General features: G+C 31.5%; 4 protein-coding genes and 2 long non-coding RNA genes across 11 annotated transcripts in view; 3 read left to right on the top strand and 3 right to left on the bottom strand.

Moving 5' to 3' along the window:
• Positions 1–13,975, bottom strand: part of LOC111714120 (uncharacterized) — a 15,745-nt gene extending 1,770 nt beyond the window's left edge. Inside the window, exons 1-13 of the mRNA XM_023489163.1 lie at positions 13,930–13,975; positions 8,942–9,065; positions 8,578–8,673; positions 7,976–8,057; positions 7,413–7,526; positions 6,523–6,617; positions 5,789–5,871; positions 4,896–4,969; positions 4,687–4,782; positions 3,046–3,119; positions 1,814–1,871; positions 908–965; positions 57–129 (exon numbers count right to left, since the gene is read on the bottom strand). Coding sequence (XP_023344931.1) covers positions 57–129; positions 908–965; positions 1,814–1,871; positions 3,046–3,119; positions 4,687–4,782; positions 4,896–4,969; positions 5,789–5,871; positions 6,523–6,617; positions 7,413–7,526; positions 7,976–8,057; positions 8,578–8,673; positions 8,942–9,065; positions 13,930–13,972 — 1,070 coding nt within the window. The 5' untranslated portion in view covers positions 13,973–13,975. The remainder of the gene's footprint in view (positions 1–56; positions 130–907; positions 966–1,813; positions 1,872–3,045; positions 3,120–4,686; positions 4,783–4,895; positions 4,970–5,788; positions 5,872–6,522; positions 6,618–7,412; positions 7,527–7,975; positions 8,058–8,577; positions 8,674–8,941; positions 9,066–13,929) is intronic.
• A 4,833-nt stretch (positions 13,976–18,808) lies between these two features.
• On the bottom strand, positions 18,809–39,498 carry LOC111714125 (proton-coupled amino acid transporter 1). Of its 2 annotated transcripts, none has more exons than XM_023489170.1 (20): positions 39,418–39,498; positions 34,704–34,814; positions 33,960–34,020; positions 32,859–32,908; positions 32,304–32,344; positions 31,981–32,043; positions 31,417–31,495; positions 31,232–31,271; positions 30,269–30,406; positions 29,857–29,945; positions 29,102–29,163; positions 28,166–28,232; positions 27,523–27,619; positions 26,280–26,344; positions 25,116–25,140; positions 24,487–24,569; positions 22,743–22,885; positions 22,196–22,294; positions 21,111–21,159; positions 18,809–21,019 (listed from the first exon to the last, which is right to left on the bottom strand). In XM_023489170.1, exons 1-20 carry the CDS (start codon positions 39,465–39,467, stop codon positions 20,914–20,916), a joined length of 1,518 nt encoding a protein of 505 aa, XP_023344938.1. In that variant the 5' UTR covers positions 39,468–39,498; the 3' UTR covers positions 18,809–20,913. The 2 variants fall into 2 exon arrangements, with proteins under 2 accessions (XP_023344938.1, XP_023344937.1); XM_023489169.1 differs by lacking the exon at positions 39,418–39,498 and adding an exon at positions 35,260–35,622.
• Positions 39,499–41,648: 2,150 nt separating this feature from the next.
• On the top strand, positions 41,649–44,058 carry LOC111714126 (uncharacterized). The gene is made up of 3 exons (XM_023489171.1): positions 41,649–41,726; positions 42,893–42,967; positions 43,802–44,058. The coding sequence occupies exons 1-3, from the start codon at positions 41,666–41,668 to the stop codon at positions 44,023–44,025; spliced, it is 360 nt and encodes a 119-aa protein (XP_023344939.1). The 5' UTR covers positions 41,649–41,665; the 3' UTR covers positions 44,026–44,058.
• Positions 44,059–44,950: 892 nt separating this feature from the next.
• Positions 44,951–45,840, top strand: LOC111714124 (uncharacterized). The gene is made up of 2 exons (XR_002767895.1): positions 44,951–45,034; positions 45,757–45,840. It is a non-coding gene; the product is annotated as an uncharacterized LOC111714124 (long non-coding RNA).
• Positions 45,841–46,210: 370 nt separating this feature from the next.
• Positions 46,211–47,357, bottom strand: LOC111714122 (uncharacterized). The gene is made up of 3 exons (XR_002767894.1): positions 47,303–47,357; positions 46,359–46,418; positions 46,211–46,288 (listed from the first exon to the last, which is right to left on the bottom strand). It is a non-coding gene; the product is annotated as an uncharacterized LOC111714122 (long non-coding RNA).
• Positions 47,358–55,471: 8,114 nt separating this feature from the next.
• Positions 55,472–69,030, top strand: LOC111714121 (ABC transporter F family member 4). Of its 5 annotated transcripts, none has more exons than XM_023489165.1 (9): positions 55,472–55,557; positions 59,135–59,195; positions 59,271–59,344; positions 59,422–59,502; positions 60,228–60,298; positions 61,075–61,326; positions 67,111–67,197; positions 68,480–68,557; positions 68,938–69,030. In XM_023489165.1, the coding sequence occupies exons 2-9, from the start codon at positions 59,140–59,142 to the stop codon at positions 68,968–68,970; spliced, it is 732 nt and encodes a 243-aa protein (XP_023344933.1). In that variant the 5' UTR covers positions 55,472–55,557; positions 59,135–59,139; the 3' UTR covers positions 68,971–69,030. The 5 variants fall into 5 exon arrangements, with proteins under 5 accessions (XP_023344933.1, XP_023344935.1, XP_023344936.1 ...); XM_023489167.1 differs by lacking the exon at positions 55,472–55,557 and adding an exon at positions 55,739–55,769; XM_023489164.1 differs by lacking the exon at positions 55,472–55,557 and adding an exon at positions 56,249–56,335.
• The last annotated feature ends 3,059 nt before the right edge of the window (positions 69,031–72,089 follow it).

The raw sequence follows: 72,089 nt of genomic DNA, 5'->3' as shown, positions 1-72,089 counted from the left end.
GGGAGTCAGTAAACAATAGAAAAAAATAATTCTGTTTTTTTGTAAAAGATAGATACCCTCTTCGATCAGCTAGCTTTGTAACATCAGTAGAATGGAGAGCGTGAGACATCATATACCCTGTACTTGGGTCTGTACATAAACATCTTAATATCTTTAATTTACTTTATAATGTCTGTAACATTAAAATATTAATATATGTATTTAGACATGTACTTGGGTCTTACATAAACATCTTAATATCTATATTTAGACATGTACTTGGGTCTGTACATAAACATCTTAATATCTATATTTAGACATGTACTTGGGTCTGTACATAAACATCTTAATATCTATATTTAGACATGTACTTGGGTCAGTGCATATCCCCTCCTGCATGATAGTAAATCTTAATTGAAAACCGAGTTCTGCTTTGAAACTATTTCCTTCTTAACTCAATCCATTCAATCTAGAGTGTTTAGGTCAAACTAAATTAAATTAAAATATATCAAAATTAGAGGGGAATCGGTCAACGTATTCCTAAGTTATGATTGAGAATAGAAACACACACAAACAGAGATTACTTTTTTAATAGATTTACTAAGGCCATGCACAGACTTTATCTTTATATTAAAGTAACTTGATCAATTTGAAAAAGTTCTAAAACTTGTACTGGAATGTCTGGAATGTCTGGAATGTCTGGAATGCCTGGAATGTCTGGAATGCCTGGAATGTCTGGAATATGTTTGTTGGTCTGATATAAAGGGATCAAGTTTCATCAAATATGCTAAGATTTGTTTGAAATACAAGCATACAAGGTTTTCCCGAGTTTTGATTGTTTAGTTTTTGAGGTTGTGCACACTGTACACCCTGTTCAACTGTTTTTTCTAACTTCTAAGATTGTAAAAATAATTTATCAAGATTTTTCCTTTTCGTGGTTTCCCAGTCGCCTTGTCTTTCATCAAGGGAACCAGCTCCAATCCAACCTTAAACAAATTGAAAATTGAGATTTTGAAAATTATTATTTTTGAATTATTTAATATTCCATATTTTGTTCTTCCAAATCAAACGCACGAGCAGCACTTTCTATAAAACTAAAATATATCTAAATTATTTTTGAAAATGTAAAATATTTTATGTATTTTATTAAAACATCATATTATTTTTTTTATAAAAATTAATTAGGGTTATTAAATTTTGAATATCGTCACCAATTCAAGGTTTTAAAATATCTAAAATCAAGTACAGTGGTAAGCGATTATATCAATACAATAAAGACGACTTTTTTATTTACGTTTTGATTGTTAACAATCTTTTTTTAATCTACAAGGTTACAAGTAATCAAAGAGATTCTTTTTCAACTGACACCTTCCCTTGATTTCTATAACTATGTGTATAACAGTTTGATATAAATCTAAATTGAAGTCGAAAGTCGTCTTCATTATATTGATATAATCGCCTAACACTTTATCTAAATTAGCTGAAACTATTTTTGAAATCGTGTCGGAAAATTGTAGTTTAAAACTTTAAAAATGTGCGATTTTTGGATTTCTAATTCAAAGACAAAAATTATTTGAAGAAAACCAAGACAAAATGGGAACCATGCTAAATCCTGAAACTTTAGACGGTCCCGGTATACCACGTTGAAATTGTTTAGGCATGTAATATTGGTATAAACTGCAAAATTGAATAATTTTATTTTGAAGAATATTGCTGGCTGCAAGGTTCTCTTACAAGACAATATTTTCAATATTTTCCCAAGAATACAAATATTAACAAATATAAATATTTTACCAATTATACAAACTACAAAATATTTTAGAAAATATCTCACATTGCTATTCATATCTTGATGCTGAATATCTTTTCTTATTTTAGAATCCTCCATTTCCCTAAATATCATTTTTAATAATTAATATTTTCATTAATATTTAAGAAAATATTATTATTTTTTCCATATTTTCAACAAAGAGTCCTCAAATCAAAATTTGAGGCTAAAATCGCGGAATAGGGGTTTTTGATTTAAAATTCAGTGATGGTGATGGACCAAACCTCTGTAGAGTAAAAAAGTGGATGTTAGTTCCACATTTATTGAAAATATATTTCGGTCTGGGTTGACCCTCGTCAGCTCTAACGATATAATAACCATCAAAATCGATTAATTGGGCATCCCTAAGTTCTGGTTTGCTGCAAATTCGTACAATTCTGTATGCAAGTGAATAAGGTATGTTGTTAGAAATATGTGCTGGGTGGCAAGATGATGGAAGTAGGTACATACATCTATCTGTGGGTTTTCTGTAGAGATCTGTTGTGATTTTTATCTTCAATGTACAGTTTTGTGTCAAGAAATGGAATACTTTTTGTTCTGTGGCACCAACAGTCATGTTCATCCTTTAAACCACAATAAAATGGAGAACTATGTTCTAGAGTAAACTTGATTGTAGGATGAATTTTATTGATATCATCCAGGAATTGATATAATTTCTCAATAGATTCCAAAACAATCATCCAGAAATCTTTTCCAGGTCTTCAGGGGGCACTCATCAGTTATTTTGTATGTATTTGCAAGTTTCACAATTTGATCATCAAGCTTAGCCATAAAAATGTTTGCATAGGAAGGGACTGGATGTATTCCCATTGCTGTTCCTATCAATTGTTTGTGCAGTTTACCACCAAATTCAAATATGTTATTTTTCAAACAAATGTTTAGCAGCTCAATCAAAAATGACGTAGGTACAGAATTATCAGTTCTGTTTTCAAGAGCTTCTAACATCCTTAAACAAACAGATAAACCAACAAATTACTATTTCATATATTTGAAAGCTTATTGGTTTTGATACAGATATTTAGTTTTTTAATTAAACAATTATATGAAGCTCTTTAAAACTGTTCCCGCGTGTAGTTCATGGATATTTGTTCAATTTTACAATTACTGAGATCTAGGTAAAATAGTTTAGAAAACCGATTAAAAAATTGTCAAAACGACTTGACAATTTTATAAATTCTTTCGATAACTCCAAAGTTCTAAGTTAAACTGTATTTACTAGCAGTAGATCTCTGACTAACCGTTTTATATCCTCTGCTTCATGGTTTTTAATCCCGTACTGTCTTTTCCTGGGATCAGCTGATCCGGACCAACCCTGGAATAATAAATAAATATTATTATAACGTACGTGAATAATTGTTTTCATTAACCAATTAGAGGTGATCAGAATTATACTCAGTCAATAAGGAGAACAGAGTGTTAGCTAATTCTCACAGATTGTTATGAAAAGACATGGCTTTTATACGATAGAAATCTGAGAAAGCTGTAACCTGCTGGACTGCTTAGTCAGACCAAACATCAACAAGACGGTAATAAATAAATAGAGGAAGAACCATTAAACAGAGTCATGAAGCATTCTGGCAGTACATTTTACATCAATCCGAGTAGATTAGACCAGAGATAAGAGAGTTATAGAGATCGATTAACACCTATAATATCCGATATTTTCCACAGCATGTACTGTTGTGTAAAAGTACTGTACACGACTAATCAGGAGACATCTGTATTCAGGGATATTTAAGGATCCTTTGAATAGGAAAAAACATTACATGGAACCGTAGAATGGCGTGCCGGGACACTATAGGCCTGCTCAGTGCTCAGCCTATCCAGGTAGAGTTTATGAGCAATTGAGCAGTCTGCGTAGTCTGTGAATTAGACCTTTGTATATGTGGGCGCTTTGGAGACAGTACACTGCAGTACAAAAGATGCGTATACATGCCTCTGAAATAACTTTCCTTGTATTATAACCTTGTGTGTCTATGGTTTTTCCATCCTAAGAGAAAATATATGGCAAAAACGAACCAAAAACTATCGTTTTAAAGCCCAAGAACTATCTTTTTGCCATATATTTTCTTCTAGAGTAACAAATTTGCATGTTTAATAAATGCGAACTTCTACAGAATAAAGTTTTAAAATGTTGGAACCTTCTTATATTATCGCAAAACCTTTTAAAAGTATAAAAACATTAAAAGTGTCTGTAAAACGAATCTGGCTATTGCCCATTCCTAATCACAGATCAAGTCATCAGATGTTCACCAATATTTCTCATATTGTAATAAGTTGTAATCTCTGTTTGTCCGTTTGTTTGTCCGATCAAAAGTCATGAACTCCTGGACCGATTTGCCTCAAATTTTGATTTGGGAACTCAGGAGACCTATGGGAATGTTATTAGCTTGGTTTTTTAATTTTAAGTTGAGTGGGTCGACTTTAATAACGACAATTTAGTTTCCCGGTAAAATCGTTCAAGTGCGGGTAAACGGCTGGAGTATCTATGAGTAACCTGGGAAGCACTTGGTTCCCAAGCTAGTTGTTTATAAAACAAATAACAAATTTTATGAAGTATCAACTATGAATAAACGAGTGCGTCGAATAAAATTCGATGATTAAAGGTTGTAATATCTGAATGATTTGTTTGGAAATAAATTGAATTATTTACGATCTGAGTCGAAAATTGTAACTTTGTGAATTTGTATGGACGCTACGTTCTTTGGTATGTCGAGTCGTGTTTAACCATTTTCTCCTTCTAGACGCAACAGATAGAAGTCAGATTAGTAGCGATCACCATCTAATACTTTTCGACGAAAGCCTATACCATCCATTTTTTTATTTTTTGAGAACACTCCCCTTAACTACTGACAAATTACTCCACATTTCCTTCTCACCATTTTATCGAAGAATCCTTGTCCTGTAAGAGCAGATTGTCTCCAGTAGGATCCTCCTGGACCTGGTTTACCCCACTGCTCACCCTCTACCTCCTCCTAGTAAAGGGAATGTTATAGAATATCAATGCGTTGAGCGGTTTTTGTTGGGAGAAGCAAGCTTTTTGAAAATGCATCGAGAAAATTGATTTCTTTTAAAGAGAGAAAAATACCAGTTGTCTACTTATTGCCATGTTCGCCTCCTTCTCCATATGCTCCAATTCCTTCCTCTGCCTTATCTGCTCCTCTAATAATAATAATAATAATTCGCATATCTGAATAAATCTTTTCTAATATTTTTATTATGGGCGGCAGATGGGCTTATTGAGGTTTATGGCGAGACCACCCTCTCTTCCTCGTAAAAAAAGATTTATTTTAATGAATGAAAAATAAATAGATAAATGAATATATAAATGTCTAGATAAATGAGTAGATAAATGATTAGATTAATTAAATGATAAATAAATTGATAAATGGATGAATAAATGAGTTAAATAAAAAGGTAAAAAAGTAGATAGGTGAATATATAAATGAATTGATAAATGAATAGATAAGTGAATAAATAAATGAATAGATAAATAAATAGATAAATGAATATATAAATGAATTGATAAATGAGTAGATAAATGATTAGATAAATTAACTGATAAATGAATTTACAAATGAATTGATAAATGAATAGATAAATGAGTAGATAAATAATTAGATAAATTAACTGATAAATTAATTGATAAATGAACTGATAAATGAATTTATAAATGAATTGATAAATGAATATACAAATGAATATCTGAATGAATAGATAAATGAGTAGATAAATGATTAGATAAATTAACTGATAAATGAATTGACAAATGAATTGATGAATGAAAAGATAAATGAATAGATAAATGAATTGATAAATGAATAGATAAATGAATAGATAAATAAATAGATAAATGAATATATAAATGAATAGATAAATGAATAGACAAGTGAATATATAAATGAATAAATAAATGAATCGATAAATGAAAAGATAAGTGAATAGATAAATGAATTGATATGAATTGATAGATGAATATACCAATGAATGAATGATGAATGAATAGATAAACGAACCTAATAGAGTTACAGATGCTTTTTTGAACACTCTCATTCGCCTGGAATCTGTAAAGATATTTTTTACATAAATTTCACATCTTTTTTGTCTATTAGTGCTTCAACGATTGAATCTAAATTGTAAGAATGTAATTTTCCGAAATCTTTTAACGTGTTATTAATTCCTTTGGTCGCAATTTTGGTGTTTAATAACTATTAACGTTGTACCTTTCTTTCATAATTTCATAACCCTCCCTAATACTTCAATATCTCCCCTTCTTTCCCTTTATTTAAGTTATATTCCCTGCCACCTCTCCCTCCCATCTGGTTTCTTGCCCTAAAATAGTTTGGTAAAGTATTGAATAAACATGTTGTTATGTAGTAAATTCCCAACTCCTATAAGTACTTTTAGAACAGTACCAATCCAGGTACAACTCAATATAGGAACTCAAGGTTCACACGAAATTCCATAGCCAATATCAATCCGGATACGGCTCAGTTTGTATTCTCAGGAGTCTGTCTTACAAGATACAACTCAATCAGGAACTCAAGGTTCACATGAATATCATATTCAATATCAATCCGGATAGGACTTAGTCTGTATTCTCAATGTAATATGTGATCCAGGACGCTTCTCGTTTGCTAACCAAGAAGAATTACTCTCATGCCATATTCAAAGCAGAGTATTTTCCAACTGACATTTATTTAGATTTATATTACCTAATTTCTGGATTTCCAGTCAAAGATGTTCTAATCCTTCCAGATTTAGTTCTAACAGGGGCACCATTTCCAGACCGACCAAACGACAGGGCATCCTCAGGAAAGTTATAAATATTATATCATGCTGAGTACAGACAGGGAATTCTCATAATATTTTCAAATACTGACTAACATGTGCAAACAATTACAGAGTTAATAAAAATAGGAAAGTTCTGAACCTAGTAGCTTGGCAACTGCTAGGATGTCCCTAGAAACTTGTAGTTCTAAAACTAGTAGCTCGGCAACTACTAGGATGACCCTAGGAACTAGTAGTTCTGAAACTAGTAGCTCGGCAACTGCTAGGATGTCCCTAGAAACTAGTAGTTCTGAAACTAGTAGCTTGGCAACTGATAGGATGTCCCTAGAAACTAGTAGTTCTGAAACTAGTAGCTCGGCAACTGCTAGGATGTCGCTAGAAACTAGTAGTTCTGAAACTAGTACCTTGGCAACTGCTAGGATGTCCCTAGAAACTAGTAGTTCAGAAACTAGTAGCTCGGCAACTGCTAGGATGTCCCTAGAAACTAGTAGCTCTGAAACTAGTAGCTTGGCAACTGCTAGAATGTCCCTAGAAACTAGTAGTTCAGAAACTAGTAGCTCGGAAACTTCTAGGATGTCCCTAGAAACTATTAGTTCTGAAGCTAGTAGCTTGGCAACTGCTAGGATGTCCCTTGAAACTAGTAGTTCTGAAACTAGTAGCTTGGCAACTGATAGGATGTCCCTAGAAATGTGTAACTGAAGGGATATAAAATGTGTAACTAAAGGGATATAAAATGTGCAACTAAAGGGATATAAAATGTGTAACTAAAGGGATATAAAATATGTAACCAAAGGGATATAAAATGTGATATTACCCCTGGAGAAATATCATCAATCCTCTCTGTCCTATTTCCTCCTCTGGAGGGCGGGGGAACATATTCAGATAATCCTTCATCGTCCCAGCTACCCCCTCCTCTACCTCCAACCACCTGCAATTAAAGGAACTGTAAGAGTAATTCTCTGTGACCCTTCTAGCTAAGAACGCAATTCCCGATTCGCGACGGTACCCTTTAAAATTCGCAAGTCACTTTTGTAGAGAAACCACAATTGAAAATGTTTTTAAAATTATATATATTGATATATGGGTCATACTTGATCTGTGAATTGGACAGAAAAATAAATTAAAATTCAATCCTTATTTTTGATTAACTAATACAGAATACAACACACCAACAACTAATTTGCAACGATATAAAAAAGAATTTAAAAACCAAACTGAAAAGTTTTCAAGAATTTTCTAGCTCTAAATTATCAAAAAACGAAATGAGGGGGAAAAGCAAGGAAAATAATTTTTTTATATAAAAAATTAAATTAATCAAAACCCAACTAATCCCCTAATTAGTTCTAATTGTTCCGAATATAAATGTTGTTTATGAACCTGCGCCTGCTGAACATGGTCTAGTTGATGTTCAGTAAACTTCTTCTTTCGAACATCATAGGTGGGAGCACCATGCCCCGGTCTTGAACAAATATAGGTTAAAACATTTATACAATGACTTCTCTTTTCCATTTCAATAAATTTTGTTTTTAATAAATTTGTCCCTAATAAAATGTGAAATTTGATTTTTGGAAAAATATTTGCACTATAGAGTTCAATGCACATCGTACACATCAATATTTTCATATATTTATTACCAGGTTTGATTAAATACATTCAAAATATGTTTTTCGTCATCATTTCGTTCCCAACTTCCCACAGTCATCCAACTTTAGCTGCCAAATAAGCGTTTTTTTGTTAGCTTTAGCTTATGCAGTGCATGTTTTTTGAGACCCACTGCATGTGTTTTACATGTAACATATCATTTAATCGGTACTCCAGCACAGTTTTATATAGGCAATGTAATGGTTTTTGTTTTTAGACTTTTAATAATGCAAACATTCAAACCTGAGTGTCAATACGTACTGCATTTTAGTTTTAGGAATCTTTGTATACCACATGATTATGTCAACCACTGTATTATTAAATGAATATAGCAAAACCTTCCGAAAATCTTGTTTTTATTAAGCTCCCTAATCTCGTTCATCTCCTTCATGATGAGGTCTTCCTCCTCTCTCTTCTTTATCTCCCACAGCGCTCTAAATAAAAATATTCTTTTCAAATCAGCTCTTCAAGCTTTTAAAGCTTATCCAGCTTTTTCAGCTTTTTGATATTTTCCTATTTTCGCTCCATTTGTTACTGATATATCTTTGAAATTTTGGTTATTTAGATTTTTCTGATTTAATTTCTTTCTTTTTCTACAGAAAATCTCAAATAATCACTCTAATTTTCTTTTCCGTTCTTTATCTTATGGATGGAGGGATAGAGGGGATTGGGGGAAGGGGGAGTTTGGAGGGGCTTGTTTACCTTCCCTCGTCCATGATAATCCTCTCCCTGGATCTCCTGTTCTCCTCCTGGTTGTTCCTCTCCTGCATATCCAGGTAGGAAAGGGAGTCACCGTCCAAACCATGATCAGTCTTCAGAACCCAGTCTATACATAAACCAAACAAGTTTATATCAGTCTTCAGTACCCAATCAATACATACACCGAACAAGTTTATATCAGTCTTCAGAACCCAATCTATACATACACCAAACAAATTTATATCAGTCTTCAGTACCCAGTTTATAGTACATACACCAAACAAGTTGATATCAGTCTTCAGAACCCAGTCTATACATACACCAAACAAGTTTATATCAGCCTTCAGAACCCAGTCTATACATACATCAAACAATTTTATGTCAGTTTTCAGTACTCAGTCTATACATACACCAAACAAGTTTATATCAGCCTTCATACCTCAGTTTATGCAAACACCAAACAAGTTTATGTCAGTCTTCAGAACCCAGTTTATACATACACCAAACAAGTTGACATCAGTCTTCAGAAGCCAGTTTACACATAAACCAAACAAGTTTAATCAGTCTTCAGAACCCAGTCTATACATACACCAAACAAGTTGATATCAGTCTTCAGAATCAAGTCTATACATACACCAAACAAGTTGATATCAGTCTTCAGTACTCAGTTATACATACACCAAACAAGTTTATATCAGTATTCAGAACCCAGTTTATACAAACACCAAACAAGTTATAAGAAAGTATCAAAGATTCTCAGAGAGAACCATACAGGTTTAGACACAGAAAAAAGTATCAGAATTATAAGATGTTTCAAAACTGAAATTTAAAAAGAAAACTTACTGGGCACATTTCCCAGATAGTAAGGACGCTCTGTTTGCGTTGCCATTATTCTTTTTTTTAGAAATATTATTGTTCTTATGTTTACATAAACCGCATGAAATATCTAATAATTTCCCCCGAAATTAGGACAAGGCCCTTCAATGGACTGTCTTCATTAGAATGGTAAACAATAAGAAGTCAGGAAACTTTCTTAATTTTGGTAGATTTTACACAAAAACTGTTTTGAAGATTTTCTTGTTCTGTTTCGAAGATTCCGCCCCCCCCCTTTCCTCCCCCAACCCACTCAAAGTCTCAAATCAATGTATAGTTTTAAGGCAGTGTAAAGCAGCAGAACTTTTCCCAAACTGAAGCCATAATACCTTCCCCATTGGCAGGCCGTTATATTGAGGGATACTGCAGAATACAAGAATACTTCTAATTGAAATAAATAATAATAATAATCTTGACATTGTCCTGCATAAGGTACATTATATACAAGCTATCATAAACTAATTTTTCCTTTAAAAGATTATAGTTTAGAGAGGGGGGAATTTTGCAACGAATGATCTCGATATCCAACGGACAAACTTTAAAAATTGCGGTTTAACATCTTAAATTTGTGTAAGTTGTCTGTTTCTGGCATTAATGGGTAAATAAAGTTGAAGGTTGAAATAAATCATCAGAGCGCTGAAATCAGAGGTTTAAGGTACAGGAAAAATTTTAACCTCTGATTTAACTGTCTTACATATTTTTTCTTGAGTTTAAATTACAAAAACAATGCTTAGAGTTTTTTTAATAATAATCATCATAAACATGGTAAAAATCATTAAAATATAACCGATTGAAAAAACTCAGAAATCTATTCTAGTTTTAATGCAGTATTGTTATAACAAAATTCCGTTTTAGTGCACATATCTGAAAAAGTGTTCTCCGCTTTATTATTGAACAATTTTAAACCCTTTCGCTCCACCTCCTTTCTATATCCCCAAATCCCGCCATTTTCCCTCCAAGAAATATAAGAAATTAAACCAGAATATCCCCCTATACACAGATTGTTTATGAATTTATTAAAGGGGTTGTTTCCCAATTTAATAATTTTACTGAAGTACCATAATTTTAATAATTGTACTGAATTACCATAATTTAAATAATTGTACTGAAGTACCATAATTTTAATAATTGTACTGAATTACCATAATTTAAATAAGTGTACTGAATTACCATAATTTAAATAATTGTACTGAAGTACCATAATTTAAATAATTGTACTGAAGTACCATAATTTAAATGATTGTACTGAAGTACCATAATTTTAATAATTGTACTGAAGTACCATAATTTAAATAATTGTACTGAAGTACAATAATTTTAATATTTGTACTGAAGTACCATAATTTAAATAATTGTACTGAAGTACCATAATTTTAATAATTGTACTGAAGTATCATAATTTTAATAATTGTACAATTATTAAAATTATGGTACTTTAGTACTAAAGTACCATAATTTTTTCTGTCAGTATGTATTCAATAAATGTCAAAACAGATGACCCGATCGGGACCAAATTTTCTGTGGGGCCTCAAATGACCCCAGGGAAGGTTATGGAACATCAAACTTGGGGGAAAAATTCCTGGAAAATTTATTGAAATTTTTATGTGAATCCACCAAATCAAAAAGAAAAATCTGCCAAAATTATAGAAAACTATTTAAAATAGTCGACTTTCAGAGCAACAGTGAAAAGCTAAAATTATTTGTAGGAAAGGGGTCTCCTAGTATATTATATTTCTCTATAACGGTCTAGGACTTGAGTAATATAGTTATTTGTGCACATTCTTCAAATATTGACAAAACTTTGAGGCAGGAAGAAGGCCAATAAAGGCACATCACGTGATATCAAAGTAGGGAGATAGATACATAGAAAGAGAGATAGATAAATTCGACTTGAAATTTAAATTAAAATGGTATCGCGGTGGTTCGAAAAAACCCAGTTGTTGATTTACAGAGTTGATGATTTATATTATTTAAAAAATGTTATTTCGTGTCGGACAATTCAGTTTTCTATTTTCCCAATAATATTGATGAATAGTAAACATAAAAAGAAACCACAGACACAAACAAAACAAAATTAGATAAATGCGTGATAAATCTTGTGAAGGTTAGGGCTCATGAAATAAATCTTGTAAAGGTTGGGCTCATCAAATAAATCTTGTAAAGGTTAGGGCTCATGAAATAAATCTTGTAAAGGTTAGGACTCATCAAACAAATCTTGTAAAGGTTAGGGCTCATGAAATAAATCTTGTAAAGGTTAGGGCTCATCAAATAAATCTTGTAAAGGTTAGGGCTCATCAAATAAATCTTGTAAAGGTTAGGGGCAGGGCTCATCAAATAAATTGGCCAAAATTATATAAAATTAAATACATTACTTGTAGCTTTAATAAAGAAATTCTTTTAAATTTTCCTTTTATGTAAAAAGAAAAGCTTAATTTTAAAAATTTCAATGTTAATTCTGGATTTTGGAAAAGATGATATTTAATTTATAAAAACAACTTACAAGTTGCAATAATTTAACTTAAAACGAGAAGAAAGGTAACAGCTGGGTTTTCAATTTCATTTCACTATCAATTCGACCCAATTTGACCCAATTCGACCTAATTCGACCCAATTTGACCCAATTCGACACAATTCGACCCAATTCGACCCAATTTGACCCAATTCGACCCAATTCGATCCAATTTGACCCAATTTGACCCAATTTGACCCAATTCGACCCAATTCGACCCAATTTGACCCCATTCGACACAATTCGACCAAATTCGACCCAATTTGACCCAATTCGACTCAATTCGATCCAATTTGACCCAATTTGACCAAATTTGACCCAATTCGACCCAATTTGATCCAATCCGACACAATTCGACCAAATTCGACCCAATTTGACACAATTCGACACAATTCGATCCAATTCGACCCAATTCAATCCAATTCGACCCAATTTCACCCAAGTTGACCCAATTCGACCCAATTCGACCCAATTTGACCTAAAATCTGAGACCCTCACATTCTTGATGGGGCACCCCACTCTAAAAACTGCATGATCCAAGCCTGTACAACATGTACTGTATGTGCATTCAGTCGTACTGTCCAGTCTGGACTATATCCAGTGTAGAATCGATCCATCAGAACGCTTTTTGAAAATAAATTAGCCTGATAAGATGACAATGGAGGGGGGGGGGCGTTTTTAACCTCTCTTTCTCTTTAGGCTTAAAAGCAGACCTTCACACTTTTTGCGTTTTTAAGGCATTCTGTTTAAAAGGTCTATCTTTTTATCCTAAAACTTTTTGCTTTTGCATAGTTTTCCTTTTCGTGTGGAATAAACTTTAGGCTAAAAAGCATTTTGCAAAAAGTCTTCCTCTGCATTTGGAATCGTAAAGTCAAAATATTTTGCAATTTTACTATTGTTCATCTGTCACAGGAGTAAAGGGGGTTAACATTTTTTTAGCGAAAATTTTCATTTTTCAAGTGATCTCTTCGCATTACATTTATATTACAATTTAAAAGTAAGGTCGATCTCAGATAAGAATGCTTTTTTAAAGATATTTCCAGTAATTTTTGAATTATTTAAATTAGCCCATTAGTGACGAGAAGGTCAATTTTGACCGGGTGAGGTTTTTTTAAAGTGCCTTTATTCTTAAACTAAATGTTGTCTTGTCTTTTCCTGCGCTTTCCTTAGGATTCCCTGTTTTCAAAACATATTTTATATTTGACGTAAGTTCGTAACTTCAAAATTGGGTTTTTTTTTTAATTTTCAATTTTAAAAAACCCCAAAAAACAAGATTTTGAATTCGGAAGAAAACCAAAAGAACGCCCTGTAATTTAGTTTTGAATCTATAAAATTGTCAATTTTTTTGCTATAAAAAATTTAAAGATATTTTTGGAAACTTCTTTAAAAGATCTAAATAGCTAAAACATGAAAAGTAAAGTTTTGAAGATAATTAGATAATTATGAATTACCAAAATATTTTAGATTTTGATGTTTTACAGGTCACCCTGTACAAAAAAAAAATTTAAAATTTATTTGAATATCGTTTTTTCATGAGTACAATCAAGTTTTGTTATAAAACAACTTCACAAATAGTTAATGGTCTAGCATTGAAGTAATTTTACTTTACCTTTTCCCGGGCGTTCAGTATTGTAGTTATATGTTAGAACCATTTTATTTCTAAAAATATCATCAGCAAAAATATCTTAAATGTTTTTGGGAGATATTTTTTGTGATGTTATAGTGATTTGTCCTATTTCAAGTTCGAGACGACTTTTTGACTAATTGTCTTCAGATTCATGTCTTCACACTGGAACTACTTCAAAGTACATTTTTTTGCGTTTGGTTAGCAACAAAATATATATCTTTCAACCTTTTGACAGAAATGTTATTATTATATGAAATTCTATGCACTTTTAAAGCTTGGGAAACCCTCTAATGCAATATTACAATATTTTAGAATAATTGACTAAAAACCCACAGTTTTTAATCATTTTTAGATTTTTAGACTATTCGCTCCAAATTTTAGATCCAATGGTACCATCAATTACTTAATAAAACGTATTAACAAATAGTTATTTCCCCAAAGGATTTCCAATAATTCAATCGGAACGTATTATTTACTACAACAAAATTAAATAATAATAATGATATTCCTAATAATAATAACTTTAATATTAATAGTAATAATATTATTAATAACAATATTAATAATAATAATAATGTGATCCGAATTTTCCAGGATATATATATATAGCTATGCTATGAGTATTGTACATGACTTGTGTTTGTCTTTCACTTTAAATCGAAAAATTTTACACAGATATTTTGAATGTCCAAAATAAAGAAAGAAAAGGTCAGCTAAAATTACGTTTGAAAGTTTTAAGAAAAATGTTTTATCAAGTGAATAGACTTCAAGAGACTGAATATTGCAGAGGAGGGGGGGAGGTGAAGGGGGAATGAAGATGTGGGGGAATTTAAGGGGAGGGGGGTCTAAAATAAACAAATTCAACCCAAGAAAGGGAATAAAAACTCAACCCTGCAAACCGCAAGTACAGGGATTCTACTTTTTACTTAACATATCTTATAATCTGTTTAGAGCAATTATTTAACCCTATTATTAGAGCATTTATTCAACCCTTTAACTATCATAGAGCAATTATTTAACCCTATTATTAGAGCATTTATTCAACCCTATTATTAGAACATTTATTTAACCCTGTTATTAGAGCATTTATTTAACCCTATTATTAGAGCATTTATTCAACCCTATTATTAGAGCATTTATTCAACCCTTTGACTATAATAGAGCAATTATTCAGCCCTAATATTAGAGCAATTAGTCAATGCCATAATTAGAGCATTTATTTAACCCTACTATTAAAGCATTTATTTAACCCTATTATTAGAGCATTTAATCAACCCTACTAATATAGCATTTATTCAGCCCTAATATTAGAGCAATTAGTCAATGCCATAATTAGAGCATTTATTCAACCCTACTATTATAGCATTTATTCAACCCTATTATTAGAGCATTTATTCAATGCTCTGATTAGAGCATTTATTCAACCCTATTATTAGAACATTTATTCAACCCTACTATTATAGCATTTATTCAGCCTAATATTAGAGCATTTATTTAACCCTGCTATTATAGCATTTATTTAACCCTATTATTAGAGCATTTATTTAATGCTATGATTAGAGCACTTATTCAACCCTATTATTAGAGCATTTATTAAATGCTATAATTAGAGCACTTATTCAACCCTATTATTAGAGCATTTATTTAATGCTATGATTAGTGCACTTATTCAACCCTATGATTAGAGCATTTTTTCACCCTATTATTAGAGCATTTGTTTAATGCTATGATTAGAGCACTTATTCAACCCTATTATTAGAGAATTTATTTAATGCTATAATTAGAGCACTTATTTAACCCTATTTTTAGAACATTTATTCAATGCTATAATTAGAGCACTTATTTAACCCTATTATTAGAGCATTTATTCAATGCTATAATTAGAGCACTTATTTAACCCTATTATTAGAACATTTATTCAATGCTATAATTAGAGCACTTATTCAACCCTATTATTAGAGCATTTATTCAATGCTATAATTAGAGCACTTATTCAACCCTATTATTAGAGCATTTATTCAATGCTATAATTAGAGCACTTATTTAACCCTATTATTAGAACATTTATTCAATTCTTTAATAAGAGCACTCAGTCAACCCCAGAATTAAAGAACTTGTTTAAGTTTTTTAAATATTTGCATTATAATCTGAAACCAATTTGTGCTGACCAACCCGACAGGTAAAACTTTACAGAAGATTTTACGCTCTTGTTTTGAAAGTGCAAACCATAAAAATGCTACAGAGATGCTTTCAAGATATTCCTATTATATAGATTAACTAGGTGAACATTGGTAGTTCTTATGTCATTTTGTACTTGTGGTATACATGAGTTCTGTAGAGAGAAATTTAAGTTAGTTTAGTCCTTCTCATGTCCTTCTTCAGTTCTCGTCAATATGATATTCTCAAAATAAAATTCACTCCTGAGTGCAGGTTTAATAAAAATGAAATCCAATAAAACACCAAACCACCCCACTTATCATTAAACTATACTTTGACCCCTGGAAATATAAGTTCGCGGGCTGTACAATTCTTGGTGATTTTGCGTGCATAAGCTATCTATGTTTATTTATTTATCTATGGTTACTCCCTGTAGGTGTACTGAATATTTCTACGAAACAATTTTGCCGTCAAAAATCATTTCAACTGAACACATTTTAAATTTTTATCAGCTAAATGGCAGCAAACGTGCTTTTGTTGTCAGTTCAAACATTGTCATGGATTTTCCTAAGTGTGGTTTGTATTTATTGTGCTATCAATGTTCTCCAGGAGTACACTGTAAACCACATTAAGGAGAGCTGAATACAAATTCTGTCATTAGAATAAAAGACAGTATTTAAGGTCGTCTTTCAACTTTCATGTTAAGTGGGGCCTCTAGTACTAGAGAATATAGTTTTAAATATCCTGGTTCTTAGAGATTTTAAACCAGACTATAGCTGTAGTTCATTTCATTCCCCCACCCTACCCCCTCAACATAACAAGCTTACATTTTATTGTTTTTGCTTCTTCAGAGATCCCCTTTTCCCCCTTCCCCCCTTACCCTATATTCTTCCAGACATAATATTTGTTCAATATTTCAAACTATGGAGGCTGTAAAAACTAAGCAATATAAATCTGCGAATCAGATATTTGCAACCATGTTCAGATTTATTTACATAATTAAATTTTTTATTTTTAGCGTTCATTTATTATTATAAAATATCAGATTCACAGCGGAATCCTTTAAAGGGACAGACCAGCTATGTAAGGTTGTTGAACTGAGTATGCAGTGTTGTGGAAAGCTTCTTTAGGATTCATTTGAGACATATAAAACTTTTTAAAGACCTGTAAATCCCGAGTTTGAGCGCAAAGTCGACGTTCAAAACTCCTACTTTGGGGGTGGATACGTTTTCAGAATCTGTTTTTTTTTNAAGAAATTTGTCAATAAACCAATCCTAAATTCAATTATTTCGTTTTCATCATTTCATTGAATTTCTCATTTTCATTAAATTTATTCGCAGATTTCTTCAAATTCTTCAAATGTCGTCTTTTCAATAATAATTCCAGAAAATCTGCAGAAAATCTTTGTGAATAATGAGAAACCAGAATAATGATAAAATAGAAACTAATTGAACTAATTGAACAAGATTACTTATTTTTTATGATAAGAATGATTTTTATTTTCTCAACCTGTTCTTTAACACCTAATTAATTTACTGTAGATTTTTTTTTACGTTTTATGTCGTCGTTATGTTATAATTAAAAAAACTAATTCTGAAAATTTATCCACCTTTCCAAAGTAGGAGTTTTGAACGTCGAATTTGCGCTCAAACTCAGGATTTACAGATCTTTAAAAAGTTAATGTCTCAAATGAATCCTTAAGAAGCTTTCCACAACACTGCATACTCAGTTCAACTACCTTACATAGCCGGTCACTCCCTTTAAAGCTCTGTATGATCAAGCAAGTATAGATTAAATATACCATAATTCCCTTTTTGAAAGGTGATTGTTCCTCTGCAAAATCACTTGAGCAATTCTACCGCGAAGCAATGAGGCAATTATAAGAATAAAACACTTTTAAAACCAGAAAGGGTATATCGTTGTAAATAAGGACCCCCCCCCCATATTCCCCAGAAGGGTAACACATTTTTTAACTTAAATACAGAAAAGAATGGAATGAAAAATGAGAAGAAGGCAAAGAAAGGTAAAAGAATTAGAGAGATAAAAGGAAGAATTTGATTTATTTACGTTTAGTAAGTGTAAAAAGTCATTTATTTCTAAAAATAAAAAAATTAGTGCTTTTCTCAAATAAATGATTTGGTAAATTTTATTTGCGTTTGAAAATATTAAGATTAAAATCACTTCTTTTTTATATTATAGTTTTGAGATTTATGGATAACTTATAATTTGCATTCTTTATCTTGAGCTTATCAGCATCTGTGCATCTGTTTAAAAAAAATAGACAGGTAACAGATACAGGTAACAGATATAGATAACAGATACAGGTAACAGACACAGACAACAGATACAGGAAACAGTTAAGGTTACAGATATAGATGACATATACAGCTAACAGATAAAGATAACAGTTCAGGTAACAGATAAAGATAACAGATACATGTAGCACATAAAGGTAACAGTTAAGGTAACAGATACATGTAGCATATAAAGGTAACATTTAAGGTAACAGATAAGGCAACAGATACAGGTAACAATTAAGGTAACAGATACAGGTAACAGTCAAGGTTAAAGATACAGGAAACAGTTAAGCTAAAAGATACTGGCATCAGTAAAGGTAACAGATAGAGGTGACAATTAAGGTAACTGCAGATACAGGTAACAGGTGGGAGCCCCAGAGCCCACACCCTGACTTAAACTAAAAATATGAAATTATGCATTTATTGTACAATGTACATGGTACATATATTTTCACGATTTTAAATACAAAATAAATCCAGCTTTAGTTCAAATGAAACATTAACGTTCTAAGTAACCTCTAAGAGTTGAAAGAGATGTTATAATCACTTTGTACGTCTGTACAATGTACAGTACACGTATTAAAATATGAATCATTTTATTATTCCTAATTGATCCATGTATCTGGATTATGTTCATATTTAAAGTAATATCGCGACGTTTTTTTAAAATGACCCCAATTCAACGAGTTTCATGATCGATTCACAACGGTAGACTTTTCCATCTACTAAAGTTCCAAAGTCGGTCGCACAGCTTTCTTCCGAGTCTCCACTGTGTAAATCCGAAAGTCGCTTTAGTAATAACACATTTTGAGAAGAGAAAACGAGGATTTCTTGATCATTATTGCCAACACAAAGGTGTAAAGTGAACCTTGTTAAATAGAACATGCTCCTATAGATGGTGGGTCAATTAAAATTACGTTGTAAATCCCTTAAATTTAAGTCTATAGGAGTAGCTGCATCCTATTAACAATATTATAAAGGAAAAAACACGTTTGTATGATTGTCGAATTTCAATTCTTTAACTGCACGTTACTGGGCCCTTTAAACATTTTTATACTAGTCAAATATTGTCTATTATTCACACAAGTGTCAGGACACGTATATAAGTACAAATAATAAATTATGTAAAATATTAGAAATGTAAAAAAAATATCTAACTAATAAAAGCAACAACATTTTCGAAGGATCATCAAAATAAAATATTTACAAAGCGTTATGAATAAAAACTAAAATAAAGCTATAACTGACAAAAATACGTGGCATTGTTCACGTAATTCAGGGGAAATATTGTTCACATAATTCAGGGGAAATATTGTTCACATAATTCAGGGGAAATGTTGTTCACATAATTCAGGGGAAATATTGTTCACATAATTCAGGGGAAATGTTGTTCACATAATTCAGGGGAAATATTGTTCACATAATTCAGGGGAAATGTTGTTCACATAATTCAGGGGAAATATTGTTCACATAATTCAGGGGAAATGTTGTTCACATAATTCAGGGGAAATATTGTTCACATAATTCAGGGGAAATGTTGTTCACATAATTCAGGGGAAATATTGTTCACATAATTCAGGGGAAATGTTGTTCACATAATTCAGGGGAAATATTGTTCACATAATTCAGGGGAAATATTGTTCACATAATTCAGGGGAAATATTGTTCACATAATTCAGGGGAAATATTGTTCACATAATTCAGGGGAAATATTGTTCACATAATTCAGGGGAAATATTGTTCACATAATTCAGGGGAAATATTGTTCACATAATTCAGGGGAAATATTGTTCACATAATTCAGGGGAAATATTGTTCACATAATTCAGGGGAAATATTGTTCACATAATTCAGGGGAAATATTGTTCACATAATTCAGGGGAAATATTGTTCACATAATTCAGGGGAAATATTGTTCACATAATTCAGGGGAAATATTGTTCACATAATTCAGGGGAAATATTGTTCACATAATTCAGGGGAAATATTGTTCACATAATTCAGGGGAAATATTGTTCACATAATTCAGGGGAAATATTGTTCACATAATTCAGGGGAAATATTGTTCACATAATTCAGGGGAAATATTTTTTAAAAAATCTCCATAAAAGTGAAAGCTGTTTGAAAAATGCTTATATAATAAGAAATAGCAAAACCAATATGGCGATTACATTTTACAAGAAACTTTTCTTTCTTTCAGTCAAGAAATATGTCTGAACCATTAAAGCTTATTTTAACTAATCAATTTTCAAGTTTTTAGATTCTTTCTTCTAAAATTCAACTTCTTGTTATTATTCCATCTTGGAAGTGTGTCTTTCTTTAGATTCAATGTGTTCATGAATTCTTTAATCTGGGTTCAACAGTTTAACAGATTTCGGACTTGATTGATTATCCGGAATTCCGGAGTTTTGATCCTGTTGAAATCTAGTTATTGTTATTTCATTCCGAAATTTTGAAATTCGGATTTTTCCGATTTTTATTATTTGAATTGTTAGGCAAGGTAGAGTTTAAACTACTCTGGTTCCTGGAATTTTTTAACTATTTCTAGAAGACTGATGTAGGTTCCGATAATACATCCCAGGAGTCCCACTAGGAAGATAAAACTGTTCTTCAAAGATCTGAAAAAAAACATTTATTTAAAGAATTATTTTTTGAAATGCTAAAACTTTGATTAACAAATTAAATTTTGCGGAAAATATTGTAATTTACCTAAATATACATTTAGTTCTAGTATCTGTACTCCAGTTAGCACTTGTCTCTGAAATAAAATAATCAATGACTAAATAAAAATTCAATTAAGATCAAATATTTCTATATTCGTCTATTCAATATTTGCCAAAACGGTTAAACCGATCAGAGCTAAAAACTTTAGAATGGTGGATATCGAGGTTAATGCTTCATTCTATTTTTCTCTACTATATCCAAGAAAGAACGGTTTAAGAAGAAAATCAAAAGTGTGTCCATTGGATACTCAGATTAAGTAATCGGGATTAAGGATAACTCATTCTAAAGTTTTCAGAGCGGAAAACTTTACAATGATGGATATCGAGATCGATGCTTAATCTCCCCTTTTTCTTAATCTCCAGATTAAACAATACTTGTTCTCCTCTTATTATTAATCTCCAGATTAATTAACGGATCGGGATTAAGGATATCACATTCTAAAGTTTTCAGCTCAGGATCAACTATTTTGTAGGACCTCACAGTCACATGACTCCTGCAAAAGTAAACAGCAGGTCGGAATTTAAAGTTTTGCATCTAATAATGTTCCATTTTCAAAAGTTGTTTAGAAAATCCATCAGAGAAACTGAAAACAATACAAGATTGGATCTTTTAGTTAAACTAGGCTTCTATGGAGCTTTGCGCCCATCTTCTATTTCAATTGCGAACATGTTTTCTTTGTATACATTGTAAAACAAAAACAAACAAAAATTTCGCGGATTTTATAAAGAAATTTTTGTTTAATTTAAAAATTTTGAAAAATCGAATTTTGTTAGAGGTAATTTTTTAAAAATTTAATCATCCATAAACCTTCCCTGGGGTCACGTGAGGTCCCACACAAAATTTGTGCCCGATCGGTTCAGCCGTTTTGACGTTTGTTGGATACACACAAACACCCAGAAAGACAAGCTAAATTGTATATAGATGATGTACGTGAAGAAAAGATTGGGTGTATGTTTGTTTGTTAGTAATTGTGTGTTTGTTTAGGAACGACGACGCTCTTGAACAACAATAAGAAGAATCTGATTTTCTCTTTAAATTAGAGGGTTTCTAAACTCGTATCTGAAACTAACCTATGAGAGCTGGTGCCATCAGTGAGAGTGTGGACATCTTCACAGCACCAAGCAGGGACACTAGCAGATCAAGCCAAGGTACAGTTGCAGCCAGTCCCACTAAACAATAAAGGAGCTGTTCGCATTTTGGGGTTGGTTTAGGGGTAACGTTCATAGAACCTTATCAAATTTGTTCACAACATTTTTAAAAAGAGAAACCCCAAAGTGAAATTAATATTTTGAATATAAATTGTAAATCCAAGAAATTTTTCTTTGTGACAATTCTTAAATTCAAAAGAAGTTCATGGACCTTGACATTTTTCCTAATTTGTTTAGTAATTTATGCTGAAAAATATTTAAGATAAAGCTAAAAATAATATTTGGCAGAGGGAATTGTTTTTAAATTTGTTTTAAGATGTTTTTTTTGTTATTTTGAGTACAAGTATTTACGAAAAAACACAAGGATCTATAAGATCCTCTGATATTAAAAATTTTCTTTTTTTTCTTTTAAATCAGTACACAACTGTACAGCATATTGTATTTTGTAAGTGGAACCGTACATACATACATGTAAATACATTGAGTAGAATCCTGGTAGTGTATTCAGCAGGCATGTACAATCTCTCCGGTACATAGGGTTTAATTAGGTTCGGTCCTATTATATCCATCACTACATAGAACTGAAGAGCGTAGGAGAAAAATATTGCCAAACTAAAATATTTCTTATTCTTTATTTTATAGATTTCGAATCGCTAAGGTGTCATCTGTATCAAATCAAATATGATTAGAAATAAACTTTATGATGACAGATTATTAAATTGCAGATGTAACAGTATTGTACATGACAAGGAAAGGAATATACCATGACTAGATAATAATATCCCTGAACATGACTAGATAATAAGAATATCCCTGAACATGACTAGATAATAAGAATATTCCTGAACATGACTAGATAAGAATATCCCTGAACATGACTAGAAAATAAGAATATTCCTGAACATGACTAGATAATGATATCCCTGTACATGACTAGATAATAAGAATATTCCTAAACATGACTAGATAATAAGAATATTCCTGATCATGACTAGATAATAAGAATATCCGTGATCATGACTAAATAATAAGAATATATCTAAACATGACTATATAATAAGAATATTCCCGAACATGACTAGATGATATGAATATTCCTGAACATGACTAGATAATATGAATATCCCTGAACATGACTACATAACAAGAGTATCCCTGAACAGGACTAAATAATAAGAATATTCCTGAACATAACTAGATAATAAGAATATTTCTGAACATGAATAGATAATAAAAATATTCCTGATCATGACTAGATAATAAGAATATCCCTGAACATAACTAGATAATAAGAATAGTCCTGAACATGACTAGATAATAATATCCCTGAAAATGACTAAATAATAATATCCCTGTACATGACTAGATAATAAGAATATCCCTGAACATGACTAGATAATAAGAATATTCCTGAACATGACTAGATAATAATATCCCTGTACATGACTTGATAATAAGAATATTCCTAAACATGACTAGATAATAAGAATATATCTAAACATTATAGATGTTAGGAATATCCCTGAACATGAATAGATAAAAAGAATATTCCTGAACATGACTAGATAATAAGAATATCCCTGAACATGACTAGATAATAATATCCCTGAACATGACTAGATAATAAGAATATTCCTGAACATGATTAGATAATAATAATATTGCTGAACATAGCTAGATAATAAGAATATTCCTGAACATGACTAGATAATAAGAATATTCCTGAACATGACTAGATAATAAGAATATTCCTGAACATGACTAGATAATAAGAATATTTCTGAACATTACTAGATAATAAGAATATTCCTGAACATGACTAGATAATATGAATATTCCTGAACATGACTAGATAACAAGAGTATCCCTGAACAGGACTAGTTAATAAGAATATTTCTGAACATGAATAGATAATACAAATATTCCTAATCATGACTAGATAATAAGAATATTCCTGAACATAACTAGATATTAAGAATATTTCTGAACATGAATAGATAATAAAAAATATTCCTGATCATGACTAGATAATAAGAATATCCCTGAACATGACTAGATAAGAAGAATATTCCTGAACATGACTAGATAATAAGAATATTCCTGAACATGACTAGATAATAAGAATATTCCTGAACATGATTATATAATTAGAATATTCCTAAACATGACCAGATAATAATATTGCTGAACATGACTAGATAATAAGAATATTCCTGAACATGACTAGAGCTGACTGAGCTAATGGTGAGTCTGCAGGAAGGTTTAGGGTTATACTACTCTCTACATCATCACCGTACTAAATAAACAAAATAACAGAATACTACACCAGGCTTAAAAAACTGTAAAATAGAAAGACGACATTTACGCAATCATGCGTTTTTTTATATTGGTCAGGGCATCGTATACAGTAAAAACAGTATAATCGTCGTCTATCCAATCCGCGGTTTTGTTGGTCTCACTGTATATGTATAAAGTAAATTGTAATGGGAATTTTGGTTCTACAATATTTAGCCGACATTTCCAGGCTATACTAAGGAGAAATTAGGAGTTTACTGTATTTTCAATTAAAACTGTGGAATTAGGATATATAGGAATTATATTCAGCGTGTCATCCATCGCAAATTCAAGTAAATTTTAAGTTATAATCAAATCCTATATAGTTACAATTAAAACATCTTTTTAATTTACAGCCATGGAAAAGAAAAAAAATTGGAATTTCGATTAAAGAATCGATTGAAACATATATCTATGGCTAAAGTTAAATGTTCAAATTAACTTGAAATTTAACAATGTTAGAAAATTATGATTTTATTCGTATGTTTTTAATAAAAATATAAAATACCTTAAGATATCCAAAGAATCCCATGCTGAAAAAAAATAAATTATTAAAGATAAACAATAAAAAAGTATTCGTTCAAAGGTAACATATTCATCAATAGTTTAAAATATTAACAATTGTGAGTGTGACAGAACTAAAAAGACTATACCAAGACGTTTTAAAAAATTACCCTCAGTTTCTAGCGTGGCGTTTCTGATTCACAACGGTACCCTTCATATCAGGTTTCTGATTCACAACGGTACCCTTCATATCAGGAAGATATCGTCGTTGTTCTAACGAATTGTGTTTAATTCCTCAATTGTTTCAGGATATTCTCGTAGCATATAAATTCGAATGTTACTTTCATAGAGACACCGAAATTGAAAAATATAAATAACTTCTAGATCAGGTAAATGTGTGTTGAGAATCGGACATGCCTCTCTATGAAAGTAGAGTCAATTGAAATGACGTTTTCAGTTCCTAAAGTTTATGTTTAGAACAAAATTTATTTCTTACCAAATAAAAGTTCCATATCAACATTGGGAGAATATTTCTATATTTGTCGAGCTAAATCAATTAGGTTTATTGTACTGTGAAATTTTAGATGGAAAATACGTAAAAGCAGTATTCACTTAAAATGGAGTGTTCGCGAAAAATGAAAGAGGCTTTCGTCGAAAAATTTTTGCTGGCGATTGCTACTAATCTTACTTCTATCTGTTGCGTCTATAAGGAGAAAATTGTTAAAATCGACTCATACAAATTTTAGAAGGTTGCAATATTCGACTAGGAAGGTAAACAAATTTCTTTAATTCCAAACAAATCATTGAGATATTTATACTACCTATAATCACCGATTTTTTTCGACGTATTCGTATATAGTTGAGATTTCATTATATATTTTATTTGTTTAATATACATACAATTCACAAAAAACGACGATTTTTTGTCCGCTAGGTGTCTTTCCCACGTGGAACCATGCAGAAACATCGAGAGCAGTGACACCTGTCGGTCAACTTTTGTAGAAAAATCGAACGAAACTTGAAAACAACGTTAAGTTATGTCTTGTAAGTTGTACCACTACCAACCATATTATATTAATAGAAATAAATTCAATTGTTTAAAAAAAATATTGTAATTTTCTATTTTAATCGCAATTCACATTTGGAATAATTTTAGAAGATGAAATACCTAATATAAAGACAAGCAATTATAACCATCGAAGTATTGAGTACACCATTAAATCCAAGCATAGCCTAGAAATAGATTTATAGCTGGATTATATAGATAGATTACATAGATGGATAAGATAGCTAGATTAGATAGCTCATAGATAGATAGCTAAATAGATAGCTAAATTAGAAAAGATAGCTAGATTAGATGAATTGAATAGATAGATTGGATAGCTAGATTAAATAGCTAGATTACATGGATTGAAAAGATAGAATTAGACAGCTAGATTAGATAGCTATATTTGATAGCTAGATTAGATAGCTAGAATAAATGGATTGATTGGATAGCTAGATATATAGCTAGATAGATAGCTAGCTTAGAAAGCTTAATTAGATAGATTGCTAGATTAGATGGATAGATTAGATGGATAGATTAGATGGATAGAGTAGATGGATAAATTAGATAGCTAGATTAGATTTCAGAAGGATTGCATAAGGATTGCATCGGAATTGCACCAGGATTGCATCAGGATTGCATCAGGATTGCATCAGGATTGCATCAGGATTGCATCAGGATTGCATCAGGATTGCATCAGGATTGCATCAGGATTGAATCAGGATTGTATCAGAATTGCATCGGGATTGCATCAGGATTGCATCAGGATTGCATCAGGATTGCATCAGGATTGCACCAGGATTGCATCAGGATTGCATCAGGATTGCACCAGGATTGCATCAGGATTGCATCAGGATTGCATCAGGATTGCATCAGGATTGCATCAGGATTGCATCAGGATTGTATCAGAATTGCATCGGGATTGCATCGGGATTGCATCAGGATTGCATCAGGATTGCATCAGGATTGCACCAGGATTGCATCAGGATTGCATCCGGATTGCATCCGGATTGCATCAAGATTGAATCAGGATTGCATCAGGATTGCACCAGGATTGCATCAGGATTGCATCCGGATTGCATCAGGATTGCATCAGGATTGAATCAGAATTGCATCAGGATTGCATCAGGATTGCATCAGAATTGCATCAGGATTGCATCAGGATTGCATCAGGATTGCATCGGGATTACATCAGGATTACATCAGGATTGCATCAGGATTGTCGAAGGGTTGCCGAAGGATTGCAGAAGGATTGCAGAAGGATTGCAGAAGTATTGCAGAAGGATTGCATAAGGATTGCAAATGAATTGCAAAAGGAGTGCAAAAAAATTCCAAAGGATTGTTCAAGGATTGCAAAATATTTTACCTTTTTTGTCGTCATCTGATTTTCTATTGGTAAAACCACACTTATTCCTTCGAATGCAAAAATTGCAGTTCCGAAGAAAATTGGGAAATTTGCCGCACTGAAACAAAAGTACATTGTTAAGAAGTGCAGTGTCACATGTAAAGGGAAATTTGCCGCACTGAAACAAAAGTACATTGTTAAGAAGTGCAGTGTCACATGTAAAGGGAAAAATTCGACCGACAAGAAACACCTATAAATGTTTACAAAACTTTTTAAATATTCGGATGTTTAAATTGTCTTGTAGCCGTGTTGACTGATTTAAGAAAATGTTTCATGGATTCTATAAACCTAACTTGAGAACCTAGATTCTATTCCTACTTTGAGAACCAAGGTTATAATCCTACCTCAAGAACCAAGCTTCTAATCTTACCATGAGAACCATGAAGTTAATTCTACCTTGAGAAACAAGGTTCTAATCCTACCATGAGAACCAAGGTTCTAAACCTACCTAGAGAATAAACGTTCTAAAACTACCTAGAAAATCAAGGTTCTAAGCCTACCTAGAGAACCAAGGTTCTAAACCTACCTAGAGAACCAAGATTCTAAACCTACTTAGAGAACCAAGATTATAAACCTACCTAAAGAACCAAGGTTTTACTCCTACCTAGAGAACCAAGGTCTAGTGTCCGAGCTGGGTAATGGAGTAGCAAATATAAAGTAGAATATTATACCTAAATGTTAAGATAATTAAGGTTGTGGCGCAATTGTCGTATGCTAGAGGGAGGGGAGGGTGGTTCTTGTGTTAGGTTTGAAATTTAAAACGCACCGAAATTCCCTATTATAGGGTTATTTTAGACTTTTTTTTAGAGAAACCTGTAATTTTCACCATTTCTAACATTTTTATATGGTAAATTTACAATTACTTAATTTACGGGGGTGGTGCGCCTCCCCCCCCCCCTATTGGGGACTATGATGGTAGGGTATTGTGTGGTGCACTGTACACAGCATTTATTTCAATATAATATTATTTCATTGTTGTGATGTACGGAAAAACGGCTTCAACATATTTTTAATTTCTTTGTAATCAATCCTTTATAAATCCTCTAAAAAAGAAAACACCCCCTTTATAAATCCTCTAAAAAAGAAAACACCCACTTTAATGCTAATTTCAAATAATTACCGTATATCCAAATACGTACAGGGTGTCCCAATTAACATTGAAATTTAAAGATGACATAAAAATCGTCTTCGAATTCGGTTTCCAATAATGGACATAGGTTAATAAGTATATAAAAAAGTTTTTATATCTTATACATATATAGGTTAATTCAAATGTGGTGTACCTATCTTTGAAATTGACGAAAATATTAAATGTTTGAACAATTTTGTTGTTTTTACTTGGACTTGGGACAGATTTCTCAATTTGAAAAGCAAAAATGGTAGACTATATTTTGGAATTCCCAAACCTCTTCATTTTCTTTATAAACTGTTTTAATTTGAATACTACTAAAATTGTGTTGACGTGATAAAGACGATATAGAAGTTTTTCATTGGAACACTCCGTATTTAAATATTTAAAATATATATATATATATATTACCTAAACCCACAAATTCCAGTATATTTGCTACAACGGATAGCGGAGACAAATATTTCAAATTCCTACAAATATACAAACTCTTCATTCATCAGAAGCAAAATATTAAATTCTGTAATTATGCTTAATTAAAACAAACTTAGCTTTAAATTCATATTTTATTTTGAAGCTAATTTAATCAGAGCTGAAAACTTTAGATATTAAGTTTAAGGATATCTTATTCTAAAGTTTTAAGCTCAGGTCTGTTTTTGGTCTAATAATCATAAGTTTTGACTAATTAAAGAAAGATATTTTGCTTGCTAGGTATCAACCACTATTGTAACTATTTCGTGGTCCTCACATCAAACAATAATAAAAGTATAAAAATTTTGTGGAAAATATCTTTTTAAAACTTGTTTTTTCCCCCCAGATGGTTAATTTGATGTTTTATTTGAATTTTCATACAAATTATTTTGGCAGAGCCCGCGGTTTAAACAATTTGGAAAAATAAGACTCAGGTATAAGCTGTCAACGAGACTAATTTGGGACTTGAACTTTCGGATTTAGGTTGCAACTTATCTTCATGCCTGGAATTTGCGGATTTGAGGGATTTGATTAGAATCAGGCTCGCAAGGTCTAACTCCATAAATGTGCCTATAACCATAAGCTGGCAGCTGTCGAATACGTGATACAAGCTATCGTCAGCTGATTCACAAGATTCAGCCTATAACTGGGTTTAAGGAATTAAGACCGCGGGCTCGAAATTTACTTATTTCTACCTGACACAGCAAGTCAGAATAACTGGTATTAGAAGTATTGCAATATAGATTCGATAATTCCACCCAGGACTTAAATAGGTCTCAACAATCTAAGCAAGAATTGAATTAAAAGAGTCTGAAATTTCAAGTGACCTTCTACTGTAAAAAAAAGAGGGACATGTCCGATTTACACCGGTACCCTTAAAACTTTTATCTTATCAATAACCAAGATAATTCAGAGAGAAACCAAAATTTAAAATAATTAATTTTCAAAGAAAGAAGAATGGAAAAGACTATGCATTCGTAATAAGACAAAGTTTTGGAGGGTACCAAGCTGTAGATCGGACATACCACTTGAAACTCCGACTACCTTGAGTCCTTTTCAGAAAATTAAAAATATTTATGAAAATATTTAAGTTTTCTAAAAACTTACCGGAAGAATATTCTGTGCCACGAAAAGAATATAAACAGCGTTGCTGCCTATCTGAGACATACAGAGGAACAGGTTTATTAGACGACCGAAAAATTTGGCGGATTTAGCCCACCAACCCCCAGCATCATTGAACGCAGCCTGTCATATAAATTGTCATTTTTTAGAAATCGATCAAATAAAAATAAAAAATAATATCAAGGATATCTAAAATGGTTGAGAATGTAATTCTGAATTATAAACAATACATGGGGACGACAGTGATATAATTTGGCTCTACAATTTCGTGTCAATCTGATAGAATTAGCTATTTCTTCTCAGAATTAAGAGCAAAAGTTTAGCATTGAATATCACTTCAATAGAATATTAGAAAGATAAAAATTACTAAAAATATTCTGCATGTAATATTTGGACAATTAGGTTTTTGAGGCTGAAAAGTGTCGAAGCTAATTTTTGAGTGTTTTTTAACTGATAAAGATTTATTTGTAATGTTTAAAAAAAATAAGATAGGTTTTATGGGCTGTGAAAAATGTAAAGGCTAAAAATGGGCATTTTTAAGCATCTTTTTAATTCGCGCTGATTTTTGACATCCTTTATGTTTGACTATATCTTTTAATCTTTTTTTGAAAAGTGTCCTTTATTTGTATACCATATTTTAGGGAAATCAAATTAATCAAATCGTTACGCCGGAAAATACTTGCGGATCCAGGGAATTAAGTCTTTGCCACAAATTCTGATTTTTTATCCTTATATCTTTGACGTTAGATATTTGAAACTATTAATTCTGTTATATCAAATAAACTAAGTTTGAATTGAAATATAAAGGTTAACACTAAATCAGGTTGCAAAAAAATAGGGATTAGTAAAAGACTCAATTTCTTTGCACTAAAAATTGAAAATTATTTGTAAGTTCAAGCAGTGTGCTTGGCGCAACAAAATTCCAGGTAAAATAAAGGGACAACTCACCTCAGCAGTATCAGCATAGTCTAGAAATCGCACTCCGTCCCTTTTCAAATTATATTATTAATACTATTAAAATGTCAAACAATAAGTATTATTTTATTCTTTACTTCTTTCATTTCATTTAATATAAATCACTGTTCTCCAATTTCAACAAGATAAATAAAAAAAAGTTTATTTATAAAAAATACTTTTTATCCACCATTTTATGTGAGGAAATAACTAGAGTGTGCATACAGTGAATAGTTATCAGAGCAACCAGAACCATTCCTAGTTTGTAAACATTATTTTTCAATATTTAGACAATTTAGATATTTTTCAGTATTTGGACAATTTAGATATTTTTCAATATTTAGACAATTTAGATATTTTCAATATTTAGACAATTTGCAAATTTTCAATATTTAGACAGTTTAGATATTTTTCAATATTTAGACAACTTAAATATTTTTCAGTATTTGGACAATTTACATATTTTTCAATTTTTAGACAATTCAAATGTTTAGACAATTTAGAAATTTTTAATATTTAGACAATATTCTGATATTTTTTAATATTTTGACAAGTTAGATATTTTTCAATTTTTTGAAAGTTATGTTTTTTTAAGAAACTGAATCTGAATTTTTACCAATATTTTAGAAATCATAAAACATTCATCTAAACTAAAGCTCATGACAAATCCTATGGTTTTTAAGTATTTATTGAATAATAATGAAAATGTAAAGGCATTTTTTGTTTGAAAAATAATGGTTTTCCTAGAACTCCTCCCAATAGACCTGCATTGCTCATTGCTATAGGCATTGTTAAAACGCCAATTCCTAAAAAAATTAATTAAAATTAAATTTAAAAATTTCAGTATACATTCAGCTTTCAGAGAAGTAACACTGGGTCTTGATAGGCGCTTCTAACAGTATTCAGAGATACAGGGTGAGAGAGAGAAAATGGCAAACTAGGGAAACTTTAGCCAGGGGGGGGGATATACCCCTTCACACAAATGGAAAAGAAAAAACGGAACTCTCTGAAGTTTTCTTGATTGAATAGAAGAATAAAAATGCTAAAGTAAAAAGAATAGTTTTACCAATGTTTCCTTTCAGAAGATGAATAATAGTTTCCGTGTTCCTAAAAATACAAACTTTATAAAACAAAAATGAAAATGTTGTAAAATATTTGACCAAACGAAAGGGTATCAATTATCAAGACTATTGAGGCGTATACAGGGTTAACATTTTGTAGACAAGAGGGAGCTCCCCTTGAAATTTCTTTTCATCCTTTTTTCTTTTTAAGAACAGCATAAAATGTTGGGTTGTTCAGATAAAAATATGCCAAAGCCATCTAGCAAAATAATAGTGTGATACAGTAATGAATCATTATTAGAACTAGTTTTACTTTGTTTTAGCTGATGTACCCAGCGTTGACCGTGGACATTTTTTTTCATTTTGTAAAGAAAAGATTCTTTACAAAAATTCAGCCAATTTGGTCCAGCCGTTTGGCCAGCTTTAGTCAGGTAACATATTTATATATATATACTAATATATAAATATATAAGTATATAATATATAAATATATAAGTATATAATATATAAATATACAAATAATATATATATGAGCGGAGAGTTGAATTATATGAACTTACGAGATAGTGTGTCCTAACAACTCCTCCTCCTCCTCCTCTCCTTCTAAAATCTACAGAAAATAAAATTTTTATGAATTTGAAAGTAAAATTTTAAAGGTCCGTCATGCGAATAGAGGTCTTAAAATAATAATATCAAAACTAAAGGAGGGCGCTATAACAGTATGGTTACATTCTACACTGTGTCGTGTAAGGACGGCCCATTCTCTGATAAAAACGTTCAAACGAACTTGATTTTTAATTCCTAACATCGAAGGAAATTAAAAACGATCGGTTTTTTTTACTTAACAAACAAATTTTCGAAAAGATTTGGAAAAACTATCTTTTTTTTTACTGAACGAACGACTTTTCATACAAAATTTAGAAAAAACGATCATGATTTTACCGAAAGAACGATCAATTATACTGAAAGATTGTTCAGTGATAAAACAAACGAAATAGATGATGGAAAATGAACGGCCATTTTGAGAACGAACAAAATCATTTTTTTAACGATTGAAAAAATGAACGATATGGATTTTGAACATACAGGGTTACCCACAAAGGACAAGATTTCAAAGACTGTAAGGAATTCAAACTGTATTTTACCTTATATTCATGATTTAACAGCAATTGTAAACCTATTAGGACTAGATATCATCATTTCGGCTACACTTGAATAAATTCCGCTTGCTTCGCCCAGTAACGCAGACATTTAAAAAAACAAACAAAAAAAACAAGCGAAACATATTTTTCGTCCAATTTTTTATTTGGGCATCAAAGATAGAAGATGGAATTTTTAGTTAAGATCAATAAGTAAATTGACAATATATAAAGTTGACAAAAATGTAAATTGACTGGATGTAGATTGACAAGTGTTCTAATCGTATCGTACATATTGTATAAACGAAAATATATCGTATCATATCGTATCATATCGTATCATATCGTAAATATATCGTATCATATCGTATCTACATTTGAAAACATTCGTCCCTTCAATAATAAAATTCAGGCGGTTCAAGTTTAGGTGGGTAAACATGCATCTTGGCGGAAAAGAAGTTGAACCAGCAATGCTTAGTTCGACTACTTATCTCATTCATAAGATCCGAACCGAGAACTGACCTCTGTGTATTCGTCCTCTGATAGTAAATGTGATGTTTCGCTGGGTCCTGAACTCATTAACCTTATACAAAATATTATGGAAACAAAAATAGGGCCATTTCATGAATTGGCGTGGATAATATTCTTAAACTTATTTGTCATGCGTTGAGAGATCTTGAAAAGTGGGCAATCAATTTAGATGCATTTAACATGAAAAGATATTTTTTTAACGAAAATTGATATCTTCTCCGAAAATATATTTCATTTATTTGGATAAAATTCTAACATTTATAATCAACAGTTATCTTAAAGAGGAAATTGGTCTTAAAAGTGAATTTTAGATTAAAAGAAACCGGTGTTTTTAAATGCAAAATAAGATAAGAAGTTTTTGTAAATTTTTTCTTGTTATCATTGAAAATATAAATATCTTTACAGTAATTTCAATAAAATTGATGTCTTAGAGCATAATAATTTTGCAAAGAAAATCTATATCTATCTCTTTGTGTATCTATGCTTTTTGACAGATTGATGTAAATCAAAATTGAAATCGAAAGTAGTCTTAATTGTATTGATATAATCGCATACCACTATACGAAAACGATTAAATAATATTCTATACGTATATGTATGTAACTAGTCCATTTGTTTGTATCTAAAAATTTCAAATTTTAGAAAAGTATTCTAAATGAATCGTTTTTATAAAAAGAGGCGTAAAGTGTAAATGGAAATTATACAACTTTCATAAAAGAAATATTCATATTTCACCTTTTTCTAAGATCTGATGTAGAAATAGTTCGGCGGCCAAATCGTTCAACCTCCTCCAAAATATGCTCCGTAGTAGAGACGGTCCTTTTTCGGCGGCCATGGTGCTCTGGCCTGAATTAAAGGGATTTAAAAAAGAATACACTGTAATAATGAGAGCTAGAGGTTAAAATTTCAGATTATATCCACCGAAAAATCTAGATGAAATTCAATTCCTCAATTGAAGACGACAGAATTAAAATACAGGGTGTTCTACGAAACATGACAATTGGTAAATAATTTAAACTGTCTTCTTACATCATTTGTTCAGTTGTTTGATACCAATACTAAAAATTAATATATAGCAGTCACATAATAAAATTGATTTCAAAGCAAAGTAAATTTGAGTAAAAGATTTTTTAACAAGATTAAAATTGCCAAAACGTCTTAAATAACTAATACAGTATATAAAAGAAGACATTCCAAACTATTTACCAACTGTCATGCTTCGTTGGACACCCAGTATCTGATATCTCCGATAACTCCTTTTCCAGATCTATGATTTGAATAATATTTTTACCTATTATGATGAAGATGGGTGTCAGAGCTATACCTTTTCATTATTTCAATTTCTATTAATAAACATGTGTTTACGGGCCTTTAAATTTGAAACAAAGGGGTCAGTGTACCAATCCATTACATTGTACGGTGTACGTACAGCCTGTACAATTTGTACACGCCAGGTGCCAGGACAAAAAAAATACGTATGCCATCAGGGGCATTTACAGGAATTCTCGGACCTGAAACCCCCTGGAAACCATAGATTTCGCTCCTCCCGGAGGGGGGGTGGGTGAGCCCCATAGCCCCCCCCCTGTATAGGTCTATGTATACTATTCACGACGTTTAGCTCGGTCTCTCTTCACTTATAACAAAGACTCCTTATCTCGCAAGTTAATCTCCCACAAATCTGAGACATTTCTAAGAACATCAGAAATTGGAAAAACATTTAAATCGGATTTGCTCCCAAATTTTGAAAATCGATACGTTTTTGATTTTAATTTTGAAAATCGACACGTTTTTAATCTAAATTTTGAAAATCGACATTTTTTATTTAAATTGACATTAATTCTGTAAAATAAGCACTAAAAAACTTGCATCTATAGAATTATAGCAAAATTGGATTCTTCCAAGGATGGAAATATGTTTTTAGATCCCGAGATTCAGACAAAATCTTTAATCTCTGAAACTTTAACATTTATTCACAATCATGCCATGTTGACTTTACATCAAGTTATCATCAACTTCAACNGATTTTGAAATCTCACTACCGCCAATACCAGAGTTTGAAAATAAAAGTTGAAATTATATATTCTCATTTTGGAATTTCAAATCTCACTACTGCAAAAACCTCTAGTTTGAAAGTATTTACATTTTCTGATTTCGAAAAAAAGGCATTTAAAAGAAAATGTACAAAAACTAGCTTTTAAACCTTCAATACCATTTTCTTTTTAAAAAAAAAACATAAAATTTTCGCTCAAAAAGAAGGCATTTTATACAAACACTTGGGAGACCGGGTTTCACAAATAGGGTTCAGCAATCTTGTAAATTTTAATATATTTTTATAGCAATATTGTACATATTATTAGTATTATTTTTATAGAAATATTGTACATGTGGTTAGTATTTTTTTTTATAGAAATATTGTACATGTGGTTAGTATTATTTTATAGAAATATTGTACATGTGGTTAGTATTATATTATAGAAATATTGTACATGTGGTTAGTATTATTTTTTAGAAATATTGTACATGTGGTTAGTATTATTTTTATAGAAATATTGTACATATTATTAGTATTATTTTTATAGAAATATTGTACATGTGGTTAGTATTATTTTTATAGAAATATTGTACATATGGTTAGTATTATTTTTATAGAAATATTGTACATGTGGTTAGTATTATTTTTATAGAAATATCGTACATGTGGTTAGTATTATTTTTCTTCTTTATTTTCTATCTTTTTAAAAATAAATCTAGACAAAGTAACTGAACCCCCCCCCCACTGCAAAAAAAACGCTATTGTTCCGATAGACATATCTATAACATTCAAAGAAAAAAATACAGTTAGTCTGTTAGATATATTGCACACTTTGTGCGGTATAATAATAGCTGCTTTCTTTATAATGAATGTTGTTTCCTTCAACGAACACGTTTTGTGATGCATCAATAGTATCTATATTTATATCGCAAAGAATGTGCAATATAGAGAACTGTAGTTTTTCCGTAAAATGGATAGCGTTTTTTAAAGTGCAAAAAAGAAACTCGGTAGTTTCGTTCAACGATGCTCTTTCAAATGTTCCGGCTCAGAAGTCAGTAGTACTTGGCAAGGAAAAAGTTAAACTATTAATTTAGTTTATAGAGTAAATCTGTTACTTGTGTGTGTTTAGTTTATAAAAAAAAACTTTATGATTAAAGGGACTGTAGGCGTAATTTCAAATGGCCCTCCATTCAAATGTGACAATGTCCAATTCACGACTGTACCCTTAAAAGTATGACTTAAAATAAACTTAAACTTTGAAAACTGGTTAATTTTCAATTAAAGTTTTCTACAAAACTGACAATTGTGCATTGTTTGGGCAAGAAAACAAACAGAAATTATCAATTCTAAACTTAAAACAACGACAATATCTTCTACTTTAGTGATAAGATGTAGATTACAAGGATATCGGATATTACATGGAGGGTCACTGAAGGAGGGTTGTAAAATATGTTTAGTGTAATTAAATTTGTAAGAAATCTATCTATGATATTAATGTAATAAAATTTGCTACCATGATCAATACAATCTGTATTATCTATTTTATCTATGTTCATATTGACCCGGACCGGCCATTCCGGTCAGTTCTATTTACCTGTATTAATAAATTAGTGATGTATGAATCATTGTTTTAAACGGACGTGCATAGAGCCTTGAGTTTTGGCTAGAGATATAGAGCCTTGAGTTTTGGCCAGAGATAGAGTTAGTGAGACTGAAACTAGTCTAAGAGTCAAGTAATCTTGGGACCTAGATTTATTACATTAATAACCTTTATTCAAAATGTGAATATTAAAAAAATCACAAATCGTGTCATAAATGACGTAAAAAGAAATTTATTATTGGTATACATTAGGAAGAAATAGTTTAATAACAAAATCAATCATGGATGAATGAAGATATTATTTTGAAATGATTGTAGGATATTGTAGGATGTTGTAGGATATTGTAGGATATTGTAGGATATTTTATGTATGATTGTGGGATATTGTAGGATATTTTATGTATGATCGTAGAATATTGTAGGATATTTTATGTACGATTGTGGGATATTACAGGATCTATTATGTATAGATTGTAGGATATTGTAAGATATTGTTAGATATTTTATGTATGATTGTAGAATATTGTAGGATATTTTATGTATGATTGTGGGATATTACAGGATATCTTATGTATTGATTGTAGGATATTATAGTATATTGCTGGATATATTATGTTTTGACTGTAGGATACTGTAGGATATTGTAGGATATTGTAGGATATATAATTCATTGATTGTAGGTTATTTACTAATTTCTAACTTCACCCTCTTATAGCTTTTAAAGTAAACTGAAGTGTAAAGTGTACAGTGTACACAATAAAACAATTCAAAATTAAAGTACACTTACAGCCAATTATAAATTAACGTACTCATTGAACTGTAGACTGTAAAGTACAGGTCAATTCAGATTTCAGGAAATCACTCCTCCATTATACTTCAAATCCACGAAATCCTCCAAATCCTCGATTTTCTCAAAATCCTTCAAATCCTCGAAATCTTGTATACCTTCTAATCTTCACTTACCCCCCCCCCCCTCAAAAAAAAGGATTTTGTAATTAAGTTATTAATTACCCGACCTTTTAGTATCTTAAAACTCCGAACATAAAATGCAGTCCTTAAATCAGGGAATTGTATCTAACATTCGTAATTTTTTTCTGACGCTTCATGAGCATACTTATAGATTTATTTTCGAAACTGAGGAGCAGTGGTCAATATGGTCTTATATCTAAGAAATACACGGTCTAATGTTAACTTTTTTATCTCTGATTACCAATTGAGGAGCAAAACACGTTTGGAGCACTGTAGACTGACATTCTTGTACTGGTTCGGATCAAGCTACTTTTAAACTTATAAACTTTAAAAATATCACAAAACCCCTGTGCTATAAATTTTGATTTTATATTATTTCCATTTCATTTCATCTACATGATATTCATCTTTTAAAGCAGGTTATAGAGACATTAGGACTAAGTAGGACTAAATTTGAATAATTGATATTTCAAAAAGTTTTTAGTTTGAAACTGGACCAAAACTTTTGTAACAAGAGATTACTTAACTTTACATTACTTTAAACTTACTGTACTGAACAGTACTGTACTGTACCGTACTGTAATGTACTGAGCTGTATTGTGCTGTACTGTACTGTACTGTACTGTACTGTACTGTACTGTACTGTACTGTACTGTACTGTACTGTACTGTACTTCACTGTACTGTACTATAGTGTTCTGTAGTGTACTGTACTGTACTGTGCTTTACTGTACTGTACTTTACTTTACTGTACTGTACTGTACTTTACTGTACTGTACTTTACTTTACTGTACTGTACTGTACTTTACTGTACTGTACTGTACTTTACTGTACTGTTCTGTACTGTACCTGGATTCCTGAGAAGGAAGATGATGCTCAAGTTGTCCAACACTGCTCATTTTATTTCTTAAAATTGAAGTCTTACAGTGATCTCCAGAATCTTTTGAAACCTTTCAGTTTCTTCTTTCAAAACAAAGTTTAAACTTGCAGTGATCTTTCAGCATAAAGTTGAGTATTATAAAGGTTTCCAGTATAATCTCAGGAAGGGAAACTATTTTCAAAATGATAGCTGCAGCTTATTTTGAAAATTTGAGCTATTTATTATTAAGGATAATATAGCTTGAGTCTGAATAATATTTGAAATAAAATATTCATTACAATATTGTTTCCATGCAGTCTTTTTTTACCATTTATTTTTAGATTAAAATTTTTTAACAACATTTTTAAAAGAGCAGTGAATTTTTCCTCTGACTTGTATCTTCTTTTTAACTGATCTGCAGTTTTTAGATTTGCCACCAATGTCTGACTCAACTGATTGAAGGTTCAGGTTCAAACATAAATTCATTGCTCAATATTCTTACAGGTTGGAGAAAAAAATTCACTGCGGGTTTGAAAATTCTGAGGATATCTATTGTAAGAATTCCGCCTTAATAATGACAAATGGGATAAGAAAGGTTAGGAAAGGAGTGGATATTTTCGACAAAAGAATGTTGGTTCTTGCACACCCATCAGTATTCTAATGCAAGGTTTACAAAGTTCCTGTCTCTATCCAGGGTTTACAGAGTTCCTATCTCTATCCAGGGTTTACAAAGTTCCCATCTCTATCCAGGGTTAACAGAGTTCCTGTCTCTATCCAAGGTTTACAGAGTTCCGTCTCTATCCAGGGTTTACAGAGTTCCAGTCTCTATCCAGGGTTTACAGAGTTCCGTCTCTATCCAGGGTTTTACTGAGTTCCCATCTCTGTCCAGGATTTACAGAGTTCCCGGCTCTATCCAAGATTTACAGAGTTCTCTATCCAGGGTTTACAGAGTTCCTGTCTCTATCCAGGGTTTACAGAGTAACTGTCTATATCCAAGGTTTACAAAGTTCCCATCTCAATCCAAGGTTTACTGAGTTCCCGTCTCTATATTTTCCTTTTTTCTGGCAAAAGGGAGAGGAAAGAAAAGCATAGAGAAACCCCTTCTTTTTGCACTATTTTCTTTTTTTCTAAGCTTCCATGAAAAAAATAATTACCCTAATCGAAAGTGAATAAAGAATGTAAAACTATTAAAATTCTTTTTTTCCCGAAAAAAATTTAATTGTTTCGAGGTCAAAGTTGTAACTAAACTAGAACATACATATCTATACACACACATGTCAACTGACTGAATTTAATAGAAAGACAGATCACATGATTTTTAGATTCAGGTTTCATTATGCTTTAAATAGTTCAGAGATCCCCATGTAACAGGGGAATTGAGTATAAGGAAGTTGTCTTTTACCAACGCAGCAGTTGTTCTTGACATACAATGTATCCCAAAGATACGAAATATAACTTTTATTATTGTTCCATGTTATTATAGTTTTGATGCTACCTAAAGAATAAGATATTCGTGCCTGTAATTTTTAAGGGTCATAATATGGCAGTTTTAAAGGCGCGAATATGCTATGATTTACTCTTCTCTGTATTCCCCATTTTTAATTTATCTCCCTGTAATATTCCTCATGTTTAGTTTTTCTCCATGTAATATTCCCCATGTTTAGTTTATCTCCCTGTAGTATTTCCCATGTTTAGTTTATCTCCCTGTAATATTCACAATTGTAGACTGTAGACTGTAGACTGTAGACTGGAGACATGGAGACTGGAGAATGTAGATTGGAGACTAGAGACTAGAGACTGGAGATTGGAGAATAAAGATTGGAGAATGTAGACCGTAGACTGTAGACTGTAGACTGTAGACTGTAGACTGGAGACTGGAGACTGGAGACTGGAGACTGGAGACATGGAGACTGGATAATGTTTATTGGAGACTGGAAACTGGAGAATAAAGATTGGAGAATGAAGACCGTAGAATGTAGACTGTAGACTGTAGACTGTAGACTGTAGACTGTAGACTGGAGACTGTAGACTGTAGACTGTAGACTGTAGACTGTAGACCGTAGACTGTAGACTGTAGACTGTAGACTGTAGACTGGAGACTGGAGACTGGAGGCTGTAGACTGTAGACTGTAGACTACCCTACCTTAAAAATATTATTATTGAATTTTTTGACGTTCACCCTGTATTTGAGTAAACCCTGGTATTGAGTTTGTATAGATAGTGTAGTAGTGTTAGACAATGGAATTTGACTTGATACTTCTGTTTTTATTAGCTGCTTTACCCCGGCTTATTATATCAGGTGATATCATGGATTTACCAAAGACTTTGCTAATTATAAAGACGAGATGTTGGAATTAGCAAAGTCTTTGGCTAATACCATAGCTAAATTGCCATTTTCAATTTCAACTGTAACCCTCCGGTATGGTGAAGACGACATGAGCTATCTATTCTAATTTATCTAGGGGTAATATATAAAGATATCAACTTAAATATTTTCATAATACCTTGTTTTATGCATATTTTTACATTTTCCTGCTATTGATATTTTTACCTATCTCAAAAATGCATGCTATATAAAGAATTCAGTATGAATAAAAATCATCAAAATGATTTTTTTCATACTAAATTTTGTTTCTGAATAAATTTCGCGCATCGAAACTTACCTATCTAGTATCTCATCTGTTAAATATTTTGAGATGTGATAAAATTATGATATTTCAGCACTTTTGTTTTCTACTTATCTAATTTTGCGTAGAAAATAGTTTTGCGGATTTTTTTAAAGGTTCTATCAGATTGTCTATAAAAATCTAACATTTTAAACATATTTGTCAAAAATGGGATTACCAATAAAACACTTTTGTTTAACTACCCCCGTATTTATATAGAGTATTCATTCTTTGTAATCTCTCATTAATGTAAATGTCGTTAAAAATTTAAATTAATTTAAATTTTAACGACATTTTAACTTAAGTTAAATTTTAAGTGACCATTCATTTAAAAAAGTGACACCCCCGAATCAGATGGATAGTGTATGGAAGAAAAAACACAAGAAATAAGCAAGGCACTTTTCTAGAGAAGTTACAAATAAAAATAATCAGTGTCCGAATTTAATGAATTTGAGCCGCGTCTGAAATCCGCCAAAAACCGGTTTCAATTAAGCACCGGCTTAAATCCTGAAACTTTGAATACAATTTTAAGTGAAACCAACTATATTTGAGCCGCGGCTTAAATTTAACCCGCCGCTCAAATTCTTTAAATTCGGCCTCTGTTTTAATAAACTTAAACATGCATGATACCTCTTTTATACGGTGCTATGCGATTATACCAATATAACTTTTAAACATGAACATCTAATATATACTTTTAAGGGTACCATTGTGAATCGCGCAATCTCTTTAACTATGGTTCAGATAAAAAGAAATACAAATATTTCTAAAAAAAATATAACAAAACAAATTATTTTAGGATCTGTCTGTGATTCTAAAGAGGCAGTGAACGTTTTTGCTGAAAAATTTGTCGCCAACAATAAACTTGTTTGTGGTAAATTTGCAACAATGAACTTGTTTGTGGTAAATTAGCAACAATGAACTTGTTTGTGGTAAATTAGCAACAATGAACTTGTTTGTGGTAAATCAGCAACAATGAACTTGTTTGTGGTAAATAAGCAAAAAATGAACATGTATGTGGTAAATTAGCAACAATGAACTTGTTTGTGGTAAATTAGCAACAATGAACTTGTTTGTGGTAAATTTGTAATTTTTGAGGAGTTTATATTCTATATAGTGTAGAGTAAAGTGCACTTTCATAATAATTTTTAGCTCATGAATTTTTTTTTAATAAATGAAATTTGTTTACGACATGATAACAAAACTTAGATCGAATTTTCACAATTAAATCTTGACATCAAGTAATAAAGAACAACACATAAAGAACAACACATATTGACAAAAACTCTTTTTAAAAACTTAAATAACGGAATTTATTTAAGGTTTTAACAGAAAGTTTGTTAATAAATTGTAAGGCTTTAAAAATAGGTAAATGGTGTCCCCACGAAACATGACAGATTCTGAATAGTTTATAATGTCTTCTTCCTTAATTTGTTAAGTTGTTCGATACCAAAGAAAAAAGTAAAAATATTTTATGGGAGTCATGTTATAATGAAATTGATTTCAAAGTAAAATATATTTAAAGAAAAGAGTTTTCTGACGAAATAAACTGGAAAAAGCCTTAATTATCTAACACAGTGGGAAGACGACATTTATAACTGTTATTTTTTTTTTTTAATGGCGGCTCACTTACAAGCATGCCGAAGTCCCTTTTAAAGTTACACCTACAAAGAGATTAATAAGAAAATGTTTTGTTTAAACTTTTTAGGAAACTATTCTGAAATAATTGGAAACAACTTGACTGTGGAGGGGTCAAACAACTCAATTACTGGAAACATTAATAGTATCAACGGCAACAACAATAGGATAACTGGTAACCAAGCAGTTGTTGTTGGTAGCTTCAACAAACTAATGGGGAAAGCTCTTTCAGTTGTTGGAAATTCAAACTCTTTAGCTGGACAGTTCAGCATAGTCAAAGGCAAGGATAGTTAGTGCAGACCTTGGAATCGTAAATACCAATTAAACTTTTGTTTCAGACTGTTACAGGGGTTTTATACATAAATTATATTTTTTTGATCCAAGTAAAAGGATTATCCCCCCTCGACCCCCACCTCTAACAAAATATTCACTTCTGCACGAATTTAATATATTTTTTTTACAAAATCACGCAACCTCGATTGTGAACCCATTTTTAATTTTAAATATGAAATTTAAGTAATCGAAAAGATCGACTTGATCAGGCATAACTATTCGATGAAATTGTTGTCTACTTTATCATTTATGTTCATTTCAAGGTAAATTTCATTATAGACGTTCTGTAAAGTTACCAAAAGTTTTTCCAAAAATCGTAGAATATTTCTAAAATCATTTTTGCAATTTAAATGAAATAAGATTGCAACATTTCATAAAATCATTTATCACACTCTCATTTAGGCACAGTATAAACATAAAGTTTTTGGACATAAGCTTTCTCCGTATCTTGAAGGTTCTCCCCTTTTTAGAATATAATTTTCCCGAGCGAGGAAGGGGGTGCAAGGCCGCCATAAGCCCCGCAAAATGGTCTCCAAGCCTTTGTATTCGCAGATTAGTATTCAAATTGACCATTGCGCTACCTCAAAACATTATTATAGATATTATAGAAGTAATAAATAACATTTTTGAAAGAGGATCTTTAATCTTTAAATAGTTTTGCAGTGTTTTTTGAATATTCAAAAAACATTGGATAACATATATTTTTAATTTTTTTTATACATAACTTCTATAATGTATATTCTAAAGGATAGGGGTAATGCCAGGTCATTTTAAATATTCAGAGGCTTGGAGACCATTTCACGCGGCTCATGGAGTCCCTACACCCCCTTCCTGCCCGGGCTTCAGCACTGCGAACCAAATTAGTAATGTTCTAAATAGTTGAAACTATGTATAACCACTTGGCTAGGAGTTTGGAACATGATCTGTGGAGACTATTCAACAGCAGTTGGTCCAAACAATGTTATCATAGGTACACACACCCAGTTATAAACACAGAACACAGCTTTTTCAGTCCATATTAGTCAACTCATACAGTTAGGATTGTCCCAGTAAATTTTAAATTAGAATTTTGTCTCACAAAACATAGTAGGTGGTAAAGATTAATTTATAATTGCTTGCATTAGAAATAGATATGGTCTGTGTGAATAATGTATTTCTAAACTGGTTTCCATGTACTGTGTCTATGTCAAGTCTAAATGAATAACGTATTTTTTTTAACTGGTTTTTAAAACTATATATGGTCTGTGGGAAAAATGTATTTCTAATCTGGTTTCATTGTACTGTGTCTATGTATGGTCTGTGTGAATAATGTATTTCTAAACTGGTTTATATGTGCTGTGGCTTTATATGGTCTGTGGGATTAATGTATTTCTAAACTGGTTTCCAAGTGCTGTGTCTATGTCTAGTCTGTGTAAATAATGTATTTCTAAACTTGTTTCCAAGTGCTGTGTCTCTGTCTAGTCTGTGTAAATAATGAATTTCTAATCTGGTTTCCAAGTGCTGTGTCTATGTCTGGTCTGTGTGAATAATGCATATCTAAACTGGTTTCCAAGTGCTGTGTCTATATCAAGTCTGTGTAAATAATGTATTTCTAAACTGGTTTCCAAGTGCTGTGTCTATGTCTAGTCTGTGGGAATAATGTATTTCTAAACTGGTTTCCCTGTGCTGTGTCTATATCTAGTCTGTGTAAAGGTGTTAAAGCAAATGTGACACACAATAGTCTAAGTGAAGCACCAACCGAGGCTAAATGTGGAGAAAAAGCTTTCAGAGATTTAAGAAGCAAACTTAGAAAAGTTGTTAAACCTGAAGAAGAAAAGAATACATCAAATAATTCCAAAAAACTTTTAACAACTAGTCAGAATTGGGCTTTGCTAGTAATTATTCCTATAATTATAATAACATATTAAAGGAGTTGAGCTTTTGCCACAAACTCGAATTTTCTAATCCCTATATCTTTGCAACCTGATGGGTTGAAACTTTTTATATTTAAAACTTACCATATTTGATCCAACAGAAATTATAGTTTAAAATATATAAGGTCTACCACATTAGGTTGCAAGGATAAAGGGATTAGAAATCTGAGTTTGTGGCAAAGACTCAATTCCTTTAAAAAATTGTGTAAAAGATAAAATTTAAATGAATTTACTGAATATAGATGATTGTATATTTTCTTACAAAATTTATAAACATTTTACATCAGTCTTATTGCTTCATTAAGGGCATCCTAAAAGAATTATTCAATTATTAACAAATAATTAATCATTTAGAAAAACAAGAAGAAACAAAAATCCTACTTTCTTATTCTTTACTGTTGTAACTTTCTCTGTTTTCGTTACTGTGCTTAGACTATCCGCCTAAACAAATACTTATATTTTGCAAATTAATTGAGTTTTTATTGGAACTGGTTTTATTCACAGCTAACTGCATGTAGCAAAGAAGGATCATTGACGCGGACCGCCCTGCCTGAGTGGCCCAAAAAGGGATTTACTAATCCTAGTCCAAAGTGGGTTTGCTTGGATTAGGCCGAACATGAAGTTGTATTTCTTCAAAAAGTAATTATTTTTATTGAATTTTAATAATTTAATAATTCAATTAACAATTGGTTTTTATTATTCATTATCGCTCGAGTTTACATTTGACACTATAAAATTTGTGTAGCAAAAAAGATTGAGATAGCACAACCTTTCTCCGGATAGCACCCTACTTTACGCTCACTGTGCATCCTGTATACATATAGGTTGCGGCAATGAGCACTTTCAAACGTCGCGTACCGGCTTGTGTAAACGCCGGTACACGTCAATGATCCTTTTATGCTTCCTGTTCTGAGCTTTTATTATAGTTTTGAGTTTAACTCATTATTAATAATTTATTCACCACCGTTCCACTTACAAGTGCCGTACACGACCCAAANCCACTGGAATGTTTGAGAGCCCGCTTCTTAATCATTAGAATTGAGGGTATATATATATATCAACCGTTTACATATATGAGCCCAATTACCTCTTAGGAGACTTCAATTTTTCTCTCTTTCCTGTGGATTTCATAGATTTATTTATAATATAATCTCTCCATTTTTCATATCAGACATTTTAAACCGATTTATGTAAAATCATAAAGAAAAAACTAAATCAAATTTGAAACCTTTATTTGTCGAATATTTACCAAAGTATATTGCGCGAATGCCAGATACCTTTAAATCATTGCATAATGTGCGAAAAATCTCAAAAAAATGTTTTACCTCGTCATTTACCAAATCCATCAAGTCTGCCTTCATAGGATCCTATCATTTATCTGGTTAGTTTAGCGTGATTGGTATTGGCGGTAGTGAGATTTCAAAATCCAAAATAAAAAATTTCAACTTTTATTTTAAAACTCTGGTATGGGGGGGGGGAGAGAAAAACTTAATTATCTTTAATTTACCTCTTAACACTTCTTGGTTAAATTCCCCTTTCAGACCTCCTTCAGGTTTATAAAACAACAACAAAGAATCTTTCTAATTATTCGGGATGAACATTTATAAAATACATTTTTATTTGCCCCGATTAAACAATTGTCTAAAAAAACGTTATAAAGTTTTTTCAAGGTTTTTACAACCAACCGGCAACATATTCTTGTTAAACTAACTAAGAAACCACAAGAAGACTTAAGATTTGTCCGTGAAACTTTAAATTTGTATCAAATTTTAATGCTCAATTAAAAAAATTCTTCCAATGGCTCGGGATTTTTTGCAGCTAAGACGAGGGAGAAAATGGACAACATCTATTTTCAAGATAGAAAAACAAATCTTAACAAACTCCTGAAATACAAACTCCTGAAATACAAACTCCTGAAATACAAACTCCTGAAATACAAACTCCTGAAACATAAACTCCTGAAATACAAACTCCTGAAATACAAACTCCTGAAATTAAAACTTCTGAAATATCAACTCCTGAAATACAAACTCCTAAAATACAAACTTCTGAAATACAAACTCCTAAAATACAAACTCCTGAAATTAAAACTCCTAAAATATAAACTCTTGAAATACCAACTCCTGAAATTAAAACTTCCAAGTGAAAAACTAAAACACGTAATTTTTACTTTAAGTACAGCTAGTACAGAGTAGAGACTTGAGTTCTCTAGATAATACTAATTAATAATAAGAATAATAATAGTAACATCAATAATAATAATGCAAACAATAATATTAATAATAATAATAATGATATTGATACCTTTATCATATCGTGGACAGCATAATCATTTCCAACTACAGGATCATCACCATCATCTAAAATAAAAAGTGTACCTGTTAATTTCATTGTATGTTTGAAGTTGGTGATATTGCATTAGTATTATAGTGGTGAAAGACATTTGTATTAGCTATTTATATCCATGCAGTGATACAAAGGTTGCAAACACTCACGCAAAAAACTACTTTTAATATCTAAAGTTAAAAAAGTGCTTTATAAGCCTAAAATGTATCTACATGCCTACAACTGAAAAAGTATTTAAGTCCGAATTAGTGAGATAAATTAAAGGCATATATGGGGGTTTGGACACCTTAAAGTGGACTCATTTTTGAAAATTAATGCAGCTTTTTAAAGAAATAGTTTTCTTGCGTAAAACGCGTTGGGTCAACCAAGAATCTATGTAAGACAGTCCCGGGAAAAAAGTTTCTGGGAAAAAAACCTGGAAATAAAAACTTCGGAAAAAAGTCCGAATTTTCTCAAGTCCTTGGAAAAAATGTCACTGGAAATAAAGTCCTGTGTTTTAGATTCCTGGGACTTTTTTCCTAAAATAGTATGGGAGCTGCCATTCAAAGTCCCTGGAAATAAGATCTAAGGAAAAAAGTCCTGAAGAAAATAAATCCGAGGAAAAGAAAAACCTACAATGAAACCCTTAAGAACGAATACATCGGAAGGATTTATCAAATGTCGTCTTGACAATTTTTCAATGAATTTTATACTATATTACGTAAATTTCAGTATTTGCGAAAATAGATAAATAGCAATGAATATGAGAAAACAGTTTTAAAGAGTTCCATATAATCATTTAATTAAAAAACTTAATATCTGCAACATTCCATTATCAGAAAGTGAAGAATACGACATTTGATGAATTCTTTCGATGTATTCTTTATTAAGGGTTTCACTGTAGAAAAAAGGACTTTTTTCCATTGTGAATCATGCATTTTCACTTGTTAGAGGACTTTTTTCCGAAGACTTTTTTGTTAAAAATCATACTGGATCCAGAAAAAAAAATCCTAGAAAGTAAATTCTTGAATTGGTGTAGGACTTTATTTCCGGAGACTTTTTTAATAAAAGTGTGAAATTTTAGTACTTTTTTCCGGAAACTTTTTTTTGGATCCACTTAAAATTGTATTCAATTTTTAAAGATTCAAGCCGGCGCTCATTTGAAACAGGTTTTTTGGGGATTTGAGACGCGGCTTAAATTCATTAAATTCGGACACAAATTATATATTTCAAGAATGTTAAAAATCATTCTTTCAACCTAAATGTTTTATTTCCTTATTTCAAGTTTAAGAAATGATATATTCTCTAACCTTCGTTTTTCTTTACTGAGCCAGTTGAATTTATTCCTAAAATATTTCAGTAAGAATATTAGTTTATAATTACCTATACAGTTCTATATAAAAAAATATACTGCAGCCGAAAATTGTGGTTTATTTACAATTATCTAAATATTGGCTCATGAAAAGAAATCCACCAATACTTCTATATAAATACTTTGCTTGTCTGTCTGTATGGGTGTCTGTTTGTTTGCTTGTCCGTTTGTATCCAATAAACGTCAAAACGGCTGAACCGATCGAGCCCAAATTGTGTGTGGGAGCTCGCATGACCCCATGGAAGGTTTATGAATGCCACAGAATTACAATTGTATCAAAAAGCTTTTGATTTTTGTGAAGTTTAAAAAATGCATTAAAAAATTATTTGGAAATCTTTTTTTGTTATTGTTTTATACATATACAAAGAGCAGATGCTCACATACATTAAAAAATAAAATAGAGGATGTGTACGAAGCGCTCTAAAAGCATAGTTATTAAAAAGATTAAAACTTAATTATTTAAATAGAAAATTTACAGTTTATTATATCTGGCATTAATTAATCAATCGTTAATTAAAGTATTAACTTTAAATTAAGAGGTATATTTTTTACAAGTATCAAACTAAGATAACAATATAAGAAATTAATATGATCGTAAATTTTACATTAAAACTGTTTTGACATTTTTAATTAAGAAAATTATGTCTTTTTCATCGAAAACTTTTTATTCTTCTTACACCAGAAAATATTTACACTAAAGCATATTAGAAGCAAATTCACAAAAAAAAACAATTTAACTTTCTCTTCTAATGAAATAAAGAAAACTTTAAACTTTAAGGCTACAAGATGAAATTATCAAAAAAGTGCCCATGCATAGAAGTATAAAATTTTAGCTGACGTTCCATATATCCTTAACACCTTAGTCTGAGTATAACTGATGCAAATATCTTCGTTTTTTTATTTTAAAATTGATCATTTTTAGATAAAATGATTTGGGGTTTGTATATAGTAGAAACAAAGAGCGCAATCTATAAAATTGGACACTTCTAACGTGAAAACGACGATATTTCCCGGATCACTAATCAGATAAAAATTAATAGGGTACCATCATGCATGTCACTCTGTAAATGAAGAGTCAATTGAAATGCCATCTGTGCAGGACAGATCACTTTTATTTAAATTTCATAGACAGAGAAGAATTTTTTAAATAAGTATTTTCAACGACACAAAAGCAATTTTTTTCATTGAAAATTCAAGGTCTTGGGTTTTTAAAAATTTTAGAAAATGCGACAAGTTTAACAAACAAGAAATCAACAAAATAATATGTTATCAGTTTAAATTAGAAATATGAAAAATATGTGAAGTATACATCAGAGAGATCGGAGAAACAATAGGATATGATTTATTAGATAAGATTACTTGGAAGGAAGAAAAAAAGATTTATCGATTTATCCTGTCTATGGAAAATCATATCTATGAAATGTATTCTAAAAAATGTCCTATCTATGAAATGTCTTATATGAAATGTTCTGTCTATGAAATGTCTTGTATGAAATGTCATATCTATGAAATGTTTTGTCCAAGAAATGTCCTGCCTATGAAATGTCCTATCTATGAAATGTCATATCTATGAAATGTCCTATGAAATGTCTTCTATGAAATATCCTATCTATGAAATGTCCTATCTAAGAAATGTCTTTTCTATGAAATGTCCTATCTATGAAACATCATATCTATGAAATGTCCTATGAAATGTCTTCTATGAAATGTTCTGTCCATGAAATGTCCTATCTATGAATTGTCCTACAGGGTGTCCCAAAAAACATAGGAATTCAATGACGAATTCGATATCGTCTTTGTTATGAATTAGCATTGTAATACCTAATTTCAAAAGCAATAATATTATTATGTCTGCTAGAGTTTATTTTATGAAAGCGGTAAAAGACTGTAAAGATGTGTCTATAACGTCTCCGCACGATGAACAGTGAAGACGGACAAGTTTACTCTGGTTGTATACTGCAATTTTCTTGTTTTACTAAGTACAACCGTATGCAGTCAAAACATAAACAAACAAATTGTAAACATAGCAGACGAAACTCTTACGTGTTTGTATAAAATGCCTTCTTTTTGAGCGAAAATTTTATGTTTTTTAAAAAGAAAATGGTATTGAAGGTTTTAAAAGCTAGTTTTTGTACATTTTCTTTACACTTTTCAGATTATTAAATGCCTTTTTTTCGAAATTAGAAAATGTAAATTCCCTCCTGAGACAATGACATGTTGTGCCCCTGTTACCTGTTTTAATTAAATAATTCTTTGGAGCTGGATTTCCAAGAATTACGGCGCCAAGCATCAGCAATCCGAATAGAATAATACTGAACAACGAAAATTGTTTAGAATAAAAAATGTTAAAATATTTTTACATTTTCAAATTAAACTTGGCTTCTGAATGGCGCAAGGGCTTAAAAAAATAAGAAGGACCGCTAGGAATCATTTTCATTTTCAGTTTTTGAACCCCTAGTTTGTAAACTGTATACCCGAAGAAGGGGGGTTTAACAGCGCGCTATGTCATTTGTCCTATAATTTTTTGTCCTACAATTGTTTGCCCTACAGGGACAGGGCGGTGAAAATTTCATTTGTCCTACACATAATTTCTCCAATCTCCTACGCTGCGGATAGGATGGGCTAGGGGGGCAAGCGCTGTGACCTCTCAAATGTTAAATGATATACTGTTTCACACCATATTTTGGGTTAGGTTAGGTACAGAACATTTCTGGGCCAAGCGCTGCAGCTAAGATGGGCCAGGAGGGCGAGCGCTGCGACCTCTTAAATGTTAAATAATGTGCTCTCTCTCAAAAAAGAAATTGCCTGTTTGTCTGTCTGACCCAATGTCGTTCTACCCTTAGTAAATATATTCACCTGTTCAATATAAATAAATATTTACACTATACACTGTACACTATACACTGTACACTATACACTGCACACTGTGCCCCCCTATTTATACTGTTCACTGTAACTGTACCCCCTTTTTACACTACACAATGTACACTGTACCCCCTATTTATGCTGTTCACTGTAACTGTGCCCCTTATTTACACTGTACACCTGTATTTATACTGTACACTGTATACTCTGTATACCCCCTATTTACACTATACACTGTACCTTGCACCCCCCCCCCCTTTACTTTGATGTAAATAAGAAAAGTAAAAAGGTTACTTGAGTGTCACTCGTGTCATTGGCTTGATGAGAATACTTGAAAAAAAATCCTCTCTTTTCTTCATATCTTCTCAGGCCTGAAGATAGAGACCCAGAATTCACAAATTCTTAATTTTAACTTTTGATTTTATAAACTGTTGAGTATTTTGCACTAAACACTTGGTTCATTTTATATTATCATATTTTCTATAATGTTTCAAATAAAACATTAATTTCAAGCTTCCTGCACACTGTTTAACTTTTAAATTTAATTCTAATTATTATAAAATTAAATAAATATTAACTGACTTCTTACCTTATTTGAAGGGTAATACAAACTGTTAACACAAATATTAATCATATTTTAAATATCATTAATACGCTCATATCATGGTTATTTACGCTTGTTTTTAAGCAATACTTAACTATAACAGTTGAATATTCATTTTTTTATATTCAGAAAGAGAATTTTTAAAGACTTTGCCGACTAATTTTAAGTTAACTGAACATTCTAAAATACATTTTTCCTAAAAAAAACCTTTAATCTTAAAACAGCGATATAATATTATTCGAGCAGACAGCAGAGTATTTAGAGTTAATTTCAAAATAATAATAATTCTTTTCTCACATTATAGTCCATGAATACAATCAGTATATAAAGTTACAATTTAACTGAAGTATTGAACATTTAATAAGAATTGATATTTAAAACACACTTATATCATCCATATACTCATTAGAAATGGTCATTAAACTTGTTAGATAATTATTTTATACATTTTTTATTATTTGTTAAGGACCAGTTTTTTTAATCTATATAATAACGCTCTTCACTCATATATATATGTCAGCTAAAGCTGGCCAAACGGCTGGACCAAATTGGCTAAAATTTTTTGAGGGAACCCATAGGTACCCAAAGAATTACATAGGCTAAAACATTCAAACTTTTATTCTTCAAAAATTATTTTTTTTAATTCAAAATTTTATATTTAAATTTCCACGGGCAACGCCGGGCACTTCAGCTAGCCTCTTATGAAAATAATGAATTTATTTTAATAAAAATTATTGGTTAAAGAAAACTGACAAAATTTAGTTATTTAAAATCTGAAAGTGTTTTAATTCATCTTTTAGGAGCGTATTAATAAATCTTATTTGGGAACTTTACATGTTTTGTTTCCTTCTAATTTAAAAGAAAACTGTGAGGGTATTTTTCGGTTAACCGTCAATTGATAAAGTGACATATTTGATTCACAACAGTACTAATATGAATTAGATGTTTTTGTGTTTAAAACCTAATTACTTTCATTTGCACTTTCAGTACAAAAGTGACTTTTCTTGTAAGACAACATTGGAGAAACTATCAGCTATTTGAAACTTTTCAATCTTAAAGATGTTGTTATCTGACACATTATTATTCAGGTTTCAAGTTTTAAGGGTATTGTTGTGACTCGGGCATGCTTCTCTTTTTTTAAATGAAGAGTCACTTGATATTACGTCGAAAGTCCCTCTAAGTAATATTTTGACATTTCAATTTTTAGTGATAGTTAATTTAGGCTGGACACGTTCCAACTTTTTTGAAATCATTTCGCAACGTTAGGGCGGCGCCGGATACAGGATTTAGGTGAGGGGGGGGGGGCAAGATTTTTTAGGAACAAAAAAATTCGTAATTAGGAACAAAAAATCGCGGCGCAGGCGAAAATTTTTGTTGACTTAAAAGACTCAAAAAGAGTCAAAATTCATGACTAAAGACTAAATAACCTAGATTTTTAACTTTTCCCACATTATAGTTTATTAAGACAGATATTTTTCCTGTTTTGCACTTTGGTTTCTTTCCCTTAAGCATGCTTTTGAGAAGCTATTCTGAAAATAGGAACAAAAAATTCCAAATTCAGGGGGCGAATGTCCCCCCACCCCCCCTGTATCCGCCCCTGTCGCTACGTTCTAGAATTTGTAGATTTTTAAAAAAATTTCATAATCAATATTTCAATAATGTATTATAAAGATATATAAATAAACTATAGAAAACAATTTCTTTTAACCTAAATCTCCGCTCCCTCACGCGAGAGGGAGACTGGGGAAGGGGGGGGAGGGATAAAGTAATAATAATTTCTAGATGATTTAGAACGCGTTTTTGATAATAAGAAAGCGTTCTTGATTTTAAATGTTCTTTTAAGCTGATCTCGTTCTGTTCTTCTCCGCTCCGTTCCAATATTTTTAAAAACGTGTTCTTTGCTTTCATGGTTATTTTTTTTGGAACGATTGGGTTGTTTTTGATAGTTCCATTCGTTCTTGCATGAAAGAACGACACCCGGCTCTAGGTGTAAAGTTTATAGCGAATAAGTAAAATAACCGGCAATCTTAAAATAATCAAGAAATTACTTTGCTTTCATATTTTCTTGAAAAAAGTAAGTGTTGATCTTCACTGCAGACTGCAGAGTGGTAACAAGAAATCAGCGGAATTGTCGTCTTTTTCTCTTTTTCTTCTTTTAAAAATAATTGCGGCATTGAACTTAACTTAAATTCTTCATGAACGAACGTCAAAATTTGTATTTAGAAATAAATCTTAAAATTTAACATTCTTACAAATTCCAGAAAGATGGAACAATTTTTTAAAATTTTATTGCGATTAAACTAAAAAAATCATATAAATATTTTAAATATTTATTTCTCGTATTACAGAATTGAACTTCAATATGAAAATTAGAACTTAAAGTAATCACAATACTACTTGCTGATGTGTATCAGGTACTTAAGATTACATATATTGTATAAAAAATATATATATAATACTTCAAATCATGTTTTGAATACTTATTTTCTAATATTATTTCAATGTTTTGTGAAAATGTACATTGTTTAGATTTTGACAGTGTAAAGATAGGTACTTTACGTTCGACTATTCTAACATTGTATAGATTGGTACAGTTAGTTCAACTCTTCTAACAGTGTACAGATAGGTACTGTAAGGTTAACTATTTAAACAGTGTATAGATAGGTATAGTTAGTTGAACTAGTTGTTGAACCAGTAGTAAAACTAGTAGTTGAACTAGAAGTTGAACTAGTAATTGAACTAGTAGTTGAACTAGTAGTTAAACTAGTAGTTGAACTAGTAGTTAAACTAGTAGTTGAACTAGTAGTTAAACTAGTAGTTCATCTTGAAGTTTAACTTGTAATTGAACTAGAAGTTGAACAATTATTTGAACTAGTAATTGAACTATAGTCTAGATAACTATTCATGAATCACTACCCTAAGATATCTAAATCGTTTTATTTTGTAAGATAATATTCCATTAATTTCTCTAGAAGTTTAAGGTATTTGATATTATATAAACTTTCTAATTAATAAACAGTAAAAGTTTAATAATGGCGGTGTACGCTTGTATTAATCAAATGTCAGAAATATTTTTACAAAAAAACACTTCTTACTTGGTTAGATAAACACCATTTCAAGATGATTGAAGAATGAATTTAAAGATTTTAATTCAATTGAAAAACAAGTTTGTAGCACCCAGACTTTATGCAGGTAATTATCTGATTAGATATGGTTAGTTTGTTTCACTTGATTGTCACAATAATCAAGTAAATATCAGAGGTTTAATAATGCACTTTTAAATCAAACCTTGATGTGTTGGGTTTAAGTGAGATCAGGTTTATAAAATTATGATATAAGTTAAATTTCTGACGTCAATTTAAAAGTTTCCATGCCTGATTTTAAGGTTTTAAATTCCTGAAATGAACCCTAGCTTAGATTCACCGACATAGGGTCGAACGATCTAAGTTCAAATGGCAAAGGGTCAAACAACATAGGGTAAAAGGACATAGGGTCAAATTAGAAACGTTAAAAATCCCAACAAAGCGCCAAACGACAAAGGGTAAAACAACATAGGGTCAATTAAAGTGAGAAAAACAGGCAAAATTCTAGTTAGACTATCTTTTGGTTAATTTGAACTATTTTTATGTTCATAAGAACTAGTAGAAACAGTGCTCAGCCCCCCCCCCCTAGCCTGTCCTAGCCACAGTGCTTGGCCCAGAAATTGTCTTAGCCTAACTGAATCCTGAAATTATACATAAAATATTATTTTACATCTTGACCCTTTGTCAGTTTACTCTTGTTGCATTATTGACTGTTTGTTGTTTGACCCTAGGTCGTTTTACCCTTTGTCGTTTGAACCTATGCATTTGACCCTAAGTCGTTTGACCCTATGTCAGTGAACCCTAGCTTAGACTTGCTAAACCTACACATATAGTTAAATTAGTTTTTAAATATAGCAATACTAGAAAAAAATGTTTTAAAAAGTTTTTGTCTCAAATATCGTTTTCCTTTCAAAGAATTAAAAACATGGATATTCTAATTTCTATCTCTTGACCATGAAAAAATATATAATAAAATATCGTAAAATCTAAAAAAATCTATTAAATGTTTTGAAATTTGATCTTTTGAGAACAAAAAGCATTAGCCTGAGTATTATCTCATTTCCGGACGCTTTTTAACGTGACACTGGCCCAACTTAGACTTGTTTGAAATAGTACATTGGCAATGATCATCCTGTTCCATCTGTTTTTTATTTTGGTTTTTAGGCTACAGACAAATCTGCGAAGCTTAATTCTTCAAAAAAGTTATTTTTCCACCAGTTTCCTTTTATAATAAATATTAATAACTTTATACTACAGAGTAAATTTAAAATAAAGCATACAATTTAGAAACTTTTAAAATTTATGGGAAGTTTCTTGAATGACAAAAAATATTAAAAGTTTAAAATGAGAGATAAGGATGCAAGCTTTAGAAAACTATTACTAATTTGTATAAACATTGATATTGATATTGATACACATTGATTCGCGCCAGTTTCTTTGTAAAATTTTAGCTGTTAACCCTTGCTCTTTAAGCTGCCATTTTTCTTTGTAAATCTCAAAACTAATAATTTCACGGATTTTTCCGTATCAGGCATTAGTAAATGTCAACATTTTTGCCTGGAAGATTTTTTAAAAATTAATTATCGACATTCGAGAGTATGAATCTTCGCCATACAGTCAAAAAAACCTGCGCCAATTAGGATTTTTTAAGTTAACATTTTTGAGAAGTAATTTTGTTCTCACTTTTTCAACATGCGTTGAGAAATTATCTACAATAAAATATTTCCTGTATCAAAAGGAAATTGTATTGAATTTAATCATATCTTTCATATTTAATGATCTAGACATTTTATAGAAATAAGGATTTTGCCAGAAACAATTCATTTAATTCATTAAAAAAATCTTTTAACCATAGCGCTTTTAAATTAAAGATTACAACAAAATAAACTAAATTAACTCAAGAATATTTTCTCAAACTATCTCACTTTCTGTGTAAGAAATGTATTAAAATAAACTAAATTAACTCAAGAATATTTTCTCAAACTATCTCACTTTCTGTGTAAGAAATGTATTAAAATAAACTAAATTTACTCAAGAATATTTTCTCAAACTATCTCACTTTCTGTGTAAGTAATGTATTAAATTTTTTGAGGCATTAAAAGTTACAAATCAGGAAAATCACTAAATAAGTCTTTTGTGTCTGAAAAATTGTTCAAATTGTTATCAAATATATCCAGTGGTTTTTAACCTGTATAGTGGAGGCTCAGTACTGTATACAGCAAAGGATTTTACTGTTTTGGATAATGTGTACGGCTCGTTTGCGTAATGCAGAAGCTCATGGCGGCCAGGGTGGCCCTTTCTTATAAAAGTTGTGTAGATTTTTGATTTCTACAAATTATGGATTTAGAATCTATGAGTATTTTCCGGGAAATGCCGGTTTCTTCCTAGAACCAGATAAAAATTTTACTTCTTATAATGTTGATTATCTATATTAAAGGAAAGACTTAGTCAAAATGTGATGAAGAATCTTAGAAAATTAATAAAAGGAAACTTGTAAGGTGTAAAAAAAAACTGTTAGTGTTAAAGATGCATAAAAATATATAAACACCTTCAAATATGTTTTATTTAACTGTACAGTATGTTTGCAATTGCAACATTAAGAATGTTAGACCTTAAATAAAAAAAAACTGTATGTCATGAAAATGATTCCACATTTTTTTCAAAATGTTTCCATTAATTTCCTTGAAATTGGAGGACTTCTGTTAATTTTATATAATTAGTGTTAAATTTCAATTCATAATTATTTGCAAAATTGTGGTATATATATATAAATATCATTCTAGCAGTAAAAAAATTCATTAATATTGAAAAATTTAAAGGATGTGAGTTGAAAGGAGATGAGAAATCAGAATGTTTGACTAAAAATCTATTTATTTAAACAGTTATTTTTTCTAAAATGTCTCCTCAGGTAAAATGAAGCAGAAAAAATCTGATATGGTCCTGATCAGCAGAAAACTGACACCTCTAAAGTAATTATTTTTTATAATATAATATAATACCAATCAATAGTTTCCAGCTTTTCACTTCTATGTTATTTTTCTAAGCATTGTTCAAGCATCTGTGTTTCTACTCCTCGCAACCAAACAAACAACCGCTAAAATATATATTGTTCAAACAGGTAATTATTTCAATAAAATTCAGATTTCATTAATTTACAATAAACAGAATTTTAAAATTAAAAAGATTTGTAAATAGGAGGACAGGGGCAGGAGGAGGTTTCTAATCATGTAAACAAAGTCGAAGAAAACAAGACATCTGGAGATTTACAAACTTCAGGTTTAATTCACTGATTTAACAACTTAACAGCTTATATTCACTGATTTACAAAATTCAGGTTTCATTTACTGATTTATCAACTTCAGGTTTAATTCACTGATTTATCAACTTCAGGTTTAATTCACTGATTTAACAACTTAACAGCTTATATTCACTGATTTACAAAATTCAGGTTTCATTTACTGATTTATCAACTTCAGGTTTAATTCACTGATTTATCAACTTCAGGTTTAATTCACTGATTTACAAACTTTAGGTTTAATTCACTGATTTATAAACTTTAGGTTTAATTCACTGATTTATCAACTTCAGGTTTAATTCACTGATTTACAAACTTTAGGTTTGATTCGCTGATTTTCCAAACTTTAGGTTTGATTTGCTGATTTTACAAACTTTAGGTTTGATTCTCTGATTTACAAACTTTAGGTTTGATTCACTGATTTACAAACTTTAGGTTTGATTCACTGATTTACAAACTTTAGGTTTGATTCACTGATTTACAAACTTTAGGTTTGATTCGCTGATTTACAAACTTCAAGTCAATTAATTCACTGATTCACAAAAAATATTTCTCATCCCTCTAGCTTTCCAAGTTTAAGGTTGGATCACACAGTCTGAGTTTAAAATATCAAAGATTTAAACCATCATGCTGCAAAGATATACAGATTAGAAAATGTGAGTTTGAGGCAAGTGATCAGTTTTTGGTTTATTGGTGCTTGTTCTAGATGGGCTGAATGAAGCACAGAAAGAACCAGTGGTGGTTGGAGATGATTATACTTTAAGAAATATGCTGAAGGTACAATAAATAAAATATTTAATTATAAGGTTTACTCCACCCAAACTTTAACCCATATCTGTGCAACCTGATTGTGTATCAGAATTATTATCAGAATTCAAAGGTTGAAATATCAAAGGATGACGACTATATGTTGATATGATTTATGTACAAAAATTGATGTTGGGACGTTTAAAAGATGGACATTTTATAGATAGACATTTTATAGATGAACATTTTAAAGATTTACATGTGATGGATATGAGATGTCATGGATAGGAAATTTCAAAAAAAAGAAGTGTCATAGATGGGCATTTCAGAGAAAGAACATATCATTAATATAACATTTTATGGATAGGAATTTTCAAGGATAGTACATTTTATAGAGTAGAATTATAAAATAAAACAAAATTATTTGATATTTTTTGTAAACTTTAAACTTTCATATAAAAGGGAGATAGATAAAGTAGGGAAAGTTAGAACAACTCATAGAACAGCTAGTAATTTACATTTTGCATGGGGAGACAGAGAAAGAAGAGAGAGACCAATTCTTACAAATTTAGTTTTTATAGTTATTCATCTTTAAGACCAAATTCTCTTTGTCAATAAATGTTCTAGGTATGAAATATCTTTACCAATATCATGTCATTTTAATAAAATGTCCATTCAATGAAATTGTCATATCAATAAAATTTCCTATCAATGGAATTGATATGTTCTGTCCACTGTGTTGTTTTTAAAAGTGCTAAAAACTGGCTAAGATAAAATTCCATATAATTAACTTGGATATCTTTTAGTCGATGGGTCGTGAAAAGCACGTGGACACTGCAGCAGATATGTTTAGATCACTCATGAGGAAATCCACAAGAAAGAAACCGTGGCAAGAAAGATTAAAATCGGATGGTCTGCTTCCTGGTTCAGAGGAAACTGAGGATGAGGACAAAGAGGATGAGGTGGAGGAGGGGGAGGTGGAGGAAGAAGAGGATGAGGAGGAGGAAGAGGATGAGGAGGAGGAGGAGAAGAAGAAGGAATACAAAAAGAATTTGAAGGTACAAAATATGTCTACCTTAAAAGTGTTTCAAACAGAGGTCCCAATAAAATATTTATTTAGTACCCTGCGTTGCCCCTGTCTATCAGTTTTCATTTTGTGCAGCTGCACATGGCAATTAGTCTTCGTGCAGGTTTCCATGAATCCTAATATTTCCCTCGATAGAAGCCCAACCTAGCCATAATTAAGGCTGACATTAGGCCTGACCATTGGTGCTCCTTCTGTGACTGGGTCTGATGTTAATCTCTGGTATCAACCATGTGGTGCTAAGGGTGGAGTTGTTGCTAGACCGTGAGAAGGAAACCAAAGAAGTCCAAAGCAAATACCACTATGGAGGAGCAGTTTGAAAAGTGTGGCTGGGAGAGCCTCACTCTGGATCAAAAGTGTGAGAAACTACAAGAGATCTTGGTCGATGCAAACACTGAAGTTTATGGGTGGTGGGGGGGGGGGGAGTAGGATAGACCATAAAAGGTCTGGAAGGTGGTCAGCATAAAAAACTCTGAGCTAGAAGGCAGGTAGTGGAGAGGAATATGAACAGGTTAATGTTATCCAGAACAAGGAAATAATAAAAAAATCTGCCCTGGTCAGATGCAGACCAGATGAAAAGAATGAGTTAGAGATTTAGCTATATAGAAAAGACTGGGATATTAAGATCACAGAAGACAGTATAGAGAACCAGTTTCAAAATTTAGCAAGGAGAGTAGAGAAAAAGAAAGGGGCATTAGCAGCAATTAAGGATTGTGATGGTAAGATAGTCACAGTTAAGGACACCATGATCACTGAGATGACCAAGGTCTTCATGGGTTGCACTTCAATGTTAACAACTGTTAAAAGAAGTGACAGTGTATTACTATATAGAATATGTACATTGCCAATTGTTTTCCAATTGTTATGTGCAAGCCTTAAAGCATTTTTGAATGTATATGCCTGGACCCTGAGTAGTGAGTATATAGCTTCAGTAAGACCTAAACCAACTATGGACGCTGATGTAGACATATTTTGATTTCTTTTCTTAATAGATGACACTCATGATTATATCTTTATGAAGTCATTATAAAAATTGTTCTAATCAATGTTAGATTGTTGCTACAATACTTCAATCTACATCAGTTAACCTCTCCTCCCCCTTTCATCTGTTGTAAAACTGTAAGAAAATCTATCAAGTATCACTTAAAGCATTTTTGAATGTATATGCCTGGACCCTGAGTAGTGAGTATAGCTTCAGCAAGACCTAAACCAACTATGGACTCTGATGTAGACATATTTTTCTTAAGAGATGACACTCGTAAAAGTATCTTTATGAAATCATTATATAAATAGTTCTAATCAATGTTAGATTGTTGCTACAATACTTCAATCTATAATTTCAGTTAAACTCTCCTCCCTCCTCTGTTGTTAAACTGTAAGAAAATCTATCAAGTATCACGATCTAAATAAAGAATCAAAGAAGAAACAGAACAGTTCTCCCTGCGGATCTGTACAGAACGTATTGTGAAAAAACTAGTTTTAGGAGCTGTTTACAGACTGACTACGCAGGCACAAGATTTCTCGCGTGAGAGTGAACAGTTTCTGTATTTAGTATATGTTTGTTTGTCTTGCAAGTGTAACCGTGCTAACCGTGCTTATAATTCTAGGATCACTGCGGTAATTATTTTCTTATATATATGTATGCTATCATTTGAGTATATTATGATTGATATTTGTAAATGTGTTTGTTGGTTCCTTGCCACAGTTTTTTAATGCCTGAGTGGATTATTTGTTGTATTCATATGATTTATCACTCAAAGCTTTTTCTGTGGGCTTATTAAACTTATTTTGATTGAAGTCTTCGAGAAATAAACGTTCTGAACCTTATTATTATCCTTTGTTATGGAGAGCGTTGAGAGGAGGAAGGCTTACAATCCAATCTTGAGAAATACCGCACGGTATATACATTAGGTCTTTAGGGAAATCGCTAAGTAGCGAAACACCACATCAGAGTGTGAATGTGTGTTAAAGGGTGAATGTAGAGATTGAAGGTTAGATTGAACCCTCAAGAGGGAAAAAGATGGCAAGAAAGAAAGAAAACAAAAATGAACATAAATCATGGCACAAATATTCACCCCTCCTTCATTTTTTTACTTTCAACATATCATACTCATCATAATCTGAAGTTTTCAGGAACCTGGACCAGACAGCCAGATATTTAGATCTCCTGGTTTCCTGGCACTGTAAAATCATAGAATTCATCAATGTGTTTTTAACCCTTGTATATAGGGTTGTTAATTGTTTTTGTAAACATTCGTTAAATGATCACTAAACGATCGTTTTGTTTTCTGAAAAAAACGATCGTTTTTAAAAACGACCCACTCGTTTTTATTAAAAGAATTTGCGACCGTTTTTTATGCGATTTAAAAAAAATTTTATTGACAATTATATTAACGATCGTCTACGAAGGGTCGTCATTAACAATCGGTAATGAAGGGTCATCATTAAAGACGTTAACAAAACGACAAACTTTATCAAAACAGTAGTTTTTGGAAAAAAAATTATATGCAACTTTATTGAATGTCTTACATGAAGTTTAACAGTTGTGGGGGAGTTAAAACTCCTTGATATTTTCTTAAAAACTACTCAATGATAAGTACATATGCCCTTCAGGTCGGTTTCCTCTCTTTGTTAACGATTGTTAACGAAGGGGTCGTCGTTAACAATTGTTAACGAAGGGTTGTCATCAATGATCGTTAACGAAACAATGAATTTTAAAAAACGATCGTTTTGAAAAATGAAAACGTTAACATCCCTACTTGTATATGTATTTACATGTGCCTAATAAACTATTTTTTTGTTTATTTATTTAAATTTAAACAAGGCCATTTCTCATCATACATCCATGCCTATTTAAAAAGTTTAAAGGAACAAAAGATATATTCTAGGTAGAATATATGTTATTCAGATCTGTTTGAATTACATTAACCTGCTGAGCCAAGCAGTCAGAAAGATAGACAGTAGTCACCCATAAAAGAGAGAGGATTTGTGATTACTAAAAATCAGTGAATCTAATGCCCATTAAACCCTGGTAAAGTCAACAAACACAAACAAACAAAAATTTGAAATAGAGATCAAAATCTGGAAGAAGAAGAAAAAACCTACAGAAGGGTAAACAATACAGGGATCTACCAAAGAGATAAATTAATCCAGAGGTTCTCACAGATCCCATAACACAAGAATAGCCCAGAGAATGGCCAAAATAAAGAAAAGTTGTGGAGATCAAAAGCAAAGCTAACCTCATCAGAACACCCTAGCTCAATGGATTATTTTCTGACAAAAGTTTAGAAATTGAAATTTGCCAGTGGAACTAGATCATCTATTTCAAAATATATGCTAAGCAAAATTATCAGGCTTGTTTAAAATGGAAACAGATCAACTCTGTCTATTGGTCAGTGTTTTAAAATTAGCCATTTGATGTATTCCCATTTTTACTATATAGAATATGTACATTTCCAATTGTTTTCCAATTGTTACACATGATCACTGAGATGGCCAAGTCTTCATGGGTCATACTTTAAGAATGTTCAAGTCCCATGGTCAACAACTGTTAAAAGAAGTGACAGTGTTTTGATTTTGAGTTAGGCATTTGATCTATGGCCATTTTTTACTATATAGAATTTGTACATTGCCGATTGTTTTTCCATTGTTACGCCCACGCCTTAAAGCGTTTTTGAATGTATATGCCTGAACCCTGAGTATAGCTTCAGTAAGGCCTAAAGCAACTATGGACACTGATGTAGACATATTTTGATTTATTTTCTTAATAGATGACACTTGTGTAAGTATTAAAATGAAATCATTATAAAAAATTGTTCATCTTTCATCTGTTGTTAAACTGTAAGAAAATCTATGAAGTATCACCATCTAAATAAAGAATCAAAGTAGAAACAGCTTATATATAGAGAGAGCAGTTTGAAACCGGTTATCACCTTTGTGGGAGGAGGGTTTCTATGGCCCACTTCATTATGGGTTCAGAAGTAGAAATTCAATGGTCAACTGTGTTTTCATGATCCTCCCAGTGTTATGGAATGTGAAAGAAAGCACCAGTCAATATCACTGGCATTCTGGGACATTGCGAAAGCCTATGATTCATTTGCCAGGAGCTGATCTATACGAAGCTCAGGAACATTGGCTTTGGGGGGATGGTGTTATCTCTCACAGGTTCAATGTACTAAAATGACTATGTGCAGATAAACTTAGTTAGATCTGTTATACTTCACACAAGTTGTCAAGCAAAGGTACAGCCTTTAACCATTGTTATTTGCGGTGTATATAACGCCTTTCTAGGGGAGGTTTTAGACAGCACCAAGCTTGCTGTCAACCTGGGGAAGGTAGTGGACAATCTGCTGCTCCTGCTATTAAAGACCCTTAAGAGTGGAATGAACAGGCTTCTCAGAATAATTCCACGATTCTGCATGGACATGCATATGAAGCCTGCAACCTTCCAAGACATATATACTAACTAAACTACCCAATGAGATTCTATGGAAGGTGGATATGTCTCAAATGAGGAAATATTGGTAGCAAAATATCTTGACATAACTATCCAGGTGCATGGTAGATCGATAAAGGGGTCTAAAAGATGGATATCATCTGTAAGGTCATCAACTATGCATTGCCATCATGAACTTGTCTAGGGGTGTTCTTGATCAGGCAATCCTAGCCATGAGACTATGGGAGTCATGTGCCATTCCAGTAATCTTGAATTGTGAGGAGGCTGTGAGTTTCAGTCAGAATCCTGGGTGAAGTCCTGGATAGAGATCAAAAGGGATGTGGGAGTAATTGTGGAGTTTGCAAGTAAGAAGGAGTTTCAGAAGGCAATGTTTGGAGATAGCAGTCAGCTTTGATATACAGACCATACCATAGTGATTGCAGCAATTCAGTTGTGGAAATAATTTCAGTTTTAAGGCTTAGTGAATGACTCTAGTATAAGCCTTTTGTAGGGTCAGGGCAGGTAATGCAGAGCTTGGAAATCGGTACAAGGAGCTGGGAAATAGGTGCGGGTGTGTCCATGTCTCTTGCCCCTATATGTTTAGCTAGAGTTTCATATGATCCTGGCTTGCCCACGTGTGGAGCCCAAGATTTGGGATTTTGGAGTTCCATATAAATGCTTACGCAATTCCAAATGCAATCCATTTTCTATTTAATCAATTAAATTAAATTAATATTTTTTGACAGTTTCAAACTACTGTGGTACCAAGATGGACTATCAGTATCCTAGGTGGCTTTTAGTGTGAATTTGTGCCCTGGCAGATGTCATTGGTCTGTACTTCAACAGTTGGCCACACTAGACTAGTGACATAACCAATTGGTACATTAATAGCTGTATCTTATGGTTTTTTTGATTAAGTCTCAGCCCTGACTTCTACAGAATGATGATTGATTGCTTGTTTGTTTTGTTTGTTCTGTGTCTAAATAAATCTAAGAGATACTGGATAAGCCACCTTGTTGATCTGTTTATTTTACTTTCAAGAGGTTATGGCTTCCAGGATACTCAACAAAATCCTATGCAACTCAACATTATATTTACATCAAATTTCCTTTCATAAAAATTGTGATCATGTGGCTGCTGGCCAAACAAACGTTAACAAACGATTTGAAAGTTCTACCAGAGTAAACATTTTGGAAACTGTTTGTGAAGTAAATCTAACATTTAAAGCATACAATATGTTTTACTTCTTATATTTTGGTAAAGACTCCAAAAAGCCAGAAAACTGCTGAAAAATAATGAAAATAAATAAAAACTTTATTTAAGTCAGAAAATTTCTTCCGATCTGGAGGGTTTGAGAAAATTCCTGGTTCAAAGAAGGAAGATGGGGAAAAAAATGACCTGACACTGGAGGTATTTATGACATGTATTATATGCAAGAGATTGAAGTTTGTTGAAATTTTTTTTCAATTTTTCTACACTGCAGCGCTGGAGCAGATGCCACCAGAGAGGAAAATAATTTCCAAAAGACACAAATTACTATTTTAAAGGGATGGATAAATCAGTGTCCTAATTATTTTAATTACTAACTTACTTTCCCTCCAGCAAGGGAATGTAACTTCCTTGGGCAACTGCCTTTGATAAAATAATTAGTGTCCTGATTACCTTCATTCCAATGTGATGGAATAATTAGTGACCTTTGTATTACCTTTCTTGTGATGGAGTAATTGGTATTGGGCTATAAATGAGCATTCCCTTTAGTGGCCTCCACTCCAGTGAGGGAGGGAAACCCTGGATGCCATGAGCCTCTGCTATGCAAACACAAGCCTCCCAGATTTGCTAGGCAGACCGAGCCTCCACTATGCAGACAATGCCTCTGCTATGCAGTAAAGGAGCCTCCACAATACAACACCTATTTTAAATCTTGGTTTTTATGTGCAATGAAAATTTTAAACAATTTTTTTATTTGATGTAGTGGCACAAGAATTTTACTAAAGATTAGAGTTATTTATTGATTGTCATGATTAGAAATATATATGGACTCATAAAGTGGTTTGTAAGATTTATACTTAAACTTTAAAGGAGATAACTAGAGAAATACTTCTGAAGTAAATTTGTTTTGTTTTATTGTATTCTTTGATTTAAACAGTACCTTTTTTTAAAAAAAAATTTTAAAATTTAAATAAATGATAAAAAATTTAATTTAAAATACAGAAAAGGTCATGCTTAAATCAATGATTATAAAAGATAAAATGAATTTCAATTCAAATGTTTTCTCTAAATATTATCCTTTTCATGCAAAAAAAGTATATAGTTTTATATCCCACTTTATGAGTCATAATTAGGCACTATCTATGATAATTAATAAATACTTCTCATCTTTGAGACACCTCTTATGCCACTATTTCAAAAAATTTGAAAAAATCTTTTATTTAAAACTAAAACAAAAATTTAACAAAGCCTCCTGTATTACACTTACACAGGCACATTTTCATGTATTGCACATGCTGATTTCTGCATGGTTGAGGCTTGGTCTGCCAAGCAAATTTGGGAGGCTAGTGTCTGCATATAGGGAAGGCTTATGGCGTCCTGGGGTTCCCTTACTCCTCCAGTGAAGGAGCAAACTTAAATCTCTCTATTTATACATTTAATTATTAATTATAATATTATAGATTTAATTTCAACAACATTCTAGTTACAAAACTACGTTAAAGCCGAACCGATTAAAAAAAGAAAGAAGAAAGATAAAAAAAGAAAGCCAGCAAAAAAACAGGTAATACACACACAATACATCTGATGAACAAATTTGACTCTTGAGAACACATTCTTGATGTTGATAATTGAATAAGAAATGTTACATTAAAGTTTAAACTGCTGAAAACAAATTTTACATCGACATTTTGAGTCAATTGGTTAGTTCAAAGAAATTGAGTTTTTGTCCCCAACTCTGATTTTCTAATCCTTACCTTTGCAACACAATGTCAAAGACTTAGATATTTCAAACCATGAATTCTTTTGGATCATATACTTAAAGTTTTAAATATCAAAATTATAAGGGATTAGAAAATTTGAGTTTCTGGCAAAGACTAAATTCCTTTTTTTGGTTTGAAAATTTAATCAGTTTGTTTAAAATATACATTTTCACTAATTTAGGAATATAATTCAAGTGATAAACTGATGAAGTAAAAAAAAAAACACCCTAAATGTGTTTATTTGGATTTTGAAAAATAAAAGATTTATCATAAATCTTTTTTCATGTTACATTTAGAATTCCGAGTAATGTACAGGGTTACCCACAAAGGATGAGACAGCAAAGACAACTTAAAACTCTTCCAATATGACGATCTTAAAGGAACAGACCGGCTATATGTAAGGTAGTTAAACTGAGCATGTAGTGTTGTGGACAAATTCTTTAGGATTCATTTGAGACCTTAAAAACGTTTCCACGATGTATAATTAGTAATTACTGAGTTTGAGTGCAAAATTGACTTTCAAAATCATGAATTTGGGTGAGTATGTTTTCAGAATCGGTTTTTTTAATTATTAAATAACGACGACGAAAAATATAGTAAAAATTCTATAGTAAACAAATTAGATGTTTAGGAACATATATTTCTCAAAAGAAATTTGTCAAAGAATCAAAGTTATAATTAATTATTTCCTTTTTCATCATTATATTGAATTTTTTATTTGCTATGAATTTGTTCGCAGATTTCTTCAAATTCTTCAAATGTCGTCTTTTTAATAAAATTTCCAGAAAATCTGCAGACAATCTTTGTGATTAAGGAGAGATTAAGAAACTAATAATTGAATAAGATTTTCGATGATAAGATTTAATTTTTATTTTCTCAACATGTTCCGGTAACAGCTTATTAGTTTACAGTTGAATTTCGTTCACATTTTTTGTCGTCGTAACTCGTAATTTAATAATTAGAAAAAAATTCTGAAAAAGTATCCTCCCAAAAGTACGATTTTGAACGTCGACTTTGTGCTCAAACTCAGGATATACAGACCTTTTAAAGTGTTATAGGTCTCAATTGAAAGAATTTGTCCACAACACTGCATACTCAGTTCAACTACCTTACATAGCCGGTCTGTACCTTTAAGTTTAAATAAAGTCTTCTGTCTTGAATGTAGTCTGTAAAAGGCTTATTTCATGATTTGGAAAAGAAAGAAAGAAGTTTATAGTTTATTCTATGTGGGTAACCCTGTAAAGAATATTTTGTCTATACAACACAACTCTGATCAAACTGTAAATGGAAAATTACGCATCAACTATTGGTCTTACTTCTAGATTCAGATGTTTTAAAGGATCATATTTGGGAAAAATTTGAGAGATTTTTGCAAGCTTCATCAGAGCCCAAAACTTAAGACAGGGTATCGTTATGAAAACCAGTTTTGGAACCGGGTTTCATGAATGTTGTTTGGGGGTTTTGTGGATATCAATATTTTTGTGATGAACTATTATTTTATTTAGTTTCTTCATATTCTCCATTTTTTAAATCTCTTAAATCAATATCTATACAAATGTTAAGACCCCAATAAGGAAACTTGAGACCTTTGTTCAACGATGCTCTGCTAAATTTCCGACTCTGTGTACACTGTACAGAACGTACACCTTTGTTTCTTGAAATAATGTCCACTTTTGTTGACTCTGTTCAAACCACAGACTACCCAGGCTGCTCATAAACTCTACCTGGATAGGCTGAGCAGGCCTATAATGTCCCAGCACACCATGCTACGATTCCATGTAATGTTTTTTGACTGACATCTCACAGCCACTTGTTGCATTCAGGGGTTAAGTTTTACAACTTTTAAAGAAATACTCCCATTTTAAACATAAGACATAACTTTTCAGAATATTGTCGCTTTTTAAAGATTTTGCATTTCCTATTCAAAGGATCCTTAAATATCCCAATATAGATGCCTCCTGATTGGTCGTGTACAGTTGTTGACTTTAAAAGTCACTATAATAAAACAAAGAGATCTGAAATGGATATTTCTTAACATTTATTTAAAAAAACGATATTGGTTTAAAATATTTGCATAAGACAAGTTTAAAATTGGTTGGTTTAGAAAATAACAAAGGAATACATGATGAATATTTGTGGGCAATTCATGGGAGTGTTGTAGAGCTTCATGTTGGTGGAGCAGATCAACAGGAACTTGGAACAACAGGGCTTATCCAACCTAGTAGGCAGAAATCGCGGCTTTATCATGCTGGTTTTTGAGTGATTATGTTGTCTCTGGAATGCATGATGAACTGGGAACCCTTGGGTAAGCACGCCTGCTGCTAGCTGAATATCTGCGTCATCATCATGAAGGAGTCAAGTGGCTCCCTGTGTTGGAGCTGTTAATAGCTCAACTCTCCTATTTCAGAAACCCCAAATATGGGCACAGTTTCCACGGAAGTTACGTTAAGTAACGTTATTTAACGTAACAATGCACGTATAGTTGTGTACATGAACCTAACTTTTACGTCAATGAACCATTAACATTTAAGCAGCTTTTACAAAAGAAACCCAAAATATGGGCATAGTTTCCACAGAAGTTACGTTAAGTAACGTTAATTAACGTAACACAAAGTATGGTTCTGTGGATGAACCAAACTATATGTTAATGAACCCTAAATATGGAAGCAGCTTTCACAAAAGTTAGGTTGAGTAATGTTATTTTACGTAACAATGACAATATGTTTACAAGAAACCAAAATTTGATTTTTATCAATCCAAAATATATGCTCATTTTTCACCAAAGTTACGTTGAATAACATTATTCGACGTACCAAAGAACAAAACCAAACGCATAAGTACTTACCTAATGTTCTGATGAGAACACATATGTTCTTACCTATTGTTTTGTAGAGCACTATAGTACTTACCTATTAATATGTAGGAAACACTTTGTACTAAACTTGTGATGTAAAAAATACTTTGTACTTGCCTGTGTTCTATAGAGAACACTATGTTGAGAACACATTGGTACTATTTTTTAGTTGCATATTTGCTTATCATTCAGAAAATACTGTACAAAAGATATTAATATGCTCAGTTATATTGAGGAAAAGGATAAAAATATACCAACAAATAAATAGTAAATATAAAAAATCACGGTACTTCTACTAAACATATTTAACATCAAATTCAGTGATAGTTAATTATTTCTGTTAAATTCTTGCTTCCAGCTTTTGTTGATTGTTGATTATACTTGTTTAATTATCCCATGTGACATTTGTTCGAAATTTAACAAACATAATGACGCATAAAAAAAAACTTCGTTTTTTTGTTCTTCTGCTGCAGCTGATG

Source organism: Eurytemora carolleeae, unplaced genomic scaffold (genome assembly GCF_000591075.1).
Source record: "Eurytemora carolleeae unplaced genomic scaffold, Eaff_2.0 scaffold1499, whole genome shotgun sequence".
NCBI lineage: Eukaryota > Metazoa > Arthropoda > Copepoda > Calanoida > Temoridae > Eurytemora > Eurytemora carolleeae.
The sequence above is the reverse complement of the archived record's forward strand: the minus strand, read 5'-3'. Positions and strand labels throughout refer to the sequence as shown.

Bases quoted from the DNA above. Each gene is read 5' to 3' on its own strand.
- LOC111714125 (XM_023489170.1), bottom strand. From the start codon at position 39,467: ATGAGCAGTGTTGGACAACTTGAGCATCATCTTCCTTCTCAGGAATCC. The intron at 32,345-32,858 runs GTAAGTTCATAT...TTGTATTTTTAG, and splicing joins TTGTTAGGACACACTATCTC to GAACACGGAAACTATTATTC. The intron at 28,233-29,101 runs GTAATATATATA...CTTAACATTTAG, and splicing joins ACTGGAATTTGTGGGTTTAG to GTATAATATTCTACTTTATA.
- LOC111714126 (XM_023489171.1), top strand. From the start codon at position 41,666: ATGGAATTTGACTTGATACTTCTGTTTTTATTAGCTGCTTTACCCCGG. The intron at 41,727-42,892 runs GTGATATCATGG...AAATTATTTTAG, and splicing joins ACCCCGGCTTATTATATCAG to GATCTGTCTGTGATTCTAAA. The intron at 42,968-43,801 runs GTAAATTTGCAA...TAAACTTTTTAG, and splicing joins CAACAATAAACTTGTTTGTG to GAAACTATTCTGAAATAATT.
- LOC111714121 (XM_023489164.1), top strand. From the start codon at position 56,275: ATGAATTTAAAGATTTTAATTCAATTGAAAAACAAGTTTGTAGCACCC. The intron at 59,345-59,421 runs GTAATTATTTCA...ATTTGTAAATAG, and splicing joins AATATATATTGTTCAAACAG to GAGGACAGGGGCAGGAGGAG. The intron at 61,327-67,110 runs GTACAAAATATG...ACTTTATTTAAG, and splicing joins AATACAAAAAGAATTTGAAG to TCAGAAAATTTCTTCCGATC.